General features: G+C 39.0%; 3 protein-coding genes across 4 annotated transcripts; all 3 read right to left on the reverse strand.

The window, feature by feature from the left end:
- Positions 1 to 3,806: 3,806 nt before the first annotated feature.
- On the reverse strand, positions 3,807 to 8,257 carry LOC110801924 (uncharacterized). The gene is made up of 11 exons (XM_056842348.1): positions 7,958 to 8,257; positions 7,767 to 7,859; positions 6,988 to 7,671; positions 6,724 to 6,861; positions 6,487 to 6,630; positions 5,313 to 6,205; positions 5,019 to 5,202; positions 4,841 to 4,933; positions 4,154 to 4,278; positions 4,006 to 4,078; positions 3,807 to 3,920 (listed from the first exon to the last, which is right to left on the reverse strand). Exons 1-11 carry the CDS (start codon positions 8,255 to 8,257, stop codon positions 3,807 to 3,809), a joined length of 2,841 nt encoding a protein of 946 aa, XP_056698326.1.
- On the reverse strand, positions 7,931 to 9,451 carry LOC130459079 (uncharacterized). The gene is made up of 3 exons (XM_056826820.1): positions 9,363 to 9,451; positions 8,691 to 8,733; positions 7,931 to 8,581 (listed from the first exon to the last, which is right to left on the reverse strand). The coding sequence occupies exons 2-3, from the start codon at positions 8,730 to 8,732 to the stop codon at positions 8,327 to 8,329; spliced, it is 297 nt and encodes a 98-aa protein (XP_056682798.1). The 5' UTR covers position 8,733; positions 9,363 to 9,451; the 3' UTR covers positions 7,931 to 8,326.
- Positions 9,452 to 10,641: 1,190 nt separating this feature from the next.
- On the reverse strand, positions 10,642 to 13,295 carry LOC110801919 (putative SNAP25 homologous protein SNAP30). 2 transcript variants are annotated; one of them, XM_022007322.2, is made up of 6 exons: positions 12,982 to 13,295; positions 12,327 to 12,719; positions 11,535 to 11,628; positions 11,283 to 11,407; positions 11,074 to 11,171; positions 10,642 to 10,939 (listed from the first exon to the last, which is right to left on the reverse strand). In XM_022007322.2, exons 2-6 carry the CDS (start codon positions 12,660 to 12,662, stop codon positions 10,843 to 10,845), a joined length of 750 nt encoding a protein of 249 aa, XP_021863014.1. In that variant the 5' UTR covers positions 12,663 to 12,719; positions 12,982 to 13,295; the 3' UTR covers positions 10,642 to 10,842. The 2 variants fall into 2 exon arrangements, with proteins under 2 accessions (XP_021863014.1, XP_021863015.1); XM_022007323.2 differs by having other exon boundaries at positions 12,327 to 12,735.
- Between the last annotated feature and the right edge of the window lie 58,794 nt (positions 13,296 to 72,089).

Below are 72,089 nucleotides of genomic sequence, written 5' to 3' on the forward strand. Positions count from 1 at the left end.
TTTAGTGCGTCTTTCTGTTTATGAAATTAGGCTTTGTAGATGTGTGTAAGTGTGTCTTATGATAAGTGATTGCAAGTATGTTAAGTGTTTGCAACTATTTAATGAACCATATTGTGTAATTACCATTTGTGGGTAATTTTATTGTAATTTTCGATAACGCCTTTGTACTCGACTATCCTAAATTTTCGTACGGGCTACTTAATACTCGACAATCCTATTTTTTCGTCAACATTTAGTGTAACGAAGGGACGCTGTCTGGTAATTTCTTTGGGGGTCTTTAATAAAGCTGAAATATTAAAGCGTATTAGGTTGAAAATCGCGCGAATTGAATATCATAACTGACAACAAAGGTCAGCAGTTTGAAGAAGATATAAAGTTTAAAGAAGATATAAGGTTTCTTAAGTGTGAATGTTGGCGTCAATAAGTGTGAGTATATTGTGACGGTTGATTATCTATATTGTGACGGTTGATTATCTAAATAATATAAAACCGAAGAGGTGGCAGTTTTGTGACCGTTACATCAAATCCTCTATAAATAACACTTAGTATGAGGGAGATATTCAAAAACTTTATTCTCTCTTCACATCTCTTAACAACAAAGCATTTCATTTGCAAAATGGAAATTCCACCAAATGCATACCCCAACGTCTGCCCTAACCACCATTACCGATATGATCATGTCGCACAACACAAAACTGCTCGCAAATCAGATCTCATACAAGAATTCGTGATCGACCTCGCGAAAAGTACGGCTATGCGGTGGTTGCAGCAGACCAACACGGTGATGAACAGCCCACGAGCGTCGATATTGTTGCAGGAGATGAGAATGTAATGGGTATCATATGGTCTAAGATGGACAAGCCAACTAGGGATAATTCAGTGTTCGCATGCAAGAAGTGGGCCATGGAACTGATCAATCAATACTACCGCCCCAACTTCGATTGCAGATTCTCCGAAAGAGTACGTACCGTTAATTTTCGATACTATGAGATCCTAGAGTACAAAGAAACAAATGACACTTACACAAGGATTAAATATAAGTACGTCTGTGACCTGTGGAAGGAAGCATCAAATCCCTTCAACCCTAGGGATACGCTGCTCAATGTACCGAGTGACATTGATTTCAATAATTTCGATCAAAGTGTGAACAACGCAAACTACAATTGGAGGATTCAGTGTGGTGCCATGTAATGTCTTGGAATTGGAGTTCTCTACCCATTTTCGTTCTGTTATTTCAATGCCATAGTTTTAGGTGTGTGATTGTTTTCTTTTCATCTTATGTTTTGCTTAATTTTATTTAAATGCCCTAGTGTGAAGTGTGATTTGGTGTGTTTGTCATCCTCCTTTAGATTATGTTATTGTAATGTAAAGGTGTGATTTGGTTTAATAACTATGATTGCTAAAATGAAGTATTTTTTTAAAATTTGTATAATGATAATTAGGTTTTCAATAACGAACGACAAATAACACTAACAGTTTCGAAGGTCATGTTATAATTTCGTCGAGGTTGTCATGGTCTACGATCACCCTTATTCCGTAGGCATATGGTACCATTGAGTAAAGTAGTACCAAACCAATGAACAACACATGTTTGGTACTGTTTATATTGCGACAGAGGTACCAACGGTATAATTTTTTCAAATTAAAGGAATAGTGTAAGGTTAGCATAACGAAATATGGGTGTTTTTTTTTTATTAAATGGATAAGGTGGCAGTTATGTGACGGTTAAAACAGGCGCTCTATAAATAACACTTCCTGTGAGGGTTATTTCCATAAACTTCATTGTCTTCACAAAGCATTTGATTCGAGAAAATGGAAATTCCGCCAAATTATTACCCTCGAGTCTGTCCTAACCACCGTTACCGTTTCGATTATACGGAACAACACAAAACTGCTCGCAAACACGACCTCATACAACAATTCGAGATCGACCTCGCGGAAAAGTATGGATATGCGGTGGTTGAACCAGACCAACACGGATGTGCGAAGTCCAAGAGCGTCGAAATTGTTGCCGGAGATGCTAATATAATGGGTGTCATATGGTCTAAGATGGACAAGCCAACTAGGGCTAATTCAGTGTTCGCATGCAAGAAGTGGGCCATGGAATTGATCAATCAATACTACCGCCCCGACTTTGATTGGAAATTCTCCGAAAGAGTACGTACCCTTAATTTTCGATACTATGAAACCCTAGAGTACAAAGAAACAAATGGCACTTACACAAGGTTTAAATATAAGTGCGTCTGTGACCTGTGGAGGGAAGGGTCAAATACCTTGAACCCTAGGGAACCACTACTTAATGTACCGAGTGACATTGATTTCAATAATTTCGACACAAGTGTGGGGAATGCAAACTACAGTTGGAGGATTCAGTGTGGTGGCATGTAATGTCCTGGAAGTCTGGCCATTTGCATACTATTATTTCAATGCCATAGTGTTAGCTGTGTGATTGTTTCATATTTCACAAATGTATTGCTTTAGTTATTTTTTTAATTACCCTGTGTGTTTGACATCCTCCTTCAGCATAATGTTTTCTTTGATTTGGTTAGTGTGAATGTAAAAGTGTGATTTGGTTAGTTTAAACATATGTTTATGTGTTGATTCCAGATTACTCTACAAACAATACACAAGATCACATTTTTCAATTTTCAAATTCAAATTAACGAGAATTAACCACAATAAAAACCCAACTACCGAACTTGATACCAAACGGGTGATAATTTACGGCTGATAATGTACCAAACCAAGGTATTGTACGTTTTTATCTCATATTAGTATTCAGTTGAGTCCGAAACAAATAGAAGAGGTATACCAAACTGTAACCCTTATAACATATGATTAATATTACCGAAAATTAAATAGGAGTTCATTTACAAAGAACCGTCCAGAATCATATTACCCAATGGTAACGGGGGATAATGTAATCCATGATTCGTATTACCCTCTTCGCTTTAAATAATGGAAACAACTTAATAATGGAAACTACTTCACACGATCTGCATAAATATATATAATGCTCTTGTTTTTTTGGATGGATTACAGGATGAATTATACAAAATTTAGAAATTCGTGCGCCAGTACTTATGTATCTCAACTCGTGTGCCAGTACTTAATATTTTGTAGCAACCGTTAATTTTACTCTTAATATCTCAACTCGTGTGCCAGTACTTATGTATCTAAAAAAACTAATGTGCCAAAATTGTATTTCGATACAAAATTACCAGCCTGTCGAACGGGTCGGACCTGACTTAGGACTTGATATAACCTTTTTATCCTTTATAACAATAAACACTGCTGAAATAAAAAGTAGTTATTGACTAAATTCATAAACACCGCAAATTTTGATTACTGAGGTCACCGTGTTTGCGTACTATTTTGTCTAACTCTTAATCATCCAACTTTTGTAGCAACAATTACTAATGTTCGTGTGGTACATATCTGATCTTGTTTGGTACTCAATTTATGCTTGGTACCATGCAAAACCGGAACAAAGTTCAGGCTGTACCAAACTCGTAGATTGTACCCAAAATTTTCTAATAACGGTACCAAACAACCTATTAAGTACCACAACACGTACCAAACTCGTATTGTAGATCTTTAATGCACGATACAAAGCATACCACAAAACTTACAAAACATACCTGCAAGCAATGAATCCCATCTCCTAGGAATAATGTGAGTATCAAAAGACAAAAACTATGATTTAGTTCACGCGTTAATCACATTTAAAAAAATGACCAGATAAGTGTGCAATTGTTTTTTCGGTTAAAAACCCTAAACGTTAGCAGATGAAGCACGACCAAACATCAACGAACTGGGCAGTGGGTTGCAACGATTTGGGGAAGAAGCGGGCGGCAGGAGTTGAAATCTGAATTCAAGTGAGACAAAAACAGTGCCTCCCGAGCTATACTGATGTCCCCCTGTCCCAAAACAAGTTTGAAAAGACAACTGTAAGTTTATAGTGTGGGGGTATAACACTTACAGTTACAGTAGTAGAGGACTTACCACTTGCATCGTCTTTGTAAATGCCCTTGCACTTTCCTGGATAGCCATAAGCATTACTATTCCACACGCATGACTACAAAGCCAAACAAAACATATCAGTAAGACTTACGGTGGTTACTCGACGATGAAAAGGTAGCATAAACAGTACTTGTCGTTGTAGTCAGGGAAGCTAATGGAGTCCAAGGGCCAAGTATGCATTTGCTTCAACTTCCAAACAAGAGCTGCATTATACTGCGTGTCCCTCCAATGTAGAACGTACTCCACAGCTGCTATCTGGAATGAGGAGACCGTATTATGTTAGTACAATAAAATGAGTGAAGTCAATGTTCTTAAACTCCCACCAAACCAGGTTAAGTAAAAACTAAGTAAAAACTACATATCACATGATTAGATACCAATTTTTTAACATCCCCAGAATGCTCGGAAGCAGGATTAGTATACATGCTGTCAATGAACCATCTCTTCTGGTCTTTCAGTGCAAAAGCAACACACCACCAATGTCCGTTGTCCACAATTGGAACATAGACCTGGACATGATAATTACAAATTCTTACAAATCGCATATCTGTGTGTCGCGGACAATTAATACACCAAAAACTAAAATAACAAATTGTACAAGGACGTTCCTAAAAAAGAAGACAGATCCCGAACTGACCAAATAGAGAGCAATCATTCAACGTAAAAGGCATGTAGGAACTTATTTCCGAATCCTTAAAATACGGCCTCATCACTCAGTTATTAGTCCGAAAATAGTCAGACACATGTTGTTGGCATATATTACCAACCAGAGTAATCAGACATCTAAACATGGAGTAAAAAGACTAATTAGACTTACCACAGATATATCAGCTGACACAATCTTCTGGAGAGGGGTGGACCACTTCTTCAGCAGACCAGCATATGTTTCCCTCGTCTTTAATTTCTGATACTGTAAAGCACAACAACCAATAACTAAGCAACCTCGTACGCTTACTTTATTGGTTTCATTAATGGTGAATATTAGGAGAACATACCGCAAATGAGGAGTCTAGCATGATTCTGCGAGAATTCGTTGGGTATTCTAGAGCCCATTCCCTGTTGTATATGTTTGCAACGGCCCGAACGTACTGGGAATGCACGTACTCCCTAGGACGCACAACCGAGTAGCACATCATCTGATTTGCATCATTACCATCACACTCGATAAGCATGGCCCCCCTGCAAACATAAAATACAGATACAAGTGATTATCATTACATAAATGTACAACGTACATTAGTGTATACAACGTACTTAAGTGTTACATGAGTAAAAGTTGTAGAACGTACTGCTCTTTCCCTTTAGGATTGTATGACTCCACATAAGCTACTACGTCACTCTCAAGTTTTGTCATTCGTACTCGCGTCTGCCGATTGCGTGTTTTTGGGTTTGTTCTCGGAATCCTTAGGATCAATTTCTCCCGTGGTCGTTCTTGGTCATCAGTTTGGAGATTCTCATCAGTGGTCTTCCCTTCAGTGGGGTTATCTTGACTGGTGTTCTCTTCACTGTTCTTATCTTCAGAGGGGTTCTCTTGAGCGATGTTCTCCAAGGGCGATGCTGCAACCGTTCCTTGCACAGGACCATTAGCCGGTCCCTCATCATCGTCATCATCCCTGTTATTCGGCCCCCCATCCTTGACGCCACCATCCTGCTCTTCCGGCTCCTCAACATTCTCCTCACCATTGTCTTCATCATCCTCTTTGTCTTCAACTACACCCAGCTGTCCCACCTTCTCCGATGACATTCCATCTGAAGGTGGCCCGTCACCAGATTGAACCTGTCCGTGCTGATGTGTCTGGTCGACCAGGTGCTTGCTTGTTTCTGGCTCAGTTGCTACTACACCAACATCATCAGCAGTGTGGACCAAAGGTACATCACCGTGGCTGACAGCAGTGTGGACCAAAGGTACATCACCGTGGCTGACCGGGTCTAGGGGATTCATAACTGGCACACTCCCATGAGGGCCCACAAATACACGTCCCCCATCAGACGGTTGCAACTCCACATCGGAATCGTCATCGGCATCCAACTCTGTAAGCACCTTATTGACAGACTTGTCCAACGGCATAGCCACACCATCAACATCTATCGTCAAATGATCGGTAGCATGATATGACCTCATTCCTCTTTCACGGGATACGCCCCGGCGATCTTGCAATAATGGAGCAAGCTGCCCCATAACCTAAACAGAAAAAAAAAAGGTAAAGTAATTCATACACACAGACATGACTCCTCCAGACCTTGGTGAGTACTATTTTTTACTAGTTAAACATGTATGCCTGTTTATCACTAACACTCAATATTTGATAATTATCCCACTACAGAGAGTACCAAACAACATCAATATCATTCATATGGTACACCTAAAGACATTTATGAGTACTATTTGAAATCCTTAAACATTTATGGCTATTAATCACTAACATCAACATAAAATTGAGGAAAGCGTTTAACTTCCCATACCATCTCTGTGACCTCCTGAGCTAGGGTGCGTCTCCATTCTGAAGAAGTCATCTGTGCTACCATCTCAGCAACCTCTACTGCGGGAGACCGTCTACCCTCCCTGCCGTAAAGGGGATGAGGATCCCCGTACACAACATCAACAGTCTGGAAAGATTATAAAAGGAATAGATTTCAGTCAGATTAGATAATACAAAATTTAATATGACAAATACGACCGACTAACAACCAGTTACCCACCGTAATCCTTCCATAATCTTCACTCGCTTTCCTATCCCGGTTCTTGGCCTCATCCACTTCCTCCTGTGTCCAGGCTTTGATCCTGGGAAACTCATCCCATCTCACAGGATGCCTGCATAAATGGTCTAGGTAGAAAATCTGTAAAACAAATCCACTTTCAGGTAAGATACTGTAATATAAGACAGGATACTAACACCACAACAATAACAGTATTAACCTTTTATATAATTTAAAACATTAAATATTTCAGTAAGATAGACGCACCAGCAAAAACAACACACAACCACCAGTCCCAGCGGCATACCCCTGATGGTCTATCTTCCGCTGACAGGCGTCTCCGTAGTCTAAAAGCCATGTGTGACAAAACTCACACCAATTGTACAATGATGCATTCTTTGCCACGGAAACTGCACCTAGCAATTTTAAAGACATGTTACCCCCATCGGTAGAAGGACATAAAATCTGCCCCAGCAACACAATCATGAAATTTTCCATGAACGAGGCCCTATCACGCTGATTAGCCAGGGGCTTTATCTTTCCTTCACCGTCAACCGGCCCTGCCAATTCCTTTACAGATTTTGCTATGATTATTGTGCTCTTTGAGGTTGATGTATTCTTTTCACCATACTTGAGGGCCATCGCTTTAAGGGTGCCTGGAGGAAGATCAGACTCCTTCACTGGCACCGGAAGACCGCTGTTCTGGAATCCGAATACATATTCCCAATGGGAAGCAGTTATCGGCAACACATGGCCGTCCCCTCCAACAAGGTAACTGTTACCCCCATCCAACCGGGACATCAGCCAGTAGCACAGCTGCCTAGGTAGCTTGGATATTTTCAAATCCAATATCCCCCCGAAACCCATTTTCCTAACGCAACTTCTCCTTGACTCATTAAAAGCAGCAATAATCTTAGAAAATGCATCCGTGCGACAGATAACGCTTGGTTGCTACACATAATAGTTTAAGTAAAAAATTGAAATTATCAACTGACAAAACCTAATCAAAATACACAATTCATCTTTAAATAAAGGATCAATAGTACCTTCCGGCCACAATTAGCCCGCTGAGTAGCAACTACCACGCCGTGAAACTTCGCATACTCACCCCTAGACATAGGATGTTTCGGAATTGGTACCTAAATATGAAAAAAACATTAGCATCAACTACATAGAAAAAACATTATTATACCATAAAAATCCTTAAAAACAATGAATAAATTTCAAAATTATATACCCGCACAAACATCCTCCTGTTATTCCCTCTGATTGCCTTCTGTTTTGCAGGGGGCTTTCCTTTTGCTACCCCTGTTTCATCAAACTTCCTACCCATCTGCTTCATCGCAGGAAGTATCGTCTTCTTCACAGGTCTCCTTCCCTCGTCAACATCATCATAATCCTCTCTACGCCTCTTCCGCATCATCTGCAGATGTGCCTTCTTCTTCAAAGCATTCTGCCCGACCTCCTTCCAACTCTTCCCTCTTTTCTGAACGCGAACAACAACATCCTCTCCTTCATCTTCATACCCACCATCCATATATTCACCGTCTTCGTCTTCTATATCTTCTTCCTCCTCTACTTCATCGTATGAAATAACCCTCCTGCTTTAAGCAGATTGCCTTTTCTTTGGCGCACGTTTCACTGTTCTCTGGCATAATTCATCCTCGAATTCTTCGTCCTCATATATCTCATCCTCATATTCATCATCTTCAACATCTTCATATGCATCCCCGTCAAAAACAGATTCTTCACTGTCATCCCCAGACAGCGATCGCCCTTCCTCATCTTCTTCCATTTCTTCATCGACGACAGGGTCTTTGCCCTTTAGCTTACTATTCCGAGCAACTTCCACGCGTTTTTCCTTAAAAACAATATTGAAATACATATCTTGTTAATAAACGTATAACAATATACATACTATCAATTATCAGCAAATACGATACACTCATAAAATGAGCAGTGACACTCACCCTAGGTTTGCTGCTGCTACCACTTTGTCCCTTGATAACCATCCTACAAATACAATTTTACCAATCATTATACCATGCATACCTTCGATATAACAGTACCAAACACATTGGTAATTTAGGTTTGGTACCAAAGAAAATACCAAATCATATATCCTTTACCTAAATGTACCAAAATATGTAATATTTTCCATTTGGTACCTGATCAAGTACCAAACAACAATAAAACAAACAAAGGTAGTTTTAAAAGCATGCCATCACACGAATTAAATATTAATCAGGCACCCCTTCATATCAGTTTAACTTTACCTAAACGAAGGCTTATCAAATTACTTAATTCGACTTGGAAAGTAATTCAACAACAAACATCACAGTATAAAATTCGCATAATAACCACAAATTAACCACTAATTAACCCCAAATATGAAAATTCCATAAAATAGCTACTTCATCACTAAATTAAATATACACACTTAAATTTCCATAACAAGAGCTACTTCAAGTAATTAGAACATAATTGTGAAAAAAATTCACTTTCAATTCATCAGCAACACAATTGTCAAACAAAATGGTGAAACCCTAAAAATCAAATCAGCCCCAAAAAACTGTGAAAACATAAAATATTACCAAAACAAGAACTAAACATCAATTCATACAGAAAAAAATTAACTTCACCTGGAAAAGTTGAGCAGTTCGTTAGTTAACAAATATCACCGATTATAATCGCCCTGGCAAACACCCTTTTTGGAAGGTATGAATTGGAAACCGGTCACGAAGTGGCTAACCTTCTAACGAGAGGCTGACAATTTGGGCAGTTCTTGCCGGAGAATTTGGAGGGAGAACAATTGAGCGGGAGAGCACGCAAGGAGGAAGAAGACGAAAGAACCGTATTTTGAAAAGAAACTGTAAAAATGAAACCCACCTGATTTTTTACATTACATTAAATTAATAATCAGTAAATTATAAAATAGAAATAAAAGAAAAACTGAAATTTAAAAAAAAAAATTTGAAATTCAAATTTTGGAACAGATTTTTAGAGAGAGAAGTTGAAAATATCTGAAGTTGTAATTGATGGTGGGTCACCCACCTTTACTCCACTTAAAATTACCAACATGTCCCTAGTATATCATTGTTATGGTATACCCAGTATCGATTTAGACAACCTCCAAACCATGACAAATACTTGATGAGGTGGAATGTGTCGGGAAAAATGAAATTCAACAATTCAGTTTGACAGAGTACATAGAGGATAGTTCACCATATAAGGCCTAGACCTGGTTATTGGACGGGGTAGCCCAATGGATATAACCGTATAAGGGTCGGGCCAATTTTAAAAGGGTCTTGACCCTTTATCTTTTGATTGGACAGGGACCTTATAGGGTCTTTGCATATAGGGTTTTTATAGGGTATTTTATAAAAGTCCAATAACACTAAATGAAAATACCAAGGGTCAAAAAAAATACCCACTTACCCAGGTTGCAAGAAAATCGTAGTGCTTCATTCATCAAGTATTTGTCATGGTTTGTGCTCCCCATCCAAACCTTTCCCCGGCCCTTTCACATGCAAGAACTTTCAATTGTCTTAACGAACCCCATTTGATCAGCTAGGCCATTTAGACCATTCCAACGCCTCCATATTATGTAATTCATCACTTTTACAAGATTAGCTGCTTTTAATAGTTACGGTGAAAAAAACATATCCTATAAAATCCCATATTAGTAGTCATTACCTCATGAACGAACAGGGCAAAAAACTAGTTCATACAGTATTTGTGACCATTTACAACTTCCAAGCTCCTGCTTGTGTTAGTTACTACGGTTCTTTTTTAAGGAAAGCTTAAAAATACTCTCAGCCAGTTATTCTGAACATTTCCATTTCCGATAACAAAAACCTCTGAATTTCTATAGACAACAGACTGTCGAATGCCAAAAGAGGGAACTTATAGACAGCTTCATAAAATAAACAGCCTTAGTTATTTATTGCTTGTGTAGTTGTGTCATGTATACAGATGGAAGGTATGATACGATTGTAAAACCAACCACCATACAAGTAAAAGAATGGATGGAATTACAACATCTAACAATTGTGGAACAAATACAAATGAAATTATATAGACCAATTACAAACCAACAAGAACCTTAGGTAACTGATCTATTCACTTAAGTAGATGGCGAGCACGCTGGTTAGCCCCTTTCACCCTGGAGTTTAACTCATCCATGTCTGTGTCAAGATGATCAAGAGCTTTGTTTTGCCTGCATTCACAAAGTCCATCATAACTTATAAAGACGAGTAGTAGCACGAAACTAGCTGAGTACAAATTAAAAGTAAAGCAAAACTTAAAATAAAACTTCCAGACTTCTTATTTAAGGTGACAGCAAAAAATTACCTATTGAGTTCAGACCCCATATCCACTGCCATACCCTTGAGATCACCCAGAATATTACTTAAATCTGAAAGAGCATCATCTTGTTTTTCCTTTTCCAACTGATTACATATACAGAATAAAATAAAATTTCAGAATCAAGAATCAAATGTGCTAAAGTAATTATTTCTAAAAATTTGATCAAAATACTAGTGCAACTCCACTTTACAGACCTCAACTTTCTGCATGGTTGCTGATTGTTCAGAAGGCGGTGTTTTACTACTTGGCTTTCCATTTGGTACAGGAGCACCCTTTAACTTCTCTTTCTGCTCTTTTGTTGCACTTTTGGATGGTGCATCTGCCAAAATAATGAACAAAAATCTCCATTAAACAACTACACATTTTGTATTCATGATCCATGAACAAGACATGGAAACAAAAGAGATGAATGTATCCCCAAACAACATGAATCAGGTGAAAAAGACCTGGTGTAGAAAGCGGCCCTGTTATGCTGCGAGTCTTCTTTGGCTTCCATGTCTTGGAGAACATTCCACCAAGACTGTTTAGCAGCTTTTCTCCCTGAAAATATCATATCAAAAGAACAAAAAAAGTATTTGTCCATCAGAGTAACGCTTTGGATAAAGTAATATAAGCAAAAGCCTTTTTTTCAATCTACCAAGCCTTTTACACATGGTCTTCTACATAACCTATAGCTATGTGGCGTAGAAAGCACTGTAGCACACAGCACAAAATCACTCAAGGGGTATCTATAATGGAACAACATAAACATCATTCACAACTACATCTTCCATGACCATATGAATATAAGTTCAGTTCTTATACTTACCAGCTTCCTATATGACAACTGACAAGGCTCTACAATATCAAGTTTATTGGTTTCCAGATTCGTTTCTGTTCTACTTACACATTGAGCTGAGGAACAAATCATTGCACATATTTCCACGTTTTTCAGTTCGTATATGCATTTGTACCATTTATTCCGGAAGATACGACCTAAATAAGATATAACTAGTTGTAGAAACGTGAAAGTACAGAAATCAAAACACCAATAATATGCACTCTTAACATCACACAGCTAACAACTAATTCATTCATTTAATTGTTATTAGGCCTTTACTCCAATAATCAGCAACAAACAAATACACAAGCAATTATCGCGAAAGTTAAATCATTGATGCCTCTCAAGGCCCATATAACTAACTGGTAAAACTAGCAAACTGTGTCCATTGCCATACATGATAGAAGCAAAGATATACCTTGCTCAAATCCTGGTCAATACCGACCGCCATCTCGTGAGTCCTATGAATTTGCTCGCCTTGCTGATGCAAGGTTTCAAGGGTCCTTGTAGCATCCTCCCTAATATCCTCAGCAATCTTAAGACAATTGTTAACAGACTTAGTTGTCTCTTCAGACTTATTAACCGCATAGCTCTCAAGCTCCTGCACTGACTTGTTCTCTAGGTCTCCATCTAGGGCTTGGGCGATCGATATAGGTTCGGACGATGTTCGCCTCGACCGAAGGCCTGATTCAGCATCAGGGTGTGCAGGACTAGCTGCAGTAGATCCTGCACCCTTTTTCTTAAACCCAAACATTCTAAAGGGGTTCTAATTTTCAATCATAGTTTTGCGAGGTAATTCAGATTGTATAACCTGGAGATTGCAAACCCTAACATTCATAAATTCAAATTGGGAATTCTATTAATAATCAAATTAAGTTAACTAATCCAAAAAATGCATGTTTACAATACTTTAACTCATCATATATCATGATCAATTGCAATCAAGTATCAGATTAAAGAAATGTCGTAAATATTCAAAATAAGAACATCAAATTACAGGGGAAATTTGATTATATTCGTACAGAAATTACAAACCAAAACATCAAGAAACCATGAAATTTGAAACAATTTACCTGAAAGTTCCGCAAAAATTGGAAATGCGTTAGAAATGTAGGTGATTAATGGTGCAATAATTACGAAGAAAAAGCTAGAGCGAAATCAAATTTGAGGAAAATGGAAATTTCCGACAAAAAATTCAACGCAATGAGGAGAGAGAAAGAGAGATTCCGGGAGAAGTTAAGAGATAACGAGAAAATTCAGAAATGTTGAGGAAGGAAAGAGAATGAAGAGATGACTGGCGCTCCACAAAAACAGAGCGAACAACGTTACCCCTCCTTTGACATTTTCAGCCGTCGTTCTTTCCTCTTTTTGGTTGCGAATGAAAGTTTAGTTTTCGATTCACACGTTTATTTTATTAAAGGAAAAATTGATGGGATTAAGTCAACCTTTGCTCCATTTATTTTTAACAAGTCTAACTTTTGATTATATCTGATTAAGTGAACCTTTTATATCCATCTATTATTATTAAGTTATTTAACTTGTAATCGGAATTTTTTCGGTCAATCGGTAACCTTTGGCTTATGAGGGTGTTTACGTGGCTTTTATCATTTATTGACTCATATATACCATAGAAAATTAAAAATATAAAATAAAAAAAAGGCTCATATATATCATTTATTGATTTATTCCCATCAATTTTTCCTTTTTCAGCCGTCGTTCTTTCCTCTTTTTGGTTGCGAACGAAAGTTTAGTTTTCGATTCACAAGTTTATTTTATTAAATAATAAAAATGATAAATAAACAATTATAAATTTATAATAAAAGATAGTTGGTATTAAAATATTTAAAGGAAAGAAAAGACAAAAAAAATGATAAAATATGACTAGTTGAGTTCATGGGGTAAGAAGAAAATTTCTATAAATGAAAAACGCACCACTTAATAAAATATGTATGACTATGAAAAGTGCACCGCTTAATCATATACGGAGGAGGAAATATAAATCAATATCTGATATGTATTTCACAAAATAGGGATAAGACAAACGCTAAAGGACAAAATCAATTTTTTTGAAAATGACATCCGTTTTTGGAAATTTTGAAAAATGGCATCCATTTTTTCAAAATGGCATCCATTTTTTCAAAATGGCATCTGTTCTTTGAAAAATGGAACCTGGTTTAATTTTTGTCTTATGTCTATTTTGTCGTTTAGTGGGGTGATATGCATCTTAAAATACATATCAGATATTGACCTCCCCGCCCTCATATACGGAGGGAGTCGCACGAATATAATGTTACCCAAAATGATTAAATTTTATCCCGGTTTAATACCTCTTTTGATTTTTTACTTGCACCATTTGATGTTTCGCGTTTGCTAATGTAGATTTTTTGTCATTAATTTCTCTAATTATACATTAGTTTAGTTAATATTTTGAAAATATATATTGAGACGTATCTAACAAGATATCACATAACTATATAATTCATTATGTATGAATCTTAAAAATTTAATACGGAGTAAAAGAGAGTGTGTGAATAGTGTAATATTGCAAATGGTGCCAATACAAAAAAACCGAAGAAACATACAAGTAGTTATTTTTTTAGGATAAATAGTTTTTTACCACCTATACAAATTTAGTTTTTTTCTCACCACCTAAAAAATTAAATCTTGTATTTTACCACCTAAAAAAATATTAAAACTTGTTTGTACCACCTGCAAACGGAAAAAATAGATGAAATCATTATGTGGGCCCACTAATGTAAAAACGATTTTTCATGAAATGCCCATGAGGTTTGGCGAAATGCACCAAATACACCCACGTCTTTCGAATCACATATTATACCCCTAATTTTCCGTATTGTTCATGAGATGCACTTGGAGTTAAAGAGCGTTAGTCCGTCGTTAGTTGCGTTTTACCATTTTGCCCTTAAATTGAGTTTGGCGCGATTTACCTATAAGTCCTTGACAGAAATTCCAAAAAAAAAAACTTCTCATCTTCTTCTCTTTCTCTCTCCTCTCCTCTGTTCTTCCTCATACTTGAATTCTAATCGAAACCTAAAAAAATCTGGGTAGATCTTCATTCTTCTTGTGAAATTTGTTGCGTATTGTAAATGTGAGTTCGTGGGTGTGATTTTGGTTAATTCACGACAAAAGGGGGGAAATTTAAGGCGATTTATAGCGCGAGTTAGAGTCGAAGAGGAAGCGCCATTTTTGAAGTTGGATAATCTATTTCAAGGTAATAATCTATTTTTCGCTGTTTATTTTGCTTGTAAAGCTCAGTTTTTTCGCGAAATTGATTAGGGTTAGGGTTTTGTGAAATTGTCAGTTAATATTTGAAATTGCAAAAATTTGTTGTGATTAATTGATTGGTTAGTGGTTGTTTTTTCCTAGAATTGTATTGTTTATTGATGAACTTGATTATTCGATGTTGGTTATTGATGAATTGTGGTTGTTGGAATGGAAATTCATGTTTTTTTTTCTTAAATTTTCCCTTTAGGATGATTGTTATTGCATTATGGATCACATAGCTTTGATGTGAGAGTTACATGCATGGATAAAAGTATTGTTTGTTGAGGTTGTTTCTTGATATTTTTGAGGAATCATTAAGCAGTATGTGTTTTTACCTAGTAAGTTTAGCTTGTTTATTGAGTCTCCTTGTGATAAGGTAGAGTTGAAAGATGATAAGACATTGAGGCTGTTGTGGGGATGGAATTGGGGTAAAGATATTGTTGAAATTTGGGTTGAGTGAACAGATAATCTAGGGTTGGTGTTTAGGACTGTTGTTGCCACAATTGAGAATCATAGAAAGGAAAATGAGAGGAAGCTTAAGGAGAGACAAGATGAATGGTTGAGGGCTCAAAGAGAGGAGGAATAGGAAAGGGGGAAACAACAAGAAATGGAGGACATTTTAAGGAAATTCATGAACAAATGGAGTTCACTGTTGCTATCGAGGTGCCTGTGGTTGATTATAAGGACTTGACCACTGAGTACGTGAGAATCATTAGCAAAGATGATGTTGATGAGGTGTTTCGAGGTGGCTCTCAACCACAACCAACATAAGAATCCCCATCCCAAGCAAAAAGCCTGTTGCTCCTAAGCAAAAAGCCAAGGCTAAGCCTGCTGCAGAAACTGACCCCAAAAGCAGGCCCTCTTCATCATCTAAATCCCCCACTCCACCACCTCACTCCACTCAAACCTCACCACCACATAAACAACATTCACCACCACCAAAACAACCTTCTCCACCACCAAAACATCCCACCCCACCACCAAAACTGTTAGGTTATGATACATATGACATTTACATAAATCATGCGGAAACAACCATTAACCCAGGAATCATATTATTTACACATAATCATATAGCATAATTAGATGCATACTCTTTGTTGCGTGCCCTCCCTAGCTGCGCCCGAACCGAACAAGAACAAGTCTTTTAGGACTCCAAATGTCGTCCCTCCGTAGATAGTCCACAGCACGTCCGGATCCGCCTTAAGATTGACCAACTAGAATCGCCCTTAAGGTACTAGAAAATTCGGCACTTTTATGAGCAAGATGTGTTTTAATTTTCTCTCAAAAAACTCACTTTTGAATACTTTGAAACTTGTATATAAATTATGACCCCTAGGCCTTTATTTATAGAGTTATGGAAAAGGAATCGTAATCCTAGTAGGATGCGAATTAATTGGAATTAGAATCCTACATGAATTCTATTTAATTAATTTATCCAATTAGGAATAGACATTTAATCATACACTGACTCTTGCAGATTCAGGAATCACGCATGAGCACAAACTCACACACACACGGCAGCCACAAGGACTGCCCATGCGTGCGAGCTGCAGCCCACGCAGCAAGGCCCACGAATCCGTGGCCTTGGCGCGCGCTGGGCTTGTGGCGTGCGTGCTTGCTGGGCGACGGCCTGGCTTCGTGCTGGGCCTTCGTCCAGCAGGCCTCGTCCGATGCTAATTCGTACGATACGCTTCCGATTAAATTTCCATTTCCGGAATCTATTTCCGATACGAACAATATTTAATATTTCCGATTCCGGAATTAATTTCCGTTTCGAACAAATATTTAATATTTCCGTTTCCGGAATTATTTTCCGATTCCGGCAATATTTCCGATTCTGACAATATTTCCGTTTCCGGCAATATTTCCGTTTCCGGCAATATTTCCGATTCTGGTAATATTTCCATTTCCAATAATATTTTCCGATACGTACCATGTTTCCGTTTCCGGCAACATCTACGACTTGGATAATATTCATATTTCCGATACGATCCATATTTCCGTTTCCGGCAATATCATCGTTTCCGGAGTATTCATTTCTTGCCTGTGACGATCTTAGCTCCCACTGAAACCAAGATCCGTCGGTTCCGAATATTCATAGATGGAGTATTTAATGCCATTAAATACTTGATCCGTTTACGTACTATTTGTGTGACCCTACGGGTTCAGTCAAGAGTAAGCTGTGGATTAATATCATTAATTCCACTTGAACTGAAGCGGCCTCTAGCTAGGCATTCAGCTCACTTGATCTCACTGAATTATTAACTTGTTAATTAATACTGAACCGCATTTATTAGACTTAACATAGAATGCATACTTGGACCAAGGGCATTATTTCCTTCAGTCTCCCACTTGTCCTTAGGGACAAGTGTGCATTTCCTAATTCCTTTGTCACTCGATGCTTGCTCTTGAACATAAGGTAAGAGTTGTCATCCTTATTATGTCCAGAGGTGTTCCTCGGTTTCAGAGTTCAACTGATCAAATAAACAGATAATCATAGCCTATGATTCATCCGAGCACGGCCATGCATTTCACAGTTTCTAGCTCTCCGAGTGGCCTTGTACAACTTTTAAGCATCTCATCCCGATTTATGGGAGGACAATCCCAATCTTGCGATCTTGAGATTAGACTTCGTTTGATAGGTGATTACCTGAGCGTTGCCTTTATAGCCTCCTTTTACGGTGCGACGGTTGGTCAACGTCAAAGCAACCAGTTCTCAAACAAGTAATCTCAAATCACTCAGGTATTGAGGATTTAGTGTCTAATAATTTAATGAAATTTACTTATGACAGACTTTCATCTCTTACAGTAAAGTTTCATAGGTCTTGTCCGATACTAGTCTTCCCAAAGTAAGTATCTATGCAAATGATTATGACATTGCCATGTCCACATAGTTCAAGAAACAGAACTACTAGTCATCTTGCATTCTAATCGTCTAACGTTTTCTGTGCGTCCAATTTTATAGAAAACTCCGATTAGGGACCATTTTCAACCTTTGACATTCAAGTTCACTTGATAGACATTTCTTAGTCACAGGACTGGTCCTGACAGTCTATCTTGAATATATCGTCAAGTTGAAGGGACTCATCATTTAATAAACCACGAATTAAATGGAAAAATGAATTCCTTTCATTTATTGTGAATGATTAACCAATAATGTTTTACAAAGATTTGAACTCTAAAACTTTAAAACATTAAACAGAGACATCAAAGCCATTCTCCAATATGCTTGATTCCCATAGCTGCAGTGTGCGAGTTGTGCTTCGCTTGTGGCAGAGGTTTAGTTAATGGATCTGATATGTTGTCATCAGTTCCAATTTTGCTTATCTCGACTTCTTTTCTTTCAACGAACTCTCGTAGAAGGTGAAATCTACGAAGTACATGCTTGACTCTCTGGTGGTGTCTAGGCTCTTTTGCCTGTGCAATAGCTCCGTTATTATCACAATACAGGGCTATTGGTCCTTTAATGGAGGGGACTACACCAAGTTCTCCTATGAACTTCCTTAGCCATATAGCTTCCTTTGCTGCTTCATGTGCAGCAATGTACTCCGCTTCAGTTGTAGAATCCGCAATGGTGCTTTGCTTAGCACTTTTCCAGCTTACTGCTCCTCCGTTGAGGCAGAAGACAAACCCAGACTGTGATCTGAAATCATCTTTGTCGGTTTGGAAACTTGCGTCCGTATAGCCTTTAACAATTAATTCATCATCTCCACCATAGACCAGGAAGTCATCTTTGTGCCTTTTCAGGTACTTCAGAATGTTCTTGGCAGCAGTCCAATGCGCCTCTCCTGGGTCTGACTGGTATCTGCTCGTAGCACTGAGTGCGTACGCAACATCCGGGCGTGTACATATCATAGCATACATTATTGAACCAATCAATGATGCATATGGAATCCCATTCATTCGTCTACGCTCATCAAGTGTTTTTGGGCACTGAGTCTTGCTTAGAGTCATTCCATGAGACATGGGTAGGTAGCCTCGCTTGGAGTCCGCCATCTTGAACCTATCAAGCACCTTATTGATATAAGTGCTTTGACTAAGTCCAATCATCCTTTTAGATCTATCTCTGTAAATCTTGATGCCCAATATGTACTGTGCTTCTCCTAGATCCTTCATCGAAAAACATTTCCCAAGCCAAATCTTGACAGAGTTCAACATAGGAATGTCATTTCCGATAAGCAATATGTCGTCGACATATAATACTAGGAAAGCAATTTTGCTCCCACTGACCTTCTTGTATACACAAGATTCGTCCGCGTTCTTGATGAAACCAAAGTCACTGACCGCTTCATCAAAACGTATATTCCAGCTCCTGGATGCCTGCTTCAATCCGTAGATTGATTTCTTTAGCTTGCATACCTTTTTAGCATTCTTTGGATCCTCAAAACCTTCAGGCTGTGTCATAAACACAGTTTCTGTTAAAACGCCGTTTAAGAAAGCAGTTTTGACATCCATCTGCCATATTTCGTAATCGTAATATGCAGCGATTGCTAACATTATTCGAATAGACTTTAGCATTGCAACTGGTGAAAAGGTTTCATCGTAATCCACACCGTGGACTTGCCTGTAACCTTTTGCAACCAATCTAGCTTTGAAAACTTCAAGTTTCCCATCCTTGTCCTTTTTCAGTTTGAAAACCCATTTGCTTCCAATGGCTTGGTAGCCATCTGGCAAATCGACCAAATCCCATACTTGGTTTTCAGACATGGAGTCTAATTCAGATTGCATGGCTTCTTGCCATTGCTTGGAGCTAGGGCTCGTCATAGCTTGCTTGTAAGTCGCAGGTTCATCACTTTCAAGTAATAGAACGTCATAGCTCTCGTTCGTCAAAATACCTAAGTACCTTTCCGGTTGAGATCTATATCTTTGCGATCTACGCGGGGTAACATTTCTAGATTGACCATGATTCTCACCAGATTCTTCTAAAGATCTCTGAGTTTCATCCTGAATGTCATCTTGAGCATTCTCTAGAGTTTGTTGTTCGACTCGAATTTCTTCGAGGTCTACTTTTCTCCCACTTGTCATTTTGGAAATGTGATCCTTCTCCAAAAAGACACCATCTCGAGCAACAAACACTTTGTTCTCAGATGTATTGTAGAAGTAATACCCCTTTGTTTCCTTTGGATAGCCCACAAGGATACATTTGTCAGATTTTGGATGAAGTTTGTCTGAAATTAATCGTTTGACGTATACTTCACATCCCCAAATCTTAAGAAAAGACACATTTGGAGGCTTTCCAAACCATAATTCGTATGGAGTCTTTTCGACAGCTTTAGACGGAGCTCTATTTATAGTGAGTGCAGCTGTATTTAGTGCATGTCCCCAAAATTCTAATGGAAGTTCGGCCTGACCCATCATTGACCTGACCATGTCTAGCAAGGTTCTGTTCCTCCGTTCTGACACACCGTTCCATTGTGGTGTTCCAGGAGGAGTCAATTCTGATAGAATTCCACATTCTTTCAGATGGTCATCAAATTCATAGCTCAGATATTCACCGCCTCTATCAGACCGCAGTGCCTTGATCTTCTTGCCTAATTGATTCTCTACTTCACTCTGAAATTCCTTGAATTTGTCAAAGGATTCAGACTTATGCTTCATTAGGTAGACATAACCATACCTACTGAAGTCATCAGTGAAAGTGATAAAGTAGCTGAAACCACCTCTAGCATTTGTACTCATTGGTCCACATACATCTGTATGGATTAAACCCAATAGTTCATTTGCTCTTTCTCCAACTTTAGAGAAAGGTTGCTTTGTCATTTTGCCAAGTAAACATGATTCGCATTTACCATAATCCTCTAAGTCAAATGGTTCTAGAATTCCTTCCCTTTGAAGTCTTTCTAAGCGTTTCAAGTTTATATGGCCTAATCGACAATGCCACAGATAGGTGAGATCTGAATCATCCTTTTTGGCCTTTTTGGTATTTATGTTATATACTTGTTTGTCGTGATCTAATAAATAAAGTCCATTGACTAATCTAGCAGATCCATAAAACATCTCTTTAAAATAAAACGAACAACTATTGTCTTTTATTATAAAGGAAAATCCCTTAGCATCTAAGCAAGAAACTGAAATGATGTTTTTGGTAAGACTTGGAACATGGAAACATTCTTCCAGTTCCAAAACTAGCCCGGAGGGCAACGACAAATAGTAAGTTCCTACAGCTAATGCAGCAATCCGTGCTCCATTTCCCACTCGTAGGTCGACTTCTCCCTTGCTTAACTTTCTACTTCTTCTTAGTCCCTGTGGATTGGAACATAAGTGTGAGCCACAACCTGTATCTAATACCCAAGAAGTTGAATTAGCAAGTATACAGTCTATAACAAAAATACCTGAAGATGGAACGACTGTTCCGTTCTTCTGATCTTCCTTTAGCTTCAAGCAATCTCTCTTCCAATGCCCCTTCTTTTTGCAGTAGAAGCATTCGGATTCAGAAGTGGGTTGACTGACCTTCCTCTTTGCAGATTTGGCGCCAGTTTGCTTAGTTGGGCTGGCCTTGTTGCCACCTTTCTTAGCATTCCTCTTCTTTCCAGATTTCTTGAACTTGCCCCCACGCACCATAAGCACATCCTGCTTATCACTTTTGAGCGTCTTTTCAGCGGTCTTCAGCATACCGTGAAGCTCAGTGAGCGTTTTGTCCAGACTATTCATACTGTAGTTCAGTTTGAACTGATCATACCCGCTATGAAGAGAATGGAGGATGGTGTCTATAACCATTTCCTGAGAAAATTGCTGATCCAGCCGACTCATATTCTCAATGAGTCCAATCATTTTGAGAACATGTGGACTTACGGGCTCGCCTTTCTTAAGCTTGGTCTCAAGAATTTGCCTATGAGTCTCGAATCTTTCGACTCGAGCCAGATCTTGGAACATGTTCTTCAACTCACTGATGATTGTGAAAGCATCTGAGTTGATGAACGTTTTCTGCAGATCCGCACTCATAGTGGCGAGCATTAGACATTTCACATCCTTGTTGGCATCAATCCAACGATTGAGGGCTGCCTGAGTGATCCCGTCGCCAGGAGCTTCGGGCATCGCCTCATCTAGGACATACTCCTTTTCTTCCTGCATAAGAACTATTTGCAAGTTCCTTTGCCAGTCAAGGAAGTTTTTCCCGTTCAACTTCTCCTTTTCGAGAATTGATCGAATGTTGAATGAATTGTTGTTTGCCATATTAAAAACTACAATTGAAAAGAATAAACAAATAAATAACCATTCACAGTTTCTCTTAATAAACTTAAATTCTAGCATACATGCATGATTCAATGTTTATTAAGCATTTTATTCAAGTTATGTGTTCCGGCAGGTGTGAATAAAATGATTCCAAGATCCTAAAATCATTGAAGAACTAAGCACAGTTTGTCGACTTAATCCTAGAACATCTTAGGTAAGCAAAAGCCTTTTGCTAATAGTCTAGAAACTATTCTTGGTTGATAGGTACGTCTAAGAACTTATTAGGTAAACCTATCGAATTTGCCACGACATAAAAGGACTCCTTACTTATATCGTTGAGTTTCACCAAAACTAACATGTACTCACAATTATTTGTGTACCTTGCCCCTTTAGGACCAATAAGTAACACCTCGCTGAGCGAAAACTATTACTAGATTGATGTAAAGGATATCCAAGCAAGTGTATATTTTGGCATGGCACCTTTTAACTCAATTTTTAAGTTTGGAACTTAAGGCTCTTACTATGTTGGTTAGATTTTAAGTGAACTAAAATCCTTAATCATGCAACATAATCAAGCTTTTGATCTCATGCATTTTAAGACATATTTAAAGCAATAAATAACTTAAAACATGCATAAGATATTTGTGATCTAGTATGGCCCGACTTCATCTTGAAGCTTTGACTTCAAAGTCCGTCTTGAAAATCTCCGTGGGAGGCACCATTTTCTTCAAATAGGATAAGCTATAACTAATTACAACTATTTGATGGTACGCAGACCATATTTGAATTGAAAAATAACTTTGGTGCTTTAGACCAATTACATTCAAATTAATGGTACGCAGACCATATTTTCTATCCTATTTGGGCCATACTAGTCACTTCATAACCTGCAAAACAGTACATATACAATATATACCATTCACCCATTCATTATCATGAATGGCCCACATAGCTGGTTAGTAAAACACATTATGCATCACGTAAACATTTGCAGCAATTAATCAAGGGCACCAATAATCTACCAATTATTCAGTCCTTATTAATTCTAATCAAGTTGTTTTAACCTTAAGGATTTGTAGACCTAATCAAGAGTTTATGACTAAAAAGCGCTCCCACTTAAACCAATAAATTCATATGCTTTACTAATTTTAAACATAAAATTGTATTTCTAGTCTAACCGGAAACATACAAATTTAATTAAAATTTAAAGCTCATATAAATTTATAATTGAATCCAAAAATTTAATTTAATTTCAGTCGCATTTAAATTAATTCATGATTTTAATTTTAGTAAAATAATTAGAATAAATTCCATTTATTATAATTATAATATTCAAAATTAAAATCCAAGAAATTAATTCAAATTATTAATTTTAAAATTAATTAAAATTACGTGAACTGAAATTTTCAAATTAAACATTCAAAACGATCTAATCGTAACGCAAACACCCTACGCGTTGCACGCCCATGGGCCGTACGCACACAGCCATTGCTGGCCATGTGCGCGCAGCCCATGCGCTCGTCGCATAGCTGCTGTTGTCCTATCGCAAGCCTCCGCACAGCGCCCCATCGCACGCGAGCTATCGCTCGCAGTGCGCGCGCGAGATCGCTCGCTGGGCGCGCTGGCTCGCTCGCTGGGGCGCGACATCGCTCGCTGGGCGAGCGACATCGCGCGCTGTGCGCGCGAGCCATCGCTCGCTGGTGCGCGACATCGCTCGCTGGGCGAGCGACATCGCGCGCTGCGCGCGCGAGCAGTGCTGGGCGCAGCGCTCGTGGCACGCGAGCTTGCGCTCGCTGCGCGCGAGGCTGCGCGCACTTGTGCGAGGCAGCGCGCGTTGTGGCGCAGCTCGCTTGCTGCCCACACGCGACTGCCTTGGCTCGCCCTTCGCCCATGCCCATTCGTTCATTGCTCGTGGCACACGACACAAGGCAGGGCTGCTGCCTTGCGCTCGTGCACTACGCCCTTGCTCATTGCATTCGTGCCGCACGGGCGACGAGCTCCCTTGCTCGTCGTCGCATGCCCGCATTATACAACACCCCTTAAGGGTAACACGAAGCGTCCATTGCTTCGTGCGTGCAAGTTATTTGAACGAATCGCAAGAAAATTTAAAATTTATATTTAAAATTAATGACAAATTAATAAATATTATTAATTTCATAATTTTAGGGCGAAAAAATCGAAAATTTATTATCCAATTGATTTCCGATTGTTATGGATTCAAGTCTAGGTCATAAAAATTTAAAATTTATCGTAAATTTACAATTTTTATGGTGGTTTTTAATCATAGGTTTCTAATTAAATTACAATTAATTATGAAAATCAAACTAATTCTAAATTATTCTAATTTTCAACAAATTAATCATAATTACAAATTAGATTGCATAATTAACAAGACTAGGCATTCAAACTTGTTAAACATATGCAGTAGGTCAATCAAAAATTCAAGATTTATCAACAGGAATCGCAAATATTTAATTTAACATCTTAAATTTACGAAATTTTGCATCCGAAAAACTAAAACCTTCGAAAAGTCATAGTTAGGCTTCGAATTTGAGAATTCTGGGTTCGGCAGAAAAATACTATTTTTGTCAAAATTTTAGAATGCCTTTTACATGCGGAATTGACACAAAAATCACTCAATTCGGATGAGTAATGAAGAAACTGCCGAAAAACTGCGTACATATAATTAAATAAACGCAATTTGCAATTAATTAACAATTACGAAAATTAATCACCCCTTTTAATTCTTGCAAATTTGTAATATTTAACCATGTTCATGCAATTTAGATTATGAAAATAATAAGGGGCTCGTGATACCACTGTTAGGTTATGATACATATGACATTTACATAAATCATGCGGAAACAACCATTAACCCAGGAATCATATTATTTACACATAATCATATAGCATAATTAGATGCATACTCTTTGTTGCGTGCCCTCCCTAGCTGCGCCCGAACCGAACAAGAACAAGTCTTTTAGGACTCCAAATGTCGTCCCTCCGTAGATAGTCCACAGCACGTCCGGATCCGCCTTAAGATTGACCAACTAGAATCGCCCTTAAGGTACTAGAAAATTCGGCACTTTTATGAGCAAGATGTGTTTTAATTTTCTCTCAAAAAACTCACTTTTGAATACTTTGAAACTTGTATATAAATTATGACCCCTAGGCCTTTATTTATAGAGTTATGGAAAAGGAATCGTAATCCTAGTAGGATGCGAATTAATTGGAATTAGAATCCTACATGAATTCTATTTAATTAATTTATCCAATTAGGAATAGACATTTAATCATACACTGACTCTTGCAGATTCAGGAATCACGCATGAGCACAAACTCACACACACACGGCAGCCACAAGGACTGCCCATGCGTGCGAGCTGCAGCCCACGCAGCAAGGCCCACGAATCCGTGGCCTTGGCGCGCGCTGGGCTTGTGGCGTGCGTGCTTGCTGGGCGACGGCCTGGCTTCGTGCTGGGCCTTCGTCCAGCAGGCCTCGTCCGATGCTAATTCGTACGATACGCTTCCGATTAAATTTCCATTTCCGGAATCTATTTCCGATACGAACAATATTTAATATTTCCGATTCCGGAATTAATTTCCGTTTCGAACAAATATTTAATATTTCCGTTTCCGGAATTATTTTCCGATTCCGGCAATATTTCCGATTCTGACAATATTTCCGTTTCCGGCAATATTTCCGATTCTGGTAATATTTCCATTTCCAATAATATTTTCCGATACGTACCATGTTTCCGTTTCCGGCAACATCTACGACTTGGATAATATTCATATTTCCGATACGATCCATATTTCCGTTTCCGGCAATATCATCGTTTCCGGAGTATTCATTTCTTGCCTGTGACGATCTTAGCTCCCACTGAAACCAAGATCCGTCGGTTCCGAATATTCATAGATGGAGTATTTAATGCCATTAAATACTTGATCCGTTTACGTACTATTTGTGTGACCCTACGGGTTCAGTCAAGAGTAAGCTGTGGATTAATATCATTAATTCCACTTGAACTGAAGCGGCCTCTAGCTAGGCATTCAGCTCACTTGATCTCACTGAATTATTAACTTGTTAATTAATACTGAACCGCATTTATTAGACTTAACATAGAATGCATACTTGGACCAAGGGCATTATTTCCTTCAAAAACAACCCACCCCTCCACCAAAGCAACCCACCCTTCCACCACATAACAACCACAATGATGAGCCTGACCATCCAACACCACCTGATCAGGCTCAGCCAGTGAAAAAGAAGGGGGGTAGAGCTAGACCTAAAGGGTTTAGGGTTAATAAAGTGACTGCTAAGAAGGCTTGGACTTGGGTGTCCAAAGGGAAAGGCAAAGGGAGGAAGGGTGCAGGAAGGTCTAAGACACCAGGGGTGTTTGCTGATGTTGATGATCTAGGTTTAGAAGAGGAGAGTGAGGATTCAGATTATGAGGAAACTAAATCAGACTCTGAACTAGAGGACGATGATGTTCTTCAGGATTGGATTGGTTCTTATGTGGAGGGTGAGGTGCTTGATGATGATGTCCATGATTTGGGGTTTGAGAAATATCTGGATGGTTCTTCAAAGATGGATAAGACCTATAAGAATGGTAAAATATGGACTACTCAACAATATGGGTCCATTAAGTTAGAACCTTGGTTGATCTTTCCAGATAAGGCCAAATTCCTTGAAGTTTTGAGAAGTTACTGCATATAAGAGGGGTTTGGGCTTAGTGTTGAGAGGGCTCACAGTAGAAGATATATTGTAGTGTGTGCAATTGAAAGTTGTGACTGGAGGATACATGCTAGTAGGTTGTTTGACAATGTCAGTTGGGAAATTAAGGTGATTAGTGGGTCCCAAAGAACTTGTGGGAGACTTGAAGAGAACCTTGTGGTGACCTCTGAGTGGCTATGTCAGTACACATTGGGGGAAATAAAGGCCAATCGTGACATTCCAGTGGAGACTTTGAGGAAGTATGCACAGGAGAAGTTCCAGTTGAGGGTGAAGAAGAGGGTGCTGCACAAAGTTAGGAGTATGGCTAAGGAGAAGCTACATGGTGGTTGGGCTGAAGCTTATGAGTTGCTGCCTAGGTATGAAGAGATGATTAAACAGACAAACCCAGGTAATTATGCACTAATATCATGGGGGGCCAGTAATGGGGATGTGAACCCTAAATTCAGGGCTTGTTTCTTCTCTTTTGCTGCTCAAGTCATAGGGTTTTTAAGGGGTTGTATGCCTATAATTGGTAGAGATGGAGCTCATTTAAGTGGTTTTTACAAGGGCATCATACTCACAGTAGTTGGCATTTATGGGAACAATGAAATATTTGTTCTGGCTTATGGGATAGTAGACACTGAGAGCTGTGACAGTTGGACCTACTACATGAGATGCTTGAGGCAAATGTTTGAGCAAGAGGGTTGCAACAGAGATGATAACGTCACCCTAGTCATGTACGTACCTGGAATACCTAAGTACGGGGGCCACTGTACGAATCACGACTCAAAGCTAGAATCACCTCCTATAAATACAATAGAGAAACTTAATTATTATACATGTTTACTAAATTTCCAGAAACTATTTAAGATTCTAAAACCTTTGTTTTAATTAGAAATTAATCGTTCTTTAACAATTTACTAGCCTCAATTGGTCAATTAAAGTCTTAGTACAAAAACATTGACTTTTGGCCTTTAAAATCATTAAAAATCAACACTTTACGGCCTTATAATAAATCTGAAAATTAAGTTTGATTCCCATAATTTAAATCACCATTAAATTATGTAAATCAATTGCCTAAACAGTTGGAATTAAAATCCTAACAATAAGTTATCATAAAAACCATATTTTGACAATAAAAATTGACACTTTAATCATTTATTAAATCTGAAAATAATAGTTCGTATAATTAAAATCAATCTTATAAATTCAAATATGAAAACATTAATATACGGTGTTCATAACCGTTTCCAGCAGTTTAAATAATCCAAAATAATAATAATACTTTAATAATTTAAAACGAATTTAGACAAGTGTCAAAAGTATACGGAGTTTTGGAAAAGCAACAACAACAACACACAACACAACCTTGTGTTGCGTGTGGGCAGCGAGCACGAGCAACAATAGCGCACGAGCAGGGGTGCGGGACGCGGGCAAGGCACGCGAGAGCAGCGACGAGGGGAGGCCTTTGCTGGGCGCTGGGCTCGCTTGTTGCAGCAACAACACATGCACATCAACAGCACCAGCTGCGCTGTGGTGCTACGCGAAGAGAGGGAGATGCGGAGTGTGTGCGTAAGGCACGAGAGGAAGGCAATAGCGAAGGCACGACTGAGCGCACGAAGGCGAGGTGAGGGTGCAAGAGTGTGTGCGGCTAGGAGGGCAGCGAGCAAGGCATGAGTGGCGTGCTTGCTTGCGGCCGAAGAAAACGGGCAAGAGGAGAGAGAAAGAGCCGAAAACACGAGAGAGAGAGAAGAGGAGAGGAGATTTCAGAATTTTAATGTGTGGATTAATGTGAGAGAGGGTTGTATTTATAGCTTTCCCATCCCTTGTGACCTTAGGTTTTAGGAAATCGAGTTGGGCTTGCAATTGGGTTTAATTAGAATTAATTGCTTGCAAGCCTAGTTGGGTTTACCAACTGAATGGGATTGGGCTTGGATTGTAATTAAAACAGTTTTTGAAATACGACCCAACATTTCCCGAATAAATAAATTCGTTTAATTTACTTGATAAAAATCCGATTTTCGTAAATAATTAATAATTAAATTATGTGAAAATAAAATACATTTAAATCACATTAAATGCAATTAAATTCATAAAAATCTTTATAAGTACAAAAAAATATATTTATAAATTACGAAAAACATGAGGTATTACAGTCTACCCTCCTTAAAAGAAGTTTCGTCCCAAAACTTGGGCACGGAAATCACAATTTGAAAATTAAAACTTGAGACTTTATGAGACTTTAATGCGTTTTCTTGCAAAAAAAAATAATTTAGTTGTTCTCTTTAAGTAATTCAACATGACAATATAAAGTGAAACTTCACTGAAAAGCACTAAATTAGGCATATAGTAAGGGGAAATACGGTACATAAGGTAAAAAGCGCGAAATTCTACCGCACTTTACCCCCCCTAAAGAAAACGAGTTACGACCCCGTAACTCAACTAACCTCGGGAAAAAGCTCGGGATATTTCTTTCTCATTTCTTCCTCGGCTTCCCAGGTAGCTTCCTCAGATTCTTGGTTAGTCCATAACACTTTAAAAATCTTACATCCTTAGTCCGCGTACTACACACTTTGCTATTAAGGATTTTGACAGGTCTTTCCTCAAAGGTCAAACTTTGGTCTAACTCTATGGTGTCCGGTTACAACACATGCTACTTGTCCGGGACATAATTTCTCAACTGAGATATATGGAATACATTGTGCACTCTATGCAAGTACATGGGTAAGGCTAGTCTATATGTTAGGTTATGATACATATGACAAAACATAAATCATGCGGAAAAACCATAAAGCCAGGAAAGCATATTATTTACACATAATCATTTAGCATAGTTTAGATGCATACACTTTGTTGCGTGCCCTCCCTAGCTGCGCCCGAACCGAATAAGAACAAGTCTTTAGGACTCCAAGTGTCGTCCCTCCGTAGATAGTCCACAGCACGTCCGGATCCGCCTTAAGCTTGACCAACTAGAATCGCCCTTAAGGTTGCTTAGGAATTTCGGCTATAATGGTGCAAGTGTATGGCTGATTTTTCTTCAAAATCTTACCTTTAGAATACTTCAATTGTTTCTATAAATTATGACCCTAGGCACCTATTTATAGAGGTATAGAAAAGGAACTGGAATCCTACTAGGATACGAATTAATTAAACTAGAATCCTAGTAGAACTCTGATTAATTAATTTATCCTTTTAGGATTAGGAATTTAATCATATATCGAATCCTGATAGCTTTAGGATTCGTGTATGAACACAAACGCACACACGCACACACGCACGCACATCAGCCCACGAGGAGCGCCATGCGCGCGCGCGCAGCCCGCGAGCCCTCGCAGCCCATTGCCACGAGGCCCACACGCTGCCGTAGCCTTGGCGCACGCTGGGCCTGCCTTGCGGTGGGCTTGGCGCAGCCTTGGCTGGTGCGTTGTGGCGCGCTGGCTTGCTGGGCGATGGCCCGGTTTCGTGTTGGGCCTTCGTCTGGCAGGCCTCGTCCGATGCTAATTCGTACGATACGCTTCCGATTAAATTCCCGATTCCGGAATTTATTTCCGATACGAACAATATTTAATATTTCCGATTCCGGAATTAATTTCCGTTTCGAACAAATATTTAATATTTTCGTTTCCGGAATTATTTTCCGATTCCGATAATATTTCCGATTCTGATAATATTTCCGTTTCCGGCAATATTTCCGATTCCGGCAATATTTCCATTTCCGATAATATTTTCCGATACGTACCATGTTTCCGTTTCCGGCAACATCTACGACTTGGATAATATTTATATTTCCGATACGATCCATATTTCCGTTTCCGGCAATATCATCGTTTCCGGAGTATTCATTTCTTGCTTGTGACGATCTCAGCTCCCACTGAAACCAAGATCCGTCGATTCCGAATATCCATAGATGGAGTATTTAATGCCATTAAATACTTGATCCGTTTACGTACTATTTGTGTGACCCTACGGGTTTAATCAAGAGTAAGCTGTGGATTAATATCATTAACTCCACTTGAACTGAAGCGGCCTCTAGCTAGGCATTTAGCTCACTTGATCTCACTGAATTATTAACTTGTTAATTAATACTGAACCGCATTTATTAGACTTACCATTGAATGCATACTTGGACCAAGGGCACTATTTCCTTCAGTCTCCAACTTGTCCTTAGGGACAAGTGTGCATTTCCTAATTCCTTTGTCGCTCGATGCTTGCTCTTGAACATAAGGTAAGAGTTGTCATCCTTATTATGTCCAGAGGTGTTTCTCGGTTTCAGAGTTCAACTGATCAAATAAACAGATAATCATAGCCTATGATTCATCCGAGCACGGCCATGCATTTTACAGTTTCTAGCTCTCCGAGTGGCCTTGTACAACTTTTAAGCATCTCATCCCGATTAATGGGAGGACAATCCCAATCTTGCGATCTTGAGATTAGACTTCGTTTGATAGGTGATTACCTGAGCGTTGCCTTTATAGCCTCCTTTTACGGTGCGACGGTTGGTCAACGTCAAAGCAACCAGTTCTCAAACAAGTAATCTCAAATCACTCAGGTATTGAGGATTTAGTGTCTAATAATTTTAATGTAATTTACTTATGACAGATTTTCATCTCTTACAGTAAAGTTTCATAGGTCTGTCCGATACTAGTCTTCCCAAACTAAGTATCTATGCAAATGATTATGACATTGCCATGTCCACATAGTTCAAGAAACAGAACTACTAGTTATCTTGCATTCTAGTCGTCTAACGTTTTCTATGCGTCCAATTTATAGAAAACTCCGACCAGGGACCATTTTCAACCTTTGACATTTAAGTTCACTTGATAGACATTTCTTAGTCACAGGACTGGTCCTGACAGTCTATCTTGAATATATCGTCAAATTGAAGGGACTCATCATTTAATAAACCACAAATTAAATGGAAAAATGAATTCTATTCATTTATTGTGAATGATTAACCAATAATGTTTTACAAAGAATTAAAGTTTAAAACTTTAAAACATTAAACAAGGACATCAAAGCCATTCTCCAATATGCTTGATTCCCATAGCTGCAGTGTGCGAGTTGTGCTTCGCCTGCGGCAGAGGTTTAGTCAATGGATCTGATATGTTGTCATCAGTTCCAATTTTGCTTATCTCGACTTCTTTTCTTTCAACGAACTCTCGTAGAAGGTGAAATCTACGAAGTACATGCTTGACTCTTTGGTGGTGTCTAGGCTCCTTTGCCTGTGCAATAGCTCCGTTATTATCACAATACAGGGCTATTGGTCCTTTAATGGAGGGGACTACACCAAGTTCACCTATGAACTTCCTTAGCCATATAGCTTCCTTTGCTGCTTCATGTGCAGCAATGTACTCCGCTTCAGTTGTAGAATCCGCAATGGTGCTTTGCTTAGCACTTTTCCAGCTTACTGCTCCTCCGTTGAGGCAGAAGACAAACCCAGACTGTGATCTGAAATCATCCTTGTCGGTTTGGAAACTTGCGTTCGTATAGCCTTTAACAATTAATTCATCATCTCCACCATAGACCAGGAAGTCATATTTGTGCCTTTTCAGGTACTTCAGAATGTTCTTGGCAGCTGTCAAATGTGCCTCTCCTGGGTCTGACTGGTATCTGCTCGTAGCACTGAGTGCGTACGCAACATCCGGGCGTGTACATATCATATCATACGTTATTGTACCAATCAATGATGCATATGGAATCCCATTCATTCGTCTACGCTCATCAAGTGTTTTTGGGCACTGAGTCTTGCTTAGAGTCATTCCATGAGACATGGGTAGGTAGCCTCGCTTGGAGTCTGCCATCTTGAACCTATCAAGCACCTTATTGATATAAGTGCTTTGACTAAGTTCAATCATCTTTTTAGATCTATCTCTGTAAATCTTGATGCCCAGTATGTACTGTGCTTCTCCTAGATCCTTCATCGAAAAACATTTCCCAAGCCAAATCTTGACAGAGTTCAACATAGGAATGTCATTTCCGATAAGTAATATGTCGTCGACATATAATACTAGGAAAGCAATTTTGCTCCCACTGACCTTCTTGTATACACAAGATTCGTCTGCGTTCTTGATGAAACCAAAGTCACTGACTACTTCATCAAAACGTATATTCCAGCTCCTTGATGCCTGCTTCAATCCGTAGATTGATTTCTTTAGCTTGCATACCTTTTTAGCATTCTTTGGATCCTCAAAACCTTCAGGCTATGTCATAAACACAGTTTCTGTTAAAACGCCGTTTAAGAAAGCGGTTTTGACATCCATCTGCCATATTTCGTAATCGTAATATGCATCGATTGCTAACATTATCCGAATAGACTTTAGCATTGCAACTGGTGAAAAGGTTTCATCGTAATCCACACCGTGGACTTGCCTGTAACCTTTTGCAACCAATCTAGCTTTGAAAACTTCAAGTTTCCCATCCTTGTCCTTTTTCAGTTTGAAAAACCCATTTGCTTCCAATGGCTTGGTAGCCATCTGGAAAATCGACCAAATCCCATACTTGGTTTTCTGACATGGAGTTTAATTCAGATTGCATGGCTTCTTGCCATTTCTTGGAGCTAGGGCTCGTCATAGCTTGTTTGTAAGTCGCAGGTTCATCACTTTCAAGTAATAGAACGTCACAGCTCTCGTTCGTCAAAATACCTAAGTACCTTTCCGGTTGAGATCTATATCTCTGCAATCTACGCGGGGTTACATCTCTAGATTGACCATGATTCTCACCAGATACTTCTAAAGATCTCTGAGTTTCATCCTGAATGTCATCTTGAGCATTCTCTAGAGTTTGTTGTTCGACTCGAATTTCTTCGAGGTCTACTTTTCTCCCACTTGTCATTTTGGAAATGTGATTCTTCTCCAAAAAGACACCATCTCGAGCAACAAACACCTTGTTCTCAGATGTATTGTAGAAGTAATACCCCTTTGTTTCCTTTGGATAGCCCACAAGGATACATTTGTAAGATTTCGGATGAAGTTTGTCTAAAATTAATCGTTTGACGTATACTTCACATCCCCAAATCTTAAGAAAAGACACTTTTGGAGGCTTTCCAAACCATAACTCATATGGAGTCTTTTCGACAGCTTTAGACGGAGCTCTATTTATAGTGAGTGCAGCTGTATTTAGTGCATGTCCCCAAAATTCTAATGGAAGTTCGGCCTGACCCATCATTGACCTAACCATGTCTAGCAAGGTTCTGTTCCTCTGTTCCGACACACCGTTCCATTGTGGTGTTCCAAGAGGAGTCAATTCTGATAGAATTCCACATTCTTTCAGATGGTCATCAAATTTATAGCTTAGATATTCACCGCCTCTATCAGACCGCAGAGCCTTAATCTTCTTGCCTAATTGATTCTCTACTTCACTCTGAAATTCCTTGAATTTGTCAAAGGATTCAGACTTATGCTTCATTAGGTAGACATAACCATATCTACTGAAGTCATCAGTGAAAGTGATAAAGTAGCTGAAACCACCTCTAGCATTTGTACTCATTGGTCCACATACATCTGTATGGATTAAACCCAATAGTTCATTTGCTCTTTCTCCAACTTTAGAGAAAGGTTGCTTTGTCATTTTGCCAAGTAAACATGATTCGCACTTACCATAATCCTCTAAGTCAAATGGTTCTAGAATTCCTTCCTTTTGAAGTCTTTCCATGCGTTTCAGGTTAATATGGCCTAATCGACAATGCCACAGATAGGTGAGATCTAAATCATCCTTTTTGGCCTTTTTGGTATTTATGTTATAAACTTGTTTGTCGTGATCTAATAAATAAAGTCCATTGACTAATCTAGCAGATCCATAAAACATCTCTTTAAAATAAAACGAGCAACTATTGTCTTTTATTAAAAAGGAAAATCCCTTAGCATCTAAGCAAGAAACTGAAATGATGTTTTTAGTAAGACTTGGAACATGGAAACACTCTTCCAGTTCCAAAACTAGCCCAAAGGGCAACGACAAATAATAAGTTCCTACAGCTAATGCAGCAATCCGTGCTCCATTTCCCACTCGTAGGTCGACGTCACCCTTGCTTAACTTTCTACTTCTTCTTAGTCCCTGTGAATTGGAACATAAGTGTGAGCCACAACCAGTATCTAATACCCAAGAAGTTGAATTAGCAAGTATACAGTCTATAACGAAAATACCTGATGATGGAACGAATGTTCCGTTCTTCTGATCTTCCTTTAGCTTCAAGCAATCTCTCTTCCAATGCCCCTTCTTCTTGCAGTAGAAGCATTCGAATTCCAAAGTGGGTTGACTGACCTTCCTCTTTTCAGACTTGGCGCCAGTTTGCTTAGTTGGGCTGGCCTTGTTGCCACCTTTCTTAGCATTCCTCTTCTTTCCAAATTTCTTGAACTTGCCCCCACGCACCATAAGCACATCTTGCTTATCACTTTTGAGCGTCTTTTCAGCGCTCTTCAGCATACCGTTAAGCTCAGTGAGCGTTTTGTCCAGACTATTCATACTATAGTTCAGTTTGAACTGATCATACCCGTTATGAAGAGAATGGAGGATGGTGTCTACAGCCATTTCCTGACAGAATTGCTGATCCAGCCGACTCATATTCTCAATGAGTCCAATCATTTTGAGAACATGTGGACTTACGGGCTCGCCTTTCTTGAGCTTGGTCTCAAGAATTTGCCTATGAGTCTCGAATCTTTCGACCCGAGCCAGATCTTGGAACATGTTCTTTAACTCACTGATGATCGTGAAAGCATCTGAGTTGATGAACGTTTTCTGCAGATCTGCACTCATGGTTGCAAGCATTAGACATTTCACATCCTTGTTGGCATCAATCCAACGATTGAGGGCTGCCCGAGTGACCCCTTTGCCTGCGGCTTCGGGCATCGCCTCTTCCAGGACATACTCTTTTTCTTCCTGCATAAGAACTATTTGCAAGTTCCTTTGCCAGTCAAGGAAGTTTTTCCCGCTCAACTTCTCCTTTTCGAGAATTGATCGAATGTTGAATGAATTGTTGTTTGTCATAATTAAAACTACAATTGAAAAGAATAAACAAATAAATAATCATTCACAGTTTCTCTTAATAAACTTAAATTCTAGCATACATGCATAATTCAATGTTCATTAAGCATTTTATTCAAATTATGTGTTCCGGCAGGTGTGAATAAAATGATTCCAAGATCCTAAAATCCATTGAAGAATTAAGCACATTATGTATTTAGACTCAATTCTAAAATCTTTTAGGTAAGCAAAAGCCTTTTGCTAATAGTCTAGAAACTACTCTTGGTTGATAGGTACGTCTAAGAACTTATTAGGTAAACCTATCGATTTTGCCACGACATAAAAGGACTCCTTTCTTATATCGTTGAGTTTCACCAAAACTAACATGTACTCACAATTATTTGTGTACCTTACCCCTTTAGTATCGACAAGTAACACCTCGCTATGGCGGAAAACTATTACTAAGATCGATGTAAAGGATATCCAAGTAAGTGTTATTTTGGCATGGCACCTTTTAACTCAATTTTTAAGTTTGGAACTTAAGGCTCTTACTATGTTGGTTAGATTTTAAGTGAACTAAAATCCTTAATCATGCAACATAATCAAGCCACAATCTCATGCATAATTAAGACATATTTAAAGCAATAAATAACTTAAAGCATGCATAAGATAAATGTGATCTAGTATGGCCCGACTTCATCTTGAAGCTTCAACTTCAAAGTCCGTCTCGAAAATGGAAACTTTGTCTTGAATTTCACCGTGGGAGGCGCCATTTTCTCCAAATAGGATAAGCTATAATTAAACTAATTACAACTATTTGATGGTACGCAGACCATATTTGAATTGAAAAACAAATTTGGTGCATTAGACCAATTACATTCAAATTAATGGTACGCAGACCATATTTTCTATCCTATTTGGGCCATACTAGTCACTTCATAACCTGCAAAACAGTACATATACAATATATACCATTCATCCATTCATTATCATGAATGGCCCACATAATTGGTTAGTTAAAACACATTGTATGCATCACATAAACATTTGCAGCAATTAACCAAAGGCACCAATAATCTACCAATTATTCAGTCCTTATTAATTCTAATCAAGTTGTTTAACCTTAAAGGATTTGCAGACCTAATCAAGAGTTTATGACTAAAAAGGGCTCCCACTTAAACCAATAAATTCATATGCTTTACTAATTTTAAACATAAAAATGAATTTCTAGTCTAACCGGAAACATACAAATTTAATTAAAATTTAAAGCTCATATAAATTTATAATTGAATCCACTTATTTAATTTATTTTCAGTCGAATTTAAATTAATTCAAGGTTTTTAATTTTAGTAAAATAATTAGTATAAATAAATTTTATAATAATTATAATATTCAAAATTAAAATCCAAGAAAATAATTTAAATTATTAATTTTAAAATTAATTAAAATTACATGAACTGAAAATCTCAAATTAAAATTTAAAATTCGACAATCGTAACATGACGAGCACTTGGGCTTGCGCCCAAGCCCCGTTGAGTGCACGGCCTGTCGCTGGCCCATGGCACATCGTAGCAGCAGCCACGCGCAAACGCAGCAAGCCAAGCCACGCTTGCGCGCAGCTTGCCTGCCCATGGCATTGCAACAGCTACGATGGTGCTCGCTCGCTCGCGCAAGCAAGCGCTCGAGGCCACGTGTGTTGGTGCGCAGAGCAGCGATCGCTGGGCGACCAACTTTCGCCCTCGCGCGCGCGCCTCTCCTCGTGCCATGCCATCGCTCTTCGCCCATCGCCCACATGCGCACAACACTCGACACAAGGCAGGGCTGCTGCCTTGTGCTCGCGCGCCAATCGCCTTGCTCGCTGCATTCGTACCGCATGGGCGACGAGCTCCCTTACTCGTCGTCGCATGCCCGCACTATACAACACCCCTTAAGGGTAACACGCAGCGTCCATTGCTTTGTGCGTGCAAGTTTTATGAGCGAATTTCATAAAAATTTAAAATTTTTAATTCAAAATTAATGAAAAATTAATAAAACATATTAATTTCATAATTTTAGGGCGAAAAATCGAAAATTTATTAATCAATTAATTTCCGATTAATCATGGATTCAAATCTAGGTCATAAAAATTTAAAATTTAACACAAATTAACAATTTTTATGGTGGTTTTTAATCATAGGAATCTAATTAAATTATTAATTAATTATGAAAATCAAATCAATTCTAAATTATTCGAATTTCAACAAATTAATCATAATTACAAATTAGATTGCATAATTAACAAGGCTAGACATTCAAACTTGTTAAACATATACAGTAGGTCAATCAAAAATTCAAGATTTATCAAGAAGAATCGCAAATATTTAATTGGAAAATTTGGTAATATTAATCCAACCTTTGGCCGATTTTCTTTTATTAATCCCACCTACGACATATTTTTTAATAATCCCACATTTACTACCCGACGACTTTTATTGGGCCTAAGTGGCCGATAATCGGTGAAAAAGTCAACGAGATGGTGATGAATTGATGATGATGACTGAATATATCGAGAGAGAGTACTGCCATGTAGAGAAATAATGCCGCTTACAACAGTTTTATGACCTGTTGGGCCCAATAAAAGTTGTTAGGTAATAAAGGTGGGATTATTAAAAAATATGTCGTAGGTGGGCTTAATAAAAGAAAATCGGTCAAAGGTTGGATTAATATTACCAAATTTTCCTATTTAATTTAACATCTTAAATTTACAAACTTTTGCGTTCGAAAAACTAAAACCTCCGAAAATTCATAGTTAGGCTTCGAATTTGGGAATTCTGGGTTTCGGCAAAAAGTTCTTTTTTTGTCAAAATTTTAGAATGCCTTTTACATGCGGAATTGACACAAAAATCACTCGATTTGGTTGAGTAACGAACATTCTGCCGAAAACTGCGTACATATAATTAAATAAATGCAATTTGCAATTAATTAACAATTACGACAATTAATCACCCCTTTTAATTCCTTGCAAATTTGTAATATTTAACCATGTTTATGCAATTTAGATTATGAAAATAATAAGAGGCTCGTGATACCACTGTTAGGTTATGATACATATGACAAAACATAAATTATGCGGAAAAACATGAGGTATTCATAAAAATCACATTAAATGCAATTAAATTCATAAAAACCTTTATAAGTACAAGAAAATATATTTATAAATTACGAAAAACATGAGGTATTACAGTCTACCCTCCTTAAAAGAAGTTTCGTCCCAAAACTTGGGCACGGAAATCACAATTTGAAAATTAAAACTTGAGACTTTATGAGACTTTAATGCGTTTTCTTGCAAAAAAAAATAATTTAGTTGTTCTCTTTAAGTAATTCAACATGACAATATAAAGTGAAACTTCACTGAAAAGCACTAAATTAGGCATATAGTAAGGGGAAATACGGTACATAAGGTAAAAAGCGCGAAATTCTACCGCACTTTACCCCCCCTAAAGAAAACGAGTTACGACCCCGTAACTCAACTAACCTCGGGAAAAAGCTCGGGATATTTCTTTCTCATTTCTTCCTCGGCTTCCCAGGTAGCTTCCTCAGATTCTTGGTTAGACCATAACACTTTAACAATCTTACATCCTTAGTCCGCGTACTACACACTTTGCTATTAAGGATTTTGACAGGTCTTTCCTCAAAGGTCAAACTTTGGTCTAACTCTATGGTGTCCGGTTACAACACATGCTACTTGTCCGGGACATAATTTCTCAACTGAGATATATGGAATACATTGTGCACTCTATTCAAGTCCATGGGTAAGGCTAGTCTATATGTTAGGTTATGATACATATGACAAAACATAAATCATGCGGAAAAACCATAAAGCCAGGAAAGCATATTATTTACACATAATCATTTAGCATAGTTTAGATGCATACACTTTGTTGCGTGCCCTCCCTAGCTGCGCCCGAACCGAACAAGAACAAGTCTTTAGGACTCCAAGTGTCGTCCCTCCGTAGATAGTCCACAGCACGTCCGGATCCGCCTTAAGCTTGACCAACTAGAATCGCCCTTAAGGTTGCTTAGGAATTTCGGCAATAATGGTGCAAGTGTATGGCTGATTTTTCTTCAAAATCTTACCTTTAGAATACTTCAATTGTTTCTATAAATTATGACCCTAGGCACCTATTTATAGAGGTATGGAAAAGGAACTGTAATCCTACTAGGATACGAATTAATTAAACTAGAATCTTAGTAGAACTCTGATTAATTAATTTATCCTTTTAGGATTAGGAATTTAATCATATATCGAATCCTGATAGCTTTAGGATTCGTGTATGAACACAAACGCACACACGCACGCACATCAGCCCACGAGGAGCGCCATGCGCGCGCGCGCAGCCCGCGAGCCCTCGCAGCTAGGGGTGTAAATGAGCCGAGCCGGTCAATAAACTACTCGTGCTCGGGCTCGTTTAAAGCTCGTTCATGTTCGTTCATTTATTAAACGAGCCGAGCTTGAACAACTTTTGAAGCTCGCTTAATAAACGAGCTTGAACATGAACATAGGTATGCTCGTTCATTTTAGTTCATGAACAACTCGTTCATTTATGTTCATGAACAACTCGTTCATTTATGTTCGTGAACAAGTTCGTCTAGTTATGTTATGTATCATATTTTACCATATATACGTTTTTCAAATATAAATAAAAATCATGTTTTTGACTTTTGAAATCTATAATAGAATAAAAATATTTTGAAATAAAATTTTAATTCCTAAATTAGTGCTCTTTGACACTTTCTAAATTATTAGTTTGTTTATCAAATAAAGTAATGTAGTTTAATCCTTATTATTAGATATGATTATAATTTGTTAGATTTTTAAATGGTTATACTCTAAAGCTCGTTTAAGAAAGCTCGTTCATGAAAAAAGCTTGTTTATAAACTCGGCTCGATTAATAAATGAGTCGTTCACGAACAGTTCGCGAACACAAAATCTTTTAAACGAACCGAGCTTGCACAGATTTTTGAGCTCGATTAAAAGCTCGGGCTCGGGCTCGAGCTCGCATAAGTTAAATGAACATGAACATGAAAATGGTAAAGCTCGGCTCGGCTCGGCTCGTTTACACCCCTACTCGCAGCCCATTGCCACGAGGCCCACACGCTGTCGTAGCCTTGGCGCGCGCTGGGCCTGCCTTGCGGTGGGCTGGGCGCAGCCTTGGCTGGTGCGTTGTGGCGCGCTGGCTTGCTGGGCGATGGCCCGGCTTCGTGCTGGGCCTTCGTCTGGCAGGCCTCGTCCGATGCTAATTCGTACGATACGCTTCCGATTAAATTCCCGATTCCGGAATTTATTTCCGATACGAACAATATTTAATATTTCCGATTCCGGAATTAATTTCCGTTTCGAACAAATATTTAATATTTCCGTTTTCGGAATTATTTTCCGATTCCGATAATATTTCTGATTCTGATAATATTTCCGTTTCCGGCAATATTTCCGATTCCAGCAATATTTCCATTTCCGATAATATTTTCCGATACGTACCATGTTTCCGTTTCCGGCAACATCTACGACTTGGATAATATTTATATTTCCGATACGATCCATATTTCCGTTTTCGGCAATATCATCGTTTCCGGAGTATTCATTTCTTGCTTGTGACGATCTCAGCTCCCACTGAAACCAAGATCCGTCGATTCCGAATATCCATAGATGGAGTATTTAATGCCATTAAATACTTGATCCGTTTACGTACTATTTGTGTGACCCTACGGGTTCAGTCAAGAGTAAGCTGTGGATTAATATCATTAATTCCACTTGAACTGAAGCGGCCTCTAGCTAGGCATTCAACTCACTTGATCTCACTGAATTATTAACTTGTTAATTAATACTGAACCGCATTGAATGCATACTTGGACCAAGGGCACTATTTCCTTCACTATATGCCACCTTTCCTATCCGTTCTAGGATTTCATATGGGCCTATATACTTTGGGCTTAACTTTCCTTTCTTTCCAAATCTCATTACACCCTTCATTGGTGAAAACTTAAGCAACACTTTGTCACCTATTTGGAACTCTTGATCCCTACGTTTCAAGTCTGCATAACTCTTTTGACGATCTTGCGCGGCTTGAATTTTGGATTGAATAGTCTTAACTTGGTTCATTGTGTCCTCTATCATTTGGGGACCTAGTACAACGATTTCACTAATGTCACTCCAACATAAAGGACTTTTGCATTTTTGCCCATACAAGGCTTCGAATGGTGTCATTCCAATACTGGAATGATATCTATTATTGTAAGAAAACTCAATCCGATCCAGGCTATCTTCCCATCCACCTTGAAAATCTATCACGCAAGCTCTCAACATATCCTTTAGGGTTTGGATAGTCCTTTCGGTTTGTCCATCTGTGGTTGGATGGAAGGATGTACTCATTTTCAATGTCGTACCAAAGTTCTTCTGTACACTCTTCCAGAAATTCGAAAGGAACCTAGAATCCCTATCTGACACGATATCCTTAGGAACTCCATGTAGTCTCACTACATATTTGATGTAAGCTTTGGCAAGTTTTTCCATTTTCCAGGTTTCTTTCATTGGTATAAACACTGCCGACTTAGTCAACCTATCTACTACCACCCAAATGGTGTCATTTCCACTTTTCGACTTGGGTAAACAAGTGACGAAGTCCATTGAGATACAATCCCATTTCCAACTCAGAATTTCTAAGCGTTGGACCTTTCCTTGAGGTCTACTATGCTCAATCTTAACCTTTTGACAAGTCAAGCATCTTGCGACGAATTTAGCCATTTCATTCTTCATTCTTGGCTACCAATAGACCTTCTTCAGATCCTTATACAACTTGTCACCACGCGGGGGAACAGAATATGGCGTATTGTGATCTTTTCTCATTAACTTTTCCTTTAGTTCACCACACTTTTGAGGCACGCACCACCGTCCTTTGTACCTCAAACTTTCATCATCGTGGATCTTAAAATTCGTCTCTTTTCCTTGCGAAATCTTTTCCTTTATTCTCTCTAGCTTAACATCTCCAGCCTGATTCTCCTTGATCTCATCAAACACAGACTGTTGGATAGTTAAGGCATTCATCATTCCTTCTAGACATTCTCCATTCACTATCTCTAGATTCAATTGTTGCTTGTCCTTGCACAACTCGTTAGCAACTACTAACGCATTCACACTATGACTTCAAACTCTTATGATCCGTGAATATCTTACATTTCACACCATACAGATAGTGTCTCCATATCTTTAATGAAAACACTATGGCAGCTGTGAGGGGGTCGAAAAAAGCACGAGGCTAATGCGTGACCTTGTCCCTCGTGGGTGTGACGATTATTTTTATTCAATCAAGTGTAATTGGATTTCTTGTGAGTATACACCCAATTGACTAGTAATATAGGAGTCGCCATTCAGTTTTTAACAACAAAGAGAATAACTGACAAAACCCGGTTATCGTGACATAAAGGGAGTGCAATTATGTTTGACCACGACGGCCGTAGGTTCCCTTGTGATCCCTGGTGTGGGGATCTCTCAATATACACCCGCAAGGTAGAGATTGAGGGTTCGGGGGACTGTAACTACCGAGAGGAGTAATTCGCTCGTCGATAATGAAGGAAATAATGCCCTTGGTCCAAGTATGCATTCAATGTTAAGTCTAATAAATGCGGTTCAGTATTAATTAAACAAGTTAATAATTCAGTGAGATCAAGTGAGCTGAATGCCTAGCTAGAGGCCGCTTCAGTTCAAGTGGAATTAATGATATTAATCCACAGCTTACTCTTGACTGAACCCGTAGGGTCACACAAATAGTACGTAAACGGATCAAGTATTTAATGGCATTAAATACTCCATCTATGGATATTCGGAATCGACGGATCTTGGTTTCAGTGGGAGCTGAGATCGTCACAGGCAAGTAATGAATACTCCGGAAACGATGATATTGCCGGAAACGGAAATATGGATCGTATCGGAAATATAAATATTATCCAAGTCGTAGATGTTGCCGGAAACGGAAACATGGTACGTATCGGAAAATATTACCGGAAATGGAAATATTGCCGGAATCGGAAATATTGCCGGAAACGGAAATATTGTCAGAATCGGAAATATTATCGGAATCGGAAAATAATTCCGGAAACGGAAATATTAAATATTTGTTCGAAACGGAAATTGATTCCGGAATCGGAAATATTGAATATTGTTCGTATCGGAAATGAATTCCGGAATCGGAAAATTAATCGGAAGCGTATCGTACGAATTAGCATCGGACGAGGCCTGCCAGACGAAGGCCCAGCACGAAGCCGGGCCATCGCCCAGCAAGCCAGCGCGCCACAAACGCACCAGCCAAGGCTGCGCCAGGCCCACCGCAAGGCAGGCCCAGCGCGCGCCAAGGCTACGGCAGCGTGTGGGCTTGCGGCAGTGGGCTGCGAGCTTGCGGGCTGTGCGCGCGCGCATGGCGCCCCTCGTGGGCTGCTGTGCGTGCGTGTGTGTTTGTGTGCTACTCGAATCCTAAAGCTACCGGGATTTGTCATATGATTAAATCTAATCCTAAAAGATTTAGTTTATTTAATTAGAGTCCTAGTAGGATTATAATTAAATAAATTAGTATCCTAATAGGATTCCAAATCCTTTTCCATAACTCTATAAATAGGTGCCTAGGGTCACATATTTACATCGAGCATTCAAGTATTCAAAGTGAGTTTTTGAGAGAAAAATTCAGTCATACAATTGCCTATAAAGTGCCGAAAATTCTAAGTACCTTAAGGGCGATTCTAGTTGGTCAATTTTAAGGCGGATCCGGACGTGCTGTGGACTATCTACGGAGGGACGACACTTGGAGTCCTAAAGACTTGTTCTTGTTCGGTTCGAGCGCAGCTAGGGAGGGCACGCAACAAAGAGTATGCATCTAAACTATGCTAAATGATTATGTGTAAATAATATGTTTTTCCTGGCTTTATGGTTTTTCCGCATGATTTATGAATTGTCATATGTATCATAACCTAACAGTGGTATCACAAGCCTCTTATTATTTTCATAATCTAAAATTGCATGAACATGGTTAAATATTACAAATTTGCAAGAATTAAAAGGGGTGATTAATTTTCGTAATTGTTAATTAATTGCAAATTGCGTTTATTTAATTATACGTACGCAATTTTTCGGCAGTTTCTTCGTTACTCATCCAAATCGAGTCATTTTTGTGTCAATTCCACATGTAAAAGGCATTCTAAAATTTTGACAAAAAAAATATTTTTCTGCCGAACCCAGAATTCTCAAATTCGAAGCCTAACTATGACTTTTCGGAGGTTTTAGTTTTTCGAATGCAAAAGTTTGTAAATTTAAGATGTTAAATTAAATATTTGCGATTCTTGTTGATAAATCTTGAATTTTTGATTGACCTACTGTATATGTTTAACAAGTTTGAATGCCTAGCCTTGTTAATTATGCAATCTAATTTGTAATTATGATTAATTTGTTGAAAATTAGAATAATTTAGAATTAATTTGATTTTCATAATTAATTATAATTTAATTAGATACCTATGATTAAAAACCACCATAAAAATTGTAAATTTATGTTAAATTTTAAATTTTTATGACCTAGACTTGAATCCATGTTAATCGGAAATCAATTGAATAATAAATTTTCGATTTTTCGCCCTAAAATTATGAAATTAATATTATTTATTAATTTGTCATTAATTTTAAATATAAATTTTTTAAATTTTATGCGATTCGCTCATATAACTTGCACGCACAAAGCAATGAACGCTACGTGTTACCCTTAAGGGGTGTTGTATAGTGCGGGCATGTGACGACGAGCAAGGGAGCTCGTCGCCCATGCGGCACGAATGCAATGAGCAAGGCCATGGTGCACGAGCACAAGGCAGAAGCCCTGCCTTGTGTCGTGGGCTGTGAGCAATGGACGAATGGGCGAGGGTGAAAGCAAGGCACAGCAGTCGCGTGTGGGCAGCAAGCGAGCTGCGCCACAGCGCGCACTGCCTCGCGCAAGCGTGCGGAGCCTCGCGCGCAGCGAGCGCAAGCTCGCGTGCCACGAGTGCTACGCCCAACGTTGATGCCTCGCGCAGCGAGCGATGGCTCGCAGGATCGAGCGCTGGCAAGCGCGCGCAGCAAGCAATGGCCCGCATAAAGCGAGCGCTGGCGAGCGCGCGCAGCGAGCCCTGGCTCGCATGATGCGAGCGCAGCGAGCGATGGCTCGCGTGCATCGAGTGCTGGCGCGCGCAGCGAGCACCAGCTCGCGTGATGCCTTGCGAAGGAGAGCAGCAGCAGCGATGCGACGCAGCGCATGGGCTGCGCGCACATGGCAAGCGATGGCTGTGTGCGTGTGGCCCATGGGCGTGCGTTGCGTGGGGTTGTTGCGTTGCGATTGGATCGTTTTGAAATTTTAATTTGAAATTTTCAGTTTACGTAATTTTAATTAATTTTAAAATTAATAATTTAAATTATTTTCTTGGATTTTAATTTTGAATATTGTAATTATAATAAATTTTATTTGTTCTAATTATTTTACTAAAATTAAAATCATGAATTAATTTAAATACGACTGAAATTAAATTAAACTTTTTGGATTCAATTATAAATTTATATGAGCTTTAAATTTTAATTAAATTTGTATGTTTCCGGTTAGACTAGAAATACATTTTTATGTTTAAAATTAGTAAAGCATATGAATTTATTGGTTTAAGTGGGAGCCCTTTTAGTCATAAACTCTTGATTAGGTCTACAAATCCTTAAGGTTAAAACAACTTGATTAGAATTAATAAGGACTGAATAATTGGTAGATTATTGGTGCCCTTGATTAATTGCTGCAAATGTTTACGTGATGCATAATGTGTTTTACTAACCAGCTATGTGGGCCATTCATGATAATGAATGGGTGAATGGTATATATTGTATATGTACTGTTTTGCAGGTTATGAAGTGACTAGTATGGCCCAAATAGGATAGAAAATATGGTCTGCGTACCATTAATTTGAATGTAATTGGTCTAAAGTACCAAAGTTGTTTTTCAATTCAAATATGGTCTGCGTACCATCAAATAGTTGTAATTAGCTTTAATTATTGCTTATCCTATTTGAAGAAAATGGTGCCTCCCACGGAGATTTTCAAGACGGACTTTGAAGTTAAAGCTTCAAGATGAAGTCGGGCCATACTAGATCACATTTATCTTATGCATGTTTTAAGTTATTTATTGCTTTTAAATATGTCTTAAAATGCATGAGATCAAAAGCTTGATTATGTTGCATGATTAAGGATTTTAGTTCACTTAAAATCTAACCAACATAGTAAGAGCCTTAAGTTCCAAACTTAAAAATTAAGTTAAAAGGTGCCATGCCAAAATATACACTTGCTTGGATATCCTTTACATCAATCTAGTAATAGTTTTCGCTCAGCGAGGTGTTACTTATTGGTCCTAAAGGGGCAAGGTACACAAATAATTGTGAGTACATGTTAGTTTTGGTGAAACTCAACGATATAAGTAAGGAGTCCTTTTATGTCGTGGCAAAATCGATAGGTTTACCTAATAAGTTCTTAGACGTACCTATCAACCAAGAATAGTTTCTAGACTATTAGCTAAAGGCTTTTGCTTACCTAAGATGTTTTAGGATTAAGTCGACAAACTGTGCTTAGTTCTTCAATGATTTTAGGATCTTGGAATCATTTTATTCACACCTGCCGGAACACATAACATGAATAAAATGCTTAATAAACATTGAATTATGCATGTATGCTAGAATTTAAGTTTATTAAGAGAAACTGTGAATGGTTATTTATTTGTTTATTCTTTTCAATTGTAGTTTTAAATATGGCAAACAACAATTCATTCAACATTCGATCAATTCTCGAAAAGGAGAAGTTGAACGGGAAGAACTTCCTTGACTGGCAAAGGAACTTGCAAATAGTTCTTATGCAGGAAGAAAAGGAGTATGTCCTAGAAGAGGCGATGCCCGAAGCCGCAGGCGACGGGGTCACTCAGGCAACCCTCAATCGTTCTATTGATGCCAACAAGGATGTGAAATGTCTAATGCTCGCCACCATGAGTGCGGATCTGCAGAAAACGTTCATCAACTCAGATGCTTTCACAATCATCAGTGAGTTGAAGAACATGTTCCAAGATCTGGCTCGAGTCGAAATATTCGAGACTCATAGGCAAATTCTTGAGACTAAGCTTAAGAAAGGCGAGCCCGTAAGTCCACATGTTCTCAAAATGATTGGACTCATTGAGAATATGAGTCGGCTGGATCAGCAATTTTCTTAGGAAATGGCTACAGACACCATCCTCCATTCTCTTCATAGCGGGTATGATCAGTTCAAACTGAACTACAGTATGAATAGTCTGGACAAAACGCTCACTGAGCTTCACGGTATGCTGGAGACCGCTGAAAAGACGCTCAAAAGTGATAAGCAGGATGTGCTTATGGTGCGTGGGGGCAAGTTCAAGAAATCTGGAAAGAAGAGGAATGCTAAGAAAGGTGGCAACAAGGCCAGCCCAACTAAGCAAACTGGCGCCAAATCTGTAAAGAGGAAGGTCAGTCAACCCACTTCTGAATCTGAATGCTTCTACAGCAAGAAGAAGGGGCATTGGAAGAGAGATTGCTTGAAGCTAAAGGAAGATCAGAAGAACGGAACAATCGTTCCATCTTCAGGTATTTTCGTTATAGACTGTATACTTGCTAATTCAACTTCTTGGGTATTAGATACAGGTTGTGGCTCACACTTATGTTCCAATCCACAGGGACTAAGAAGAAGTAGAAAGTTAGGCAAGGGTGAAGTCGACCTACGAGTGGGAAATGGAGCACGGATTAATTGCTGCATTAGCTGTAGGAACTTACTATTTGTCGTTGCCCTCCGGGCAAGTTTTGGAACTGGAAGAATGTTTCCATGTTCCAAGTCTTACTAAAAACATCATTTCAGTTTCTTGCTTAGATGCTAAGGGATTTTCCTTTTTAATAAAAGACAATAGTTGTTCGTTTTATTTTAAAGAGATGTTTTATAGATCTGCTAGATTAATCAATGGACTTTATTTATTAGATCACGACAAACAAGTATATAACATAAATACCAAAAGGGCCAAAAAGGATGATTCAGATCTCACCTATCTGTGGCATTGTCGATTAGGCCATATAAACTTGAAACGCTTAGAAAGACTTTAAAAGGAAGGAATTCTAGAACCATTTGACTTAGAGGATTATGGTAAATGCGAATCATGTTTACTTGGCAAAATGACAAAGCAACCTTTCTCTAAAGTTGGAGTAAGAGCAAATGAACTATTGGGTTTAATCCATACAGATGTATGTGGACCAATGAGTACAAATGCTAGAGGTGGTTTCAGCTACTTTATCACTTTCACTGATGACTTCAGTAGATATGGTTATGTCTACCTAATGAAGCATAAGTCTGAATCCTTTGACAAATTCAAGGAATTTCAGAGTGAAGTAGAGAAACAATTAGGCAAGAAGATAAAGGCACTGCGGTCTGATAGAGGCGGTGAATATCTGAGCTATGAATTTGATGACCATCTGAAAGAATGTGGAATTCTATCAGAATTGACTCCTCCTAGAACACCACAATGGAACGGTGTGTCGGAACGGAGGAACAGAACCTTGCTAGACATGGTCAGGTCAATGATGGGTCAGGCCAAACTTCCATTAGAATTTTGGGGACATGCACTAAATACAGCTGCACTCACTATAAATAGAGCTCCATCTAAAGCTGTCGAAAAGACTCTATATGAATTATCGTTTGGAAAGCCTCCAAATGTGTCTTTTCTGAAGATTTGGGGATGTGAAGTATACGTCAAACAATTGATTTCAGACAAACTTCATCCAAAATCTGACAAATGTATCCTTGTGGGCTATCCAAAGGAAACAAAGGGGTATTACTTCTACAATACATCTGAGAACAAGGTGTTTGTTGCTCGAGATGGTGTCTTTTTGAAAAAGATCACATTTCCAAAATGACAAGTGGGAGAAAAGTAGACCTCGAAGAAATTCGAGTCGAACAACAAACTCTAGAGAATGCTCAAGATGACATTCAGGATGAAACTCAGAGATCTTTAGAAGAATTTGGTGAGAATCATGGTCAAACTAGAAATGTTACCCCGCGTAGATCGCAAAGATATAGATCTCAACCGGAAAGGTACTTAGGTATTTTGACGAACGAGAGCTATGATGTTCTATTACTTGAAAGTGATGAACCTGCGACTTACAAACAAGCTATGACGAGCCCTAGCTCCAAGCAATGGCAAGAAGCCATGCAATCTGAATTAGACTCCATGTCTGAAAACAAAGTATGGGATTTGGTCGATTTGCCAGATGGCTACCAAGCCATTGGAAGCAAATGGGTTTTCAAACTGAAAAAGGACAAAGATGGGAAACTTGAAGTTTTCAAAGCTAGATTGGTTGCAAAAGGTTACAGGCAAGTCCACGGTGTGGATTACGATGAAACCTTTTCACCATTTGCAATGCTAAAGTCTATTCGGATAATGTTAGCAATCCCTGCATATTACGATTACGAAATATGGCAGATGGATGTCAAAACTGCTTTCTTAAACGGCGTTTTAACAGAAACTGTGTTTATGACACAGCCTGAAGGTTTTGAGGATCCAAAGAATGCTAAAAAGGTATGCAAGCTAAAGAAGTCAATCTACGGATTGAAGCAGGCATCCAGGAGCTGGAATATACGTTTTGATGAAGCAGTCAGTGACTTTGGTTTCATCAAGAACGCATACGAATCTTGTGTATACAAGAAGGTCAGTGGGAGCAAAATTGCTTTCCTAGTATTATATGTCGACGACATATTACTTATCGGAAATGACATTCCTATGTTGAACTCTGTCAAGATTTGGCTTGGGAAATGTTTTTCGATGAAAGATCTAGGAGAAGCACAGTACATATTGGGCATCAAGATTTACAGAGATAGATCTAAAAGGATGATTGGACTTAGTCAAAGCACTTATATCAATAAGGTGCTTGATAGGTTCAAGATGGCGGACTCCAAGCGAGGCTACCTACCCATGTCTCATGGAATGACTCTAAGCAAGAATCAGTGCCCAAAAACACTTGATGAGCGTAGACGAATGAATGGGATTCTATATGCATCATTGATTGGTTCAATAATGTATGCTATGATATGTACACGCCCGGATGTTGCGTACGCACTCAGTGCTACGAGCAGATACCAGTCAGACCCAGGAGAGGCGCATTGGACTGCTGCCAAGAATATTCTGAAGTACCTGAAAAGGCACAAAGATGACTTCCTGCTCTATGGTGGAGATGATGAATTAATTGTTAAAGGCTATACGGACGCAAGTTTCCAAACCGACAAAGATGATTTCAGATCACAGTCTGGGTTTGTCTTCTGCCTCAACGGAGGAGCAGTAAGCTAGAAAAGTGCTAAGCAAAGCACCATTGCGGATTCTACAACTGAAGCGGAGTACATTGCTGCACATGAAGCAGCAAAGGAAGCTATATGGCTAAGGAAGTTCATAGGTGAACTTGGTGTAGTCCCCTCCATTAAAGGACCAATAGCCCTGTATTGTGATAATAACGGAGCTATTGCACAGGCAAAGGAGCCTAGACACCACCAGAGAGTCAAGCATGTACTTCGTAGATTTCACCTTCTACGAGAGTTCGTTGAAAGAAAAGACGTCGAGATAAACAAGATTGGAACTGATGACAACATATCAGATCCATTGACTAAACCTCTGCCGCAGGCGAAGCACAACTCGCACACTGCAGCTATGGGAATCAAGCATATCGGAGAATGGCTTTGATGACCCTGTTTAATGTTTTAAAGTTTTAGAGTTTAAATCTTTGTAAAACATTATTGGTTAATCATTCACAATAAATGAAAAGAATTCATTTTTCCATTTAATTTGTGGTTTATTAAATGATGAGTCCCTTCAATTTGACGATATATTCAAGATAGACTGTCAGGACCAGTCCTGTGACTAAGAAATGTCTATCAAGTGAACTTGAATGTCAAAGGTTGAAAATGGTCCCTAGTCGGAGTTTTCTATAAAATTGGACGCATAGAAAACGTTAGACGACTAGAATGCAAGATGACTAGTAGTTCTGTTTCTTGAACTATGTGGACATGGCAATGTCATAATCATTTGCATAGATACTTACTTTGGGAAGACTAGTATCGGACAAGACCTATGAAACTTTACTGTAAGAGATGAAAATCTGTCATAAGTAAATTTCATTAAAATTATTAGACACTAAATCCTCAATACCTGAGTGATTTGAGATTACTTGTTTGAGAACTGGTTGCTTTGACGTTGACCAACCGTCGCACCGTAAAAGGAGGCTATAAAGGCAACGCTCAGGTAATCACCTATCAAACGAAGTCTAATCTCAAGATCGCAAGATTGGGATTGTCCTCCCATAAATCGGGATGAGATGCTTAAAAGTTGTACAAGGCCACTCGGAGAGCTAGAAACTGTGAAATGCATGGCCGTGCTCGGATGAATCATAGGCTATGATTATCTGTTTATTTGATCAGTTGAACTCTGAAACCGAGAAACACCTCTGGACATAATAAGGATGACAACTCTTACCTTATGTTCAAGAGCAAGCATCGAGCGACAAAGGAAATAGGAAATGCACACTTGTCCCTAAGGACAAGTGGGAGACTGAAGGAAATAATGCCCTTGGTCCAAGTATGCATTCAATGTTAAGTCTAATAAATGCGGTTCAGTATTAATTAACAAGTTAATAATTCAGTGAGATCAAGTGAGCTGAATGCCTAGCTAGAGGCCGCTTCAGTTCAAGTGGAATTAATGATATTAATCCACAACTTACTCTTGACTGAACCCGTAGGGTCACACAAATAGTACGTAAACGGATCAAGTATTTAATGGCATTAAATACTCCATCTATGGATATTCGGAATCGACGGATCTTGGTTTCAGTGGGAGCTGAGATCGTCACAGGCAAGAAATGAATACTCCGGAAACGATGATATTGCCGGAAACGGAAATATGGATCGTATCGGAAATATAAATATTATCCAAGTCGTAGATGTTGCCGGAAACGGAAACATGGTACGTATCGGAAAATATTATCGGAAATGGAAATATTGCCAGAATCGGAAATATTGCCGGAAACGGAAATATTGTCAGAATCGGAAATATTATCGGAATCGGAAAATAATTTCGGAAACGAAAATATTAAATATTTGTTCGAAACGGAAATTGATTCCGGAATCGGAAATATTGAATATTGTTCGTATCGGAAATGAATTCCGGAATCGGAAAATTAATCGGAAGCGTATCGTACGAATTAGCATCGGACGAGGCCTGCCAGACGAAGGCCCAGCACGAAGCCGGGCCATCGCCCAGCAAGCTAGCGCGCTACAAACGCACCAGCCAAGGCTGCGCCAGGCCCACCGCAAGGCAGGCCCAGCGCGCGCCAAGGCTACGGCAGCATGTGGGCTTGCGGCAGTGGGCTGCGAGCTCGCGGGCTGCGCGCGCGCGCATGGCGCCCGTCGTGGGCTGCTGTGCGTGCTTGTGTGTTTGTGTGCTACTCGAATCCTAAAGCTACCGGGATTTGTCATATGATTAAATCTAATCCTAAAAGATTTAGTTTATTTAATTAGAGTCCTAGTAAGATTATAATTAAATAAATTAGTATCCTAATAGGATTCCAAATCCTTTTCCATAACTCTATAAATAGGTGCCTAGGGTCACATATTTACATCGAGCATTCAAGTATTCAAAGTGAGTTTTTGAGAGCAAAATTCAGTCATACAATTGCCTATAAAGTGCCGAAAATTCTAAGTACCTTAAGGGCGATTCTAGTTGGTCAATCTTAAGGCGGATCCGGACGTGCTGTGGACTATCTACGGAGGGACGACACTTGGAGTCCTAAAGACTTGTTCTTGTTCGGTTCGGGCGCAGCTAGGGAGGGCACGCAACAAAGAGTATGCATCTAAACTATGCTAAATGATTATGTGTAAATAATATGTTTTCCTGGCTTTATGGTTTTTCCGCATGATTTATGAATTGTCATATGTATCATAACCTAACAGAAAACTCCAGAGGCAGGATATCCTTACTAGCTCAGCATAAATAATTGAAGGGACATGCGTTAACTATTAAACTAATCTGAATTGATTTTAGCAATATGCAACATATAATACTAATTCGATCGAGATTATCTGATTTAAATAACATTAAGGGACCTAGCATGATAATCCGATTTCCCAAAAATATTATATTTGTTAGGTGTGATAGAACATTCAAATTAGGTTAGTTTAACAGTTCATAAAAAGGGGGAGGAAAGTGGTTAAATCATCGAAAAGGGACACATTACGACGCACCCCTGAGAGGTGTGTCACGGTTCTCAGAAAACTAACCACTTTGACTTTGCTATTTCTCCTTTTTATTTAACGAATCTCGATTATGGGACAGGATACGTTCTGTTCGATTTATGGATCGATTGGGACAGAACGCGTGAACAGTTTCGCAGCGAGAGGCTTAGGCTAAGGGGTTTAGAGTCAATACTCAGAATATATTATGTGTTGTTGTGTTGTTTCACGTCGAAACTAGGGGCCTATTTATAGGGAAGAGTTCGTGGAAAGATAGAATTGCAGAGTTCTAATCCGCAAAGAATTAGGAAAAGAGACGTACCCAGGTACTTTCAGCGCCCAGGCCTGGGCGCCAAAGATTTCGGCGCCCAGAGCCAGGCGTTGAAAATAGGATCTGGGCAGTTTTGTTTAGTCAGATTCGGATTCCTAAAATCCGTAGAGTTTGAGATTAATTCGAGTCTTTTAGTGCGTATCAATTTCATGACGGAATGCGTCTGGGCCCGTTACGAACTCTAGGCTCGTTAGGATTTTAATTAATACGTAACTCTTATTTCCGAATCCTATTAGGAATAGGATTCTCGCGGTTTTCTATCTCATTTAGGATTTATGTTGGAATGCAACACCTAATTCTGACAGGTTTCTATCTTTTATGATTTGCCACTTTTAGAAGCTACCTTTTACGGCAGTTACTATTTTTAGCGTGTTTCCATAAATAGCAGGTTTCGGGTGAAATGGGGAATCGAGATTCGTTTATTTTATAGGAGATGCGTTGTCAAGTGGAGTTTTTATGCTTTCATCATCGAACCTTTCCCTTGCGGGAACGGGGAAAAAAGTAGGTGTCTATAGTTAGCCCCCACTTTGACTGAGTCTTGGAGTAAGACGATGGTCAAAGTATTAGACGGAGTGCGTCACACAAGCCATGGTGTATGTGACCTGTTTTGCGAGGGTCTCACGAGCCCCCGAGTGATAACGTTTGACTTAAGGGTCATCACTTGAAACGTCGACATATCCCTCACGTGTCATTGGGATTTGTCAACTAATAGTATAGAAACTTCCTCACTTTGTCATTGGAAGGATCTAAAGATGCGTAGAAACCCCCTCACTTTGTCATTGGGAGTAGCTACAAATGTTTTCAAAATTAAAGCTGTAAAGTGTAATTGGGCCTGGCCAAGCCCAATCACGAGGTAAAACGTTTTTAAAGATTCTCATTTTCAGGGCTAGCTAAACGAGAAAACCCCCTTGTTTTTATAGGACGTAAAACGAAGGAACATCCAGCACATCGTTCTTTTTTTGAAAAACGAAAAACCAATCCTTTAATTTTTGGAAAAAGGGAAAACCGATCCTTTAATTTTCGGAAAAAGGAAAAACCGATCCTTTGATTTTCGGAAAAAGGGAAAACCGATCCTTTGATTTTCGGAAAAAGGGAAAACCGATCCTTTGATTTTCGGAAAAAGGGAAAACCGATCCTTTGATTTTCGGTAAAGGGAAAAACGATCCTTTGATTTTCGGAAAAAGGGAAAACCGATCCTTTGATTTTCGGAAAAAGGGAAAACCGATCCTTTGATTTTCGGAAAAAGGGAAAACCGATCCATTGATTTTCGGAAAAAGGGAAAACCGATCCTTTGATTTTCGGAAAAAGGGAAAACCGATAAAAGTTATTGCTGCAGCGACTAAGGACCTGCGCTGTTAGTGACGCAGACCCCGCCCGCTGAAGGTGGGCGAGCCTGTCCGCTGAGGGTGGACCCCCCGTCCGATAGAAGTGGATGAATCTGTTTTGATGTTTTTTGAAAATAAGGACCTACGCGGTTTGTGACGTAGACCCCGCCGGCTGAAGATGGCGAACCTGTCCGCTGAGGGTGGACGCCCCGTCCGATAGAAGTGGACGAATCTGTTTTGAAATTTTATTTTGTTTTTTTTTAAAATAAGGACCTACGTGGTTTGCGCCGTAAACCCCGCCGGCTGAAGATGGCGAGCCTATTTTAAATTTGAAGACTTTATTTTTCGAAAACTGAGGACCTGCGCGGCTAGTGACGCAGACCCCGCCCGCTGAGGGTGGGCGAGCCCATTTTGAATTTCTTATTTTGCCTATGTAGAAGAGCTCTTGGTGATTACAACCTGTTGGTGGGTCGTAATATTTCCTGATTAGATGTGTCCTATAAGTGGGTCCACACTGTGTATATTTTTGTTTAACAATTTTTTTTTTTCGAGATATCCAAACATGATATGGTGTATGGCGCAGTCTGGAAATGTGATTTTGATCGCGCGCTCCTCGTTGAAGTTTATTTTTTCGCGAGCCCCCAAGCACTAGGGCTCGTTGGTTGTTTTTCGCATCTTGTAACCATGTTTGGGGTCATGCTCGTATGTGCGAGCGACCTTCTATAGTAGTGTGCTACTCTTAACAAAGCCGTGAGGTGCGACTTTCAGTGAAGAAATCGGCAATTTTCAAGCCGAAATATGGCAGGGCCCAATAGAAGTTAGGGCCTTTTGAGCCTGGATTCATTTTCGGTGCCCAGGCCTGGGCGTTGAAATAATTCACGCCCAGGTGGGGCATTGAAAGTGTTGTTTGGGCTGGTCTTTTGATGACACAGTCGGCCTCTTGTTCATTCGTTTATTTCACTTGGAAGTTCTATGTATTCTCTTTTCTTTTATTTTTTTTCTTTGTTTTTAGAACGTGATGATTTTCTTGAGAAGCCGTAGCCGATTGGTGGACTACGGTGCTTGTCGCTTTGGGGCGATTATTTTAAGGAACTGTTGCTCTTAAGGTGTTCAGTTATTGCAATAGTCGGGCGAGTCTATATGGCCCGAGGAACATACCTTGAGGTGTAAGACTTTAATTGCTCTTATATTTTTTGAACGTGTTCGTGAATGATGATATGTATGTGCGAACGAGCGTTCATAGAATGGCCGTTGTGTGCGGTCCATTAATCAGTTTGCTTGAATCATTTCTTTTTTTCTTTTTTTTTTTGAGCAATGACTGATTTTGAATAGTTTGCTTAGAAGCTTGATAGGGGGTCAGGTCCATTCATGAAGTGGGCTCAAACATCATGCCCTTTCGATTGTTCAAACATTTGCTTCGAGATTTTTTTATTTTGTTATGGTTGTTTCGTAGCTTGGAGCCCCCAAGTATGCATGTTAGGATGCTTCCTTTTGGCGTACGATTTTGTAGGTTCTTTCGAGAAAGATGCCTTGGGGTTTCGCTCGTGTAGGTGCGAGCTATCTCTTCCGTGGTAGGTAATGTTTTGCTACCTTTAATCCTTAATGTAGAAGTCGTGTGGCTTGCATTTGGGTGATCGATAAGTAGTCTTTGCCTCTTACTCCTGGTCGTGCTTGCATTAGTGCAATGTGCCTTACCCTTTTTTAGACTTGTACTGTGGGATTATGGTGCAACGCAGGCTTGTGTGACCTAACGGCGTGTCTTAGAACATTCCTCCAAGTGTTGGGATATCATTATTTGGAGTACTTCATCGTGCTAAATCGTTCAGGTGCTCGAACAAGTGTAGCACCTTCTGCGTGGGTTTGCACGGCTTATTACTTCGTTCGATGCGATGATTCATAGGTGTTTCTTTCTTATTTTTGTATCTGGGCAAAACTTGGCTAGCAGAAAGATTCAGCGCCCAGGCTGGGGCGTTAAAGATATCGGCGCCCAGCTCTGGGCGTTGAAAATGATTTCTGGGCAGAATTTTGACAGTATTTTTTTTCTTTCGCTTTTGTTTTGGAACGATGTAGACTGTGTAACGGGCGCTTTATAGGGCGCGCGTTATGTGCAGTAGTTTGATCGGAGTTTTGGTGACTCGCGATTTCCAGTTACCCTTTTGTTAGTGGGGTGACGTTATATATTCTAAGTAGTGCTTAGAATTTGGGAGGGGTTGTAGCCATTCTAAGGTTCGTTTTACACGATTAAAGCTTAGGATTGAGCCCCTATGATGTATGTATAGCATTAGCGTCGAGAATTTGCGGTAAAATCGTCATTTCGAGCATTTTTAGAGTGTTTTTCTCAAGCCCCCAATTGTAGCTACGGGATTGGCTTGGTGCTATAATGCTTTGCATACGTCTTTATGCATTCATGGTGACATGGATCATGAATAGTTTGAACCAGACTCGTTTAGTGCGAGGTACGTTCGGGTAGTAATTTGCTACTTTTCTTGTAAATGTCGTATTTGCCATGGTCAAGGTAATCATACGTTGAAGTGTGCCTTGACCAAAAGCTAGGTGCCTTTCTTTACCCATAATCATATTTGGAAAGCCTTTGACTTACTTGCAACATTGAGATAAATGCGTACTTAGCTTAAACCAACGACACTTTAACATGTCCGAAAAAGTCTTTAAAAATCAATTGAAAATTATTTAAAATCCTAGTCCTACTGTGTACAATCCGAGGTGTCCTAAGTAGGTTGACTTATAGAAGGGTTCGTACAGGATTACATGAGTGAATCAAAATACTGTTACGATTTTTGGAATGCTGTCTAAGGATTTGCTGGAAGCCAGGGTGCAGGCGCCAAGATATTACTTGTGCCTGTTTGGCATATGCTTTAGGCTTTTAGGGCCGTCTTTTCCAGAATGGCGGGAATATAAACCGTTTTCAAATTGACTTAGATTTACTTGGTGTATGTCTGTACAAAAGGTCAAGGTATACTTAGTTCTTTCCCTAGCTCTTTTATTTCAGTTTTTTAGCCCCCAGTTGCTATTATGTCTTCCCATTAATGATGCTTTTAGATTTCGATTTTAGATGCCCGTGTCATATGTCTGAGTAGGGTGAGCTTTGGTTAAGTGCCAAGTCCTATTGACAATGTACCATTTATTTTTTCAAAGGGGATTAGCAAGCATTTGAATTACCATGAACGGGTGCCCTGAGTTCGAAGGAACGATGGGGCGGTGCCGTAGAACAATCCTCTTTATTGCAAGCTTACTGCCCTTACTACTTGTTGGCGATCATGACTGTGTCTAGTGGTGAAAGAAGGTCTTTAAGTGAGTTAGTTCGCTTTAGGGAGGGTCAAGTCGAGTACTTTAGAGGTCATGGACGCTTGCGCTAGCCCCCATTCAATTGAGGCAGAGCGATCTTTTGAGTCTTGGCTAAGTGCCTAGGAGTGTGAGTGCTCCTTCTTGCAAGGGTACGTGCCTTTATTATTTTTCGATGTGTGCTCATTAATTTTGGCATCTTGGTGACTTGGATTCTTCCTTTGACTTAAATTTTTCTTTCGACTTGGGTTGCAAGTAATTAATTTTCAATAAGGTACTCTATTTCTTATTCTTGTTTTTCTATAGGCTTTAATATTTTTGCAAATTGGTTGGACCGAATCATGGATTGCCTACGTATCCGCCTCAAATAGATTTAATTTGGAATCAGGTCTTGCGTAGTTCTTAGCCTAGAAAATGGTTTCTTAGAATGCCGAATTTGATAAGTTTGTTCTGAGGTGGAAACATATTATTTGAAACGGTAGAATAAATGAATTTTATTACTATGTCCCTCTGCTGCTTTGCCGTAGGCCAAAATTTTGTTTATTTGTTTTATTTTTTGAGTACATGTATATTTTTTGGTGGTACGTATATCTGAATACGTGTTGTACCCCTCCAAGTGTTCGTTATTTTTCCGTGCATGTGCCGATAAAATGACGAGCACTTGTGGACAAATTTTTCAGCAAGTAGAGAGATTCGGCGCCCAGGCTTGGGCGCTAAAGATTTCGGCGCCCAGCTCTGGGCGCTGAAAATGGTTTCTGGGCGGATATTTTTTGGTGCGCTAAATGCTTCTTTGTTTCTCTTTTTAGACTAACTTTAGAGGCGCTTTTGCAAAGTTTCTTTTTTATTATTCACATTTTATTATTTTTTTTGCACTTTTCATTTGTTTCCTTTTTTTTGTTTGTGACTCAAGACGGCTTGAAAGATGGGTTGAATGAGATAGGAGAATTTGTATAGGTGTTGGTCAAGCATGAGGATTATATCTGCTAGGGCTCACAATTTGCAGCTTCGTGCTAGTGTCACGAGTTTACATCAACCAAGGCCAATGAGTAGCATGGGGACGGCTCAAGGGAATATCAACAGGACGCATTCAAATAAGTTATATGGTCATTATGCTAACGGTGGTGTAATAATGGGTTTGGACTTTGGAACCGATGAGCATGACGCACGTGTCAATGGCCGTGCGTGGGTTGCGGTTGATAACAAGTTCAAAAACAAGAGTTGAGGTAATGATTTATTGGGTTATGGCAATGAGAACATGGATGGGTTAAATGAGCTGCACAGGGACCCCAGAGCGAAGGTGTCTAAGAGCATAAGGATTATAAAGGGTAGACATCGTAGAATTTTATGATTTGGATTGGTTGACTCAATTCTTTTCCTTCGTTTACTTGGGTAGATTTCGCACTTTGGGAGGTGCTAAGTATTTCATGGCTCTTTTCGCTCTCCCTTTTCTCTTTCTCTTTTTTATTTTTTGCTTGGGATTTCTCCCCAACATAAATCCTTCAATCAATTTTTTGGTTTAGGCTAAAAGGTAGATGGTTGTGGTCTTTGAGTCACGAGGCGAGACTGAGTGAGCCTCGTTTGGTAGGCCTATAGTGGACCTTTAAATTGTCTTACTTTGCAAGCGTATTTAGTCGTTTCTTAAAATGTGCAAATAGCGTAGATTCAAAATGTTATTTTTACCTTATTGAAATTTAACGAAAGAATTACATCGAAGATAATTTTTGCTTCTTTTCAGATTCCAGTTTCTGGGATTTAATTGGAAGTTGTGATTTAGACTCAAACTTTCATTAATCTTTCTGATTATAACCCGTGTATGAATACAAGGAGGTGGCCTAGACTCAAAATAATGACGTGGCGTAAGCCTATAATACTTGACCAAGCGACTCTCAGACTTAGGCTAATTGGACCATAACTTTTGTTGGTTGACACTTTAGATTTTAACCCTTGGGTGTTCATTTGTCATGCGCCATTTTGCTTAATGTTGGCAAGGTAGTTAATTGGGGAGATCGAACTTTTATTTTTGCAAGACTAGAATCATTAGTGCGGCTTCTCTCTTAGTGTGTATTGCTTTACCCAATGGTAGCCTTATGGTATGCCGATTTGGGTATTTTCATGGTTGGTCATGTTGCATTCATGGAAAATCTTTTTAGTCCGTACTTAGTAGTATTTCAAGGAGCGAGTGACTCGAGAGGACTATGATAGTCGTGACCCAATGCGATTATAAGCCTTGAGGCCATTAATTTTTCTCTAACAACGGTATTAACACCTTAGGTTCACTTTGGGGGTTGTGCGACTATGGGGGAATGATTTCCAGAATGTGACCGTTTCCATTTTGCAAATACTATAATATATTATTTTTATTGGTGAGAGAGGGTATTGAGGCCGTAGACTCTTAGCAAGGGATGACAATTACATATGGGTGCTTATTGATTTAAATGTTAGGAGGGGAGACTCAATATGGTTTAACCTTTTAACTTGCAGAACGACACCAAGCATTAGGACTGATTCTATGGATAAGACAACTAAGACTTAGGATTTAGATTGTACTTTGGCATAGCCTAGTCTAGACTCGGATTTATTGAACATTATTTTTCCTTGAAAACTTCATTTGAAAATTATTTTCTTTGAATACTTTGCCCATGTGACATTCAAGGTTATTTCAATTAGCGTGCTCGGTTTTTTTTTAGCCGAACATCGTCGTCGTAGGAGGCCTAACAACGACACAAAGAGTTATTTATTGTTTACGAGTCGCTTTCGAAATCGAGTGCTTTTTCATACGCCCTCGTAGCAATTGTTTTTACGAAAAGTTTTTTTTTTGCTACGTATTTTCTTCATGCGTGGGCACCGAGGCTGCTGTGCCTTGACCAAAAGGCCAGGCAGCAACATCAGCGCCCAGCAGAGGGCGTGGGAAATATTGGCGCCCAGCCAGGGGCGCTGAAAATGCGTCCCTGACTGGTACTCGTTTTCTGTTCGCGTATATTCTCTTGTTTTGTGCGACTTAATTTTGCGTGCTTGCCTAATAACGTCCTTTACGCGTTGTGCGGCGTTGTGGGATCCGTTAAAGGCCATCCCGAGCGTCGCTTATTTTTGTGGCGATCGTTCGAGTTTGCGGAACACGTATTGTGGTATAACTCTTTGGCCAATTGGTTTATGAATGTTTGGGCAGTTTTTAAGGTCGTTGGTTTTCTAGGATAGTTTGTCACACACAATCACATATTTCGCTACACATAACTACATTACAAACATGGATTTGAAAATCAAATATGTCACGTAGTTTATGATAGGCTTCTATGGGTAGTTTATCTGCGCCTGGCTTGGTACCGCTTCTATCGTAGATCCAACACATGCCCCGATCGAGGTAGTGTCTTCAACAGACGAATTTCGCTCAAGAGGCCAACCCGCAAGTGTAAGCCAAGGGGGCATGCAGGCGAGAGGGACCTAATGGGCGAGCGATTGGGTTCGGGATAGGTGTACTACCTGCACAAGTACCAAGTGGGAAACATGCGCGGCGTATGCACCCCCCTATTGGCGAAAAAAGGTATCCTTAGTCCCAACTCCCGAGGGAGCCGAGATTCGTTATGATGTTCTGCCCGTTCACATTAATATGCTGATTTTCAGGTCGTCCCAACTTGATGGGGAAATAAACGCGGGGAAGGATCGTTTCACCCTTCGGCTATTTTGATTACCTACAAGCACGAGTATTTCCTTCACTATCCCCAGTGGAGTCGCCACTGTGAGGGGGTCGAAAAAAGCACAAGGCTAATGCGTGACCTTGTCCCTCGTGGGTGTGACGATTATTTTTATTCAATCAAGTGTAATTGGATTTCCTGTGAGTATACACCCAATTGACTAGTAATATAGGAGTCGCCATTCAGTTTTTAACAACAATGAGAAAAACTGACAAAACCCGGTTATCGTGACATAAAGGGAGTGCAATTATGTTTGACCACGACGGCCGTAGGTTCCCTTGTGATCCCTGGTGTGGAGATCTCTCAATATACACCCGCAAGGTAGAGATTGAGGGTTCGGGGGACTGTAACTACCGAGAGGAGTAATTCGCTCGTCGATAACTCCAGAGGCAGGATTTCCTTACTAGCTCAGCATAAATAATTGAAGGGACATGCGTTAACTATTAAACTAATCTGAATTGATTTTAGCAATATGCAACATATAATACTAATTCGATCGTGATTATCTGATTTAAATAACATTAAGGGACCTAGCATGATAATCCGATTTCCCAAAAATATTATATTTGTTAGGCGTGATAGAACATTCAAATTAGGTTAGTTTAACAGTTCATAAAAAGGGGGAGGAAAGCGGTTAAATCATCGAAAAGGGACACATTACGACGCACCCTTGAGAGGTGTGTCACGGTTCTCAGAAAACTAACCACTTTGACTTTGCTATTTCTCCTTTTTATTTAACGAATCTCGATTATGGGACAGGAAACGTTCTGTTCGATTTATGGATCGATTGGGACAGAACGCGTGAACAGTTTCGCAGCGAGAGGCTTAGGCTAAGGGGTTTAGAGTCAATACTCAGAATATATTATGTGTTGTTGTGTTGTTTCACGTCGAAACTAGGGGCCTATTTATAGGGAAGATTTCGTGGAAAGATAGAATTGCAGAGTTCTAATCCGCAAAGAATTAGGAAAAGAGACATACCCAGGTACTTTCAGCGCCCAGGCCTGGGCGCCGAAGATTTCGGCGCCCAGAGCCAGGCGTTGAAAATAGGATCTGGGCAGTTTTGTTTAGTCAGATTCGGATTCCTAAAATCCGTAGAGTTTGAGATTAATTCGAGTCTTTTAGTGCGTATCAATTTCATGACGGAATGCGTCTGGGCCCGTTACGAACTCTAGGCTCGTTAGGATTTTAATTAATAGGTAACTCTTATTTCCGAATCCTATTAGGAATAGGATTCTCGCGGTTTTCTATCTCATTTAGGATTTATGTTGGAATGCAACACCTAATTCTGACAGGTTTCTATCTTTTATGATTTGCCACTTTTAGAAGCTACCTTTTACGGCAGTTACTATTTTTAGCGGGTTTCCATAAATAGCAGGTTTCGGGTGAACTGGGGAATCGAGATTCGTTTATTTTATAGGAGATGCGTTGTCAAGTGGAGTTTTTATGCTTTCATCATCGAACCTTTCCCTTGCGGGAACGGGGAAAAAAGTAGGTGTCTACAGCAGTCAGTTCTAAGTCATGGGTAGGATAATTGGATTCATACGGTTTCAACTGCCTTGATGCATACGCAATCATCTTCCCGTTATGCATCAAAACGCACCCTAAGCCATTCTTAGATGCATCACTGTACACATCATAGGTACCACTCTCATCAGGCGAGTCAACACCAGCGCGGTTGTCAATCGCGTCTTCAAAGCTTGGAATGCCTCTTCACACTGCTCATTCCACTCAAACTTTGCTTCCTTCTTCATCAAAGTTGTCATTGGTTTGGTTATTCTAGAAAAGTCTTGTACAAAGCGTCTATAATAACCCGCTAAACCAAGAAAACTCTGAATATCGGTGACACTCTTAGGTGTAGGCCACTCACTAACAACTTTTATCTTTGCAGGGTCCACTGCAACTCCTTCCTTACACACAAAATGTCCCAAAAATGCAACCTTCTCCAGCCAGAATTCACACTTCGAGAATTTGGCGTACAACTGGTTGTCTCTCAGGGTACTCAACATTGACCTTAAGTGTTCAGCATGATCTTCCTCACTTTTGGAATACACCAGAATATCATCTATGAAAACCACTACAAACTTGTCCAAGTATACATGGAATACTCGGGGTTCATTAAGACCATAAAAATTGCAGGTGCATTGGTTAACCCAAAAGGCATAACAGTGAACTCAAAATGATTGTATCTTGTCCTAAATGCAGTCTTTGGTATATCGTCTCTGCGATTCTCAACTGATGATAACCTAATCTTAAGTCAATCTTTGAAAAGATTCCTGCTCCTTTCAATTGGTCAAACAGATCATCTATCCTAGGCAAAGGATACTTATTCTTGATTGTGACTTTGTTGAGCTCCCTGTAATCAATACAGAGTCTCATGCTTCCGTCCTTCTTCATAAACAAGACTGGCGCTCCCCAAGGTGATGCACTTAGTCTAGTATAACCTTTCTCTAGTAATTCCTCCGATTGACCTTTCAATTCACTCATCTCTGTCGGAGCCATCCGGTATGGGGCTTTTGAAATAGGTGCAGTTCCGGGTATTAGGTCTACGGTAAAGTTAATAGGTCGGTTGGGCGGCATTCCCGTGATCTCTTCCGGAAACACGTCCAAGAACTCATTTACCACTACAATGTCCTCTGGTTGTTCCTTCATCACATGCTCTAAGTCTCTCACATTGCATAATAAAACAGGGTTCCCTTTATTAACTAGCTTCACGAGCTCCATTGCTGTGATGATTCCTACACTCCTAGGCTTCCCAAAACGACGATAGGATACTACCTTTCCTAAACTAGACTTCAAGTGAATCTTCTGCTTCTCATAATCAATCTTGGCTTTGAACATTCCCAACCAATCCATTTTCAAAATCATGTCTAAATCTCCTAACTCATACTCGATTAGGCTAGACAAGAATATGGTCTTGGCTATGGTCAAAGGCACGTCTCTATGGATCTTGGTACACTTCACGATCTCACCGGTTGGTATCACTATAGGTACTTCAATCCTTTCAGGTTCTTTTAACCGTAACTTCTCTAAGATACCCTTTGATATAAACGAATAAGTCGCACCAGAATCAAATAGTACTTTAACTAAAATGGAGTTAATAGAAAAAGTACCGGCTATGACGTCGGACGAGGTTTCAGCTTCCTGCATAGTGATTAAATTCAGCTTTCCTTGGGAAATTCCCTTGATATAGCCACCTCCATTGGCGTTTCCATTGGTTTTTCGGTTCCCATTCTGCTGATAGTTTCCCCCAGACTTCCCATTACTTTGGCCATTATTGCTATTGTTACCATTTTGGTAACCCTTTTGGTTTCCACCATTATTTCCATTGTTTCCTCCATTCCGATTTTGGTTATTCCGGTTGTTGTTTTGGCGGTTGATCTGGTTGGGTTTCCCATTCTTGGCCCAACACTCAAATTCTCCATGACCTAGTTTTTCACAGAACCTACAAACAACTGGGTTCCCATTACAGTCCTGTCCTGGGTGATTACTATGGCAATGTCTACACTCGTAGACTCCGTTCCTTTTCCTGCAGACTGATTCTTATTCCCATTGTTGTAGAAGTTGTTTCTGTTTCCACCATGGTTTCCCTTAAACTGCAAGTGATTGTTTCCTTTATTTTTCTTAAAATTTCCCTGATTCTGTTGGCCACCTCCCTGATTCTGGTTACCAACATCCTTTATCTTTTCACCAACTCCGTTCCTCCTTTGCTGCAGGCCATACAGATGGGCAACTTTTCCGTACAGGGTGTCGAGAGAGGTAAAGGTCTCTCCAGCATACATCATTTGTAAATCCATAGTTAGTCCACTCTCAAATCTCTGAGCTGTAAGATCCTCCGTTGCCACCACTTCAGGTGCAAACCTAGACAGCTCTATGAAGTTGGAATAGTATTCAGTTACAGACATCCCTTTCATCCTTAGCTCAATGAACTCTTGGGCTTTCTGCTTTTTCAGGTATGGCGGATAGAACTTGTTTCTTAAGGCAACCTTAAACGATTCCCATCCAAATCCAGGTGTAGCTCTCAATGCATTCTCACACCTTTTCCACCATAGATCAGATTCTCCCCTAAGGTAATACACCGCACTATTAACCCTAAGGTCTTCCGGGCAATTCACAACTAATATAAGCTTATCGAACTCTCTTAACCAGTTCTCAAGTACACTTGGTTCTACTTCCCCTTGGTACAAAGGAGGCTTACTTTGGGCCACCTTCTTAAACATTTCACCAGCTGGATCAAGTCCTTGGTTATTTCTATTCCGTGCTAAGTTCTGCACTACTTCAGCTAATTGCCTAACCACATTAGCAATCCCTTGGGTAGTCATGTCCCTTCTCCTGAATAAAAAAAAGGGCTAACTTTAACAACTGGGTTGGACACGACCTTGCTAAATTATTTCACTAACAAAACAAGCCAAACAATAGTACAAAGAATCACCAAAATTTCGGACTTTAGGGGGAAAATGGCGCCTACTTTTGGCCCAATTCCTGCTTTCATTCACATCACAAAATCTAAGTCGTGAAGAATTGAACCACCTTACAAGTACAATTTCATTGAAGAAATACATGAAATTCCTTTGCGATAACCGCTCAAGGTAAATTTAAAACTTATAATTAAGGGTAATAAAAGAATTCAAAACCTTTATTGCTTCAATGAGAGAATACTACATCCTTTGGATAGTACTTTCATTCGCGAAACCACAAAACGAATTACTAAAACCATAAATAGTAGCTTGCTACTTTATTATTCAACTAACATAAGCACTAGCTATTACATTTGAAAGTTCGTATCTTCTCTAATAGCCAACCTCCCCTACAGACTTGTGGAGAACGGTCTTGGTCTTCAAAATCATCCATGTCTTCTTCAGAGTCAGACTCATACTCCATATTTTCATTATTTTTGTTGTGGACTTCTATTGACCTCTTCATTGTCTTTAGGCTCAACTTCGGTGTCACTAGAGATCTCGATAGTGGGTTCGGGAATGATAGGGTTAGGATTCTCGATCTCAACAACATCATCATCACTATCCTCATTCATAGGGGTTTCCATATCACTATCAAATTCTGTGTGGTTGATATTTTCCACCATTTTACCATCCTCAAAACATTGCTCTGCAAGCTCTAGAATAGTGGTCAGAATCTCCATGTCATACCTCCATCTACCATCTGGAGTACCATACTTAAAGTAGTTAGGAATGACACTGTCTGAATGCATATCATGGAATCGGCTCTTAAGATCTATGTATGGGTTCCTATGGGGCAAGAAATGAATAACCATTTTGGCCATGACATCCTTTTTCCTTAGTTGAGGCAAATTCTGAACCATAGCAAAATAGTTGCAACCGAACTCAATCTTCTACACGTAAATATGCGGGGTCTCACAGTCTAAGTTCTCTAGGTGTCCTAGGTTAGTGAACTTTGAAATCAACATCTTAAGTCCCGAAAGCACACAACTAAAAATCTTACTAATGCGTTCCAAAACAACGTAGTTCGTGGAGCCATACAATTTTAATGCACAAATACATGCTTAATCATGAATCGTGATGCAATTAATCACATAAAGCAACATAAAACATGATCAAGCTTAAATACAGAAGCATACAATCAATACTTAACACTTAGCACTTAATTGAATGCATACCGAATCTTAAATGCATACTTAGTCTAAATATGCCCTTCTTAATCTACCCTTTCTCACTTGGGAATAATAATTTTCGAAATAAATTTAATAAATAACTTCAAATTTAAACGAAAATATTAAAATAAAAATCAAAAATTAAAATAATTAATCGAATAATTTAATTAATTAATCCAATTATATTCCGAAAATAAATAAATTAAATAATTAAATGGGTAAATTGTTTTTTACCACCTAAAAAAATTAACAAATTTTTATATACCACCTTAAAAAATAAAAATTGTCTTTTACTACCTAAAAATAAAATAAAAATTATTCTTTACCACCTCGTAACCAGAAAGATTGATGAAAACATTATGCGGACCCATTTCAACGACTATTTTTTTTATTTCCTTCTTTTCTCCCAAGATTTTCATGTATATAAACTACTATTTTTGTTACTTTCCATTAATTCACACAACGTTTTCATCAATTTTGTAGTTAAAAGGTGGTAAAAGATAATTTTTATTTAATTTTTAGGTGGTAAAAAAATAATTTAACCAAATTAAAAAAATAAATAAATCGAATTTTGTTTGTTTTTTTTGGTATTTTTTTGAAAAGTTCGGAAAATCCGAAAGAAAAAAAATCGGAATTTCAAAAAAAAAAATTTGAATTCATTCGAATTTAATAAATTCGGACAATATTAAAATAAAATCAATAAATTTTCAAATAACTTAAAATAATTGGTATTTGGCTTTTCAAAATATTGAGTATTCAAAAATAAAGTTTTGACTTTAAGAAAATAATTTTCGAAAATCCTAAAGTTCCGCAAATTCTACTCAAATAGTATGAATTACTATCGAGTAGTTTTTAAAATCGTAGTTTAAGGATTTACCACTTTGCACTATTGATTAATGCAAAGATGCTCTCAAACTTGAGCTCTGCAAATACCACTTTGTAACACCATGATAATTCCTTATATTTATAATTCCCTTTTTCCGAATAATATAAAAGAATTACCAAGATATTACCGCCACCGTGATAACGGTTAAGGCTATTTACAAGAATTACGCAGCGGAAATAACTAACTTTCAAAACATAATAAATAGTTAATGGTCAATCAACAACCTGGAACCATTAATGTAACACCCCCACAATTCTCTCTTCTCTAAAATAATCTTTTAATATAAAACGTAGAGAACTATCAAGGCATTATCGCCCGTGTGAAAACGTAACGACTTATTCAGAATTTTGCAGCGGAAAACATAAAACTAACTTTAGGTTTATTAAATAATCGATTAAAGGGTTTAATCCCAAAAATCAACCAACGAAAATAAGGAAATATAAATAGTACGACAAGTTTAAAGTCCAAATTAACAAACCAAGTCACTTAGCAAAACAAAACTAAATACAAGCTCTCTAATCCCGATCCCCATGATGCATCATCTTCAAACCTGTAGATGGACAACGCTTATTGATCCTTAGAGACTGCTCACCAAAGATGGGTCATCACAGGATCAATAAGGCATAGCCATGATCAACACACACAAACAAAGCACGTAATCAGCAAAGCTGAGTACTACATACTAAAACAAAAACAATCCTAACATGATACTAATAAACGAACAACCCTAACATGATTCTAATGAAACATAAGCAAGGAAAACCTAAACATATTTACTTGAAAGCTATACTTGACTGGACTAGACTTTTGTATCCTTAATATTATTTTAATTGAAATAGTCAATGGACCGAGTTGCTACTAGAAACTTCTTCTTCTTCACTAAGGAAGACGAGGTACGAGCGCGACTCCGTAAACCCCAATGACCTACGATATCGAGGGACTTTTGAATAAAATAGAACCGGTGATCAATCCGGCCCCAGAAAAAGCCATAGGCTACCCATGACCCCAACTCCTGATTGTCCGTCACTTTAGACGTGCACAGTCTAAAGCTATTGCTACTCAGTTTCACTTTACATGATTTACAAATTTAACTCTGTTATGACTCAACAATCACATAAGTCATACAATCAACAATTATTCTCTACTGTTTTTATCTTGGAATTAAGTACGTGATCACAGATATGTCAATCAAGACTCGTTCCAATTAAATCCAACCTTACCTTTAATACTGATCAACCCCTCCATATGGGTATAAGGTTTCAACTTACTAAACAAGGTCCTCGACCCTCATAAAGTAGTGAAAAGCTAAAAGGGAACAATGAACAATCGATCTGAATCAATATATATAAAAATCTAATGTTCCCAACCAACATGTTCGCATCAATCATCTACTAACATGTTATAATTCTCATAACGAAATATATATGCTTAACATGCCATCCAACAATATTAAACATGCACTTTCAACATAACCAAGTTCATCAACAATTTCAACATAACCAAGTTCATCAACAATTTCAACATAACCAAGTTCATCAACACTTTCAACATGGTTTCAACAAATAACACACATTCCAAGCACACGGGTATGTACGTACCTTGTGTAAACAAACTGATAGGCCACTTTAACACTTTCAAAAGTCGCCTAAAGAGAATTCTCCGCCTAAAACAACCAACAAATAACCCCAATCAATTCCTAATCATTCACGACTATAATAAAGCATTCTAAATACATCCTAAACATATTCAGAACCTTCCCCAATATCAAAACTTGAATATTTGATTTCCTAGCATAATAATTATTGAATCAATTATTGAAATTCGTTGAAAACTCTTCGCAACCATCGTACTTTAAATTTTCAGAAATATAAACTCGTTTAAAGCTTTACCAAAACCAATTATCATGCCTAGAGTATACAAATAATAGTTTTAGTGATTCTTAATCATTCTACTATGGTTTAAAATCATTAAAGCCTAAAAAATCATGATTTAAATAATTCAAACTCTTATTTCAATCAAATTATGAATTCTGAAAATTAATAATTCAATTATGCAATATAAAATAAATCATATAATCATAAACTTAACTCAAGAAAAACATAAATTGAATTAATAAAACATAATTAAACCATTAAACCATTAAATTAGCTTAGGGTTTTAAAGGAATTAACCAAAAGAGGGAGGGAGCAAGGCTGCCGGCAGGCAAGGCACGGCGGCAGCAGGAAAGGTGGACGCGGGCTGGGCGGCACGACTAGCGGGGCTGACGATGGTGGCGCGACTGGTGGTGTAGCTTGCGAAAGAAGAAAGCAAAGAAGAGGAGGAGGAAGCTGGCCTGTACGGCGTCAGCGATGGCTGACGTGTGGTGCAGCAAGGCGGCGCGGCTAGGGGGCACACTCGCAGCAACCAGTGGTGGAGGTGGTTGCGTGCGACGGGTGGTGGTTGTCAAGAAACAGAGGCAAGTAAAAAGAATCATTGGTTAAGGAGGGAGAAACGACAGAGAAAGAACAAGAAAGAAATACGAGGGGAGAGAAGGCGGTTACCGGACGGCGGAGGGGAGGACG

This window comes from Spinacia oleracea, chromosome 4, assembly GCF_020520425.1.
Source record: "Spinacia oleracea cultivar Varoflay chromosome 4, BTI_SOV_V1, whole genome shotgun sequence".
Taxonomy (NCBI): domain Eukaryota; kingdom Viridiplantae; phylum Streptophyta; class Magnoliopsida; order Caryophyllales; family Amaranthaceae; genus Spinacia; species Spinacia oleracea.

Bases quoted from the DNA above. Each gene is read 5' to 3' on its own strand.
- LOC110801924 (XM_056842348.1), bottom strand. From the start codon at position 8,257: ATGGATGGTGGGTATGAAGATGAAGGAGAGGATGTTGTTGTTCGCGTT. The intron at 6,862-6,987 runs GTGCGTCTATCT...TTTGTTTTACAG, and splicing joins GTTGTGTGTTGTTTTTGCTG to ATTTTCTACCTAGACCATTT. The intron at 5,203-5,312 runs GTACGTTCTACA...TTATGTTTGCAG, and splicing joins AATCCTAAAGGGAAAGAGCA to GGGGGCCATGCTTATCGAGT.
- LOC130459079 (XM_056826820.1), bottom strand. From the start codon at position 8,732: ATGGTTATCAAGGGACAAAGTGGTAGCAGCAGCAAACCTAGG. The intron at 8,582-8,690 runs GTGAGTGTCACT...ATTGTTTTTAAG, and splicing joins GTAGCAGCAGCAAACCTAGG to GAAAAACGCGTGGAAGTTGC.
- LOC110801919 (XM_022007322.2), bottom strand. From the start codon at position 12,662: ATGTTTGGGTTTAAGAAAAAGGGTGCAGGATCTACTGCAGCTAGTCCT. The intron at 11,629-12,326 runs GTATATCTTTGC...TGATATTTTCAG, and splicing joins TTGACCAGGATTTGAGCAAG to GGAGAAAAGCTGCTAAACAG. The intron at 11,408-11,534 runs GTCTTTTTCACC...TTATTTTGGCAG, and splicing joins AGGGCCGCTTTCTACACCAG to ATGCACCATCCAAAAGTGCA.